The 72,089-nt window shown below is 44.6% G+C and overlaps 2 protein-coding genes across 4 annotated transcripts; both read right to left on the bottom strand.

Annotated features, from left to right (window-relative positions):
• Positions 1-30,444: 30,444 nt before the first annotated feature.
• On the bottom strand, positions 30,445-31,314 carry LOC141157318 (transcription factor Sox-3-A-like). Its single transcript, XM_073644438.1, has one exon. It carries the CDS (start codon positions 31,312-31,314, stop codon positions 30,445-30,447), a length of 870 nt encoding a protein of 289 aa, XP_073500539.1.
• Positions 31,315-51,811: 20,497 nt separating this feature from the next.
• Positions 51,812-58,690, bottom strand: METTL18 (methyltransferase 18, RPL3 N3(tau)-histidine). Of its 3 annotated transcripts, none has more exons than XM_073637037.1 (3): positions 58,599-58,690; positions 57,246-57,367; positions 51,812-53,783 (listed from the first exon to the last, which is right to left on the bottom strand). In XM_073637037.1, the coding sequence occupies exon 3, from the start codon at positions 53,709-53,711 to the stop codon at positions 52,704-52,706; it is 1,008 nt and encodes a 335-aa protein (XP_073493138.1). In that variant the 5' UTR covers positions 53,712-53,783; positions 57,246-57,367; positions 58,599-58,690; the 3' UTR covers positions 51,812-52,703. The 3 variants fall into 3 exon arrangements, with proteins under 3 accessions (XP_073493138.1, XP_073493139.1, XP_073493137.1); XM_073637036.1 differs by having other exon boundaries at positions 51,814-53,788; XM_073637038.1 differs by lacking the exon at positions 57,246-57,367 and having other exon boundaries at positions 51,813-53,788; positions 58,599-58,681.
• Between the last annotated feature and the right edge of the window lie 13,399 nt (positions 58,691-72,089).

A 72,089-nucleotide genomic window follows, 5' to 3' on the forward strand; every position in this document is an offset into this window, starting at 1 on the left:
CCACCAATGACATGTATTTAAAATTTATTGGGGACACAGTAGGGCAATTTATATAGCAGGATCAGGCTGATGGGAACTACTGCTCCCATCGAGCTGATCCTGCTGGCACGAGTGGACGGGGGACAGACATAGGCCGATGGGAGTAGTAGTGTCACATCGGCCTATGTCTGCCTGCACGCACACACCCGCAGACATCGCACAGACACCGCACACACTCGTAGACATCGCACAGATACCGCACACACTCGCAGACATCGCACACACTCGCAGACATCGCACACACTCGCAGACATCGCGCACACCCGCACACATCGCACACACCCGCAGACATCGCACACACCCGCAGATATCGCACAGACACCCGCACACACTCGCAGACACACGCACAGACACCCGCACACACTCGCAGACACACGCACAGACACCCCGCACACATCGCACAGACACCCGCACACACCAATCATGACGGGCTGATGGTCTGGGAGGTGAGGCTGACCTGTGCGGCCGTGGGAAAGTTCATGTGAGTTCATGCAATGCAGTCAAGCATGAACTCACATGAACCCTCTGAGGGCACCGCGGCTACTTCAAATGAACAGCTGATCGGCATCACCTGATACCTCAGCTGTTCATTTGAAATAACCGGCGGGAAAGCGCAGCACAGAACGGGAAAGCCGGCGGTGAAGTCTTTTCACTGCCGGCTTCCCCGCCCGGGTCCTTCGCTCCCCGCTCCTTGGTGCTGCGCTCCCCGCCCGGTCCTAACTTACGATCGGGATGAGAGGTGGCGAGGGGAGCAGAGGATCGGGGTGGGAGGCTGCGGGGAAGCAGTATGGGGCTGTGTGATTGTTTAAAAGCCGGCGGCTTTTTACCGCCCGCCGGCTTTTAAACGATCAGGAGAATTCTCCCACGCTGGGATGGCATTCTGATGACAGGCTGGATCTCAGCTGAGCGCTGCCACCCAGCTTGTCATCCTTCAGAGACCCTGCAGAGCGCAGGCATTATGGGAACTTCCGATTCCGGTATTCGATATTGTAAAAGTATCGGAATTAAGTATCGGAATTCCGATACCGCGAATATCGGCCGATAACCGATATTTCAGTATCGGAATGCTCAACACTACATACGACGCCTGTGCACCAGGGAGGAACCGAGCAGAGGGACCAGGTGCGACTCCAGGTCAGACCCCGGACACAGCTGTTGACCCACACCGGGGAATACAGGAACAGGTAGGTTAGAGCACAGGCTGGGTAGGGTCCAGTACAGACTAGGAGACGGGTTCAGAGCCGCAGATGCGGTAATCAAGCAGAGTAAAGCGAAACCGCAAGTGCGGTGGACAAGGCAGAACAGAGCGAAACCGCAAGTGCGGTGGACAAAACTGAGCAGAGCGAAATCGCAGATGCGCTGGACAAGGCAGAGCAGAGCGAAACCGCAGATGCGCTGGACAAGGCAGAGCAGAGCGAAACCGCAGATGCAGTGGACAAGGCAGAGCAGAGTGAAACCGCAGATGCGCTGGACAAGGCAGAGCAGAGCAAAACCGCAAGTGCGGTGGACAAGGCAGAGCAGAGCAAAACCGCAAGTGCGGTGGACAAGGCAGAGCAGAGCAAAACCGCAAGTGCGGTGGACAAGGCAGAGCAAAACCGCAAGTGCGGTGGACAAGGCAGAGCAGAGCAAAACCGCAAGTGCGGTGGACAAGGCAGAGCAGAGCAAAACCGCAAGTGCGGTGGACAAGGCAGAGCAGAGCAAAACCGCAAGTGCGGTGGACAAGGCAGAGCAGAGCAAAACCGCAAGTGCGGTGGACAAGGCAGAGCAGAGCAAAACCGCAAGTGCGGTGGACAAGGCAGAGCAGAGCAAAACTGCAAGTGCGGTGGACAAGGCAGAGCAGAGCGAAACGGCAAGTGTGGTGGACAAAACTGAGCAAAGCGAAAGCGCAGATGCGGTGGACAGGGCTGAGCAGAGCGAAACCGCAGATGCAGTGGACAAGGCAGAGCGAAACCGCAGATGCGCTGGACAAGGCAGAGCAGAGCAAAACCGCAAGTGCGGTGGACAAGGCAGAGCAGAGCAAAACAGCAAGTGCGGTGGACAAGGCAGAGCAGAGTAAAACAGCAAGTGCGGTGGACAAGGCAGAGCAGAGCAAAACAGCAAGTGCGGTGGACAAGGCAGAGCAGAGCAAAACCGCAAGTGTGGTGGACAAGGCAGAGCAGAGCAAAACCGCAAGTGCGGTGGACAAGGCAGAGCAGAGCAAAACCGCAAGTGCGGTGGACAGGGCTGAGCAGAGCGAAACCGCAAGTGCGGTGGACAGGGCTGAGCAGAATGAAACCGCAAGTGCATTGGACAGGGCTGAGCAGAGCGAAACCGCAAGTGCGGTGGACAGGGCTGAGCAGAGCGAAACCGCAAGTGTGGTGGACAGGGCTGAGCAGAGCGAAACCGCAAGTGCGGTGGACAAGGCTGAGCAGAGCGGGCAGAAACCGCAAAAGCAGTGGACAAGGCTGAGCAGAGCGGGCAGAAACCGCAAGAGCGGTAAGTAAGGCAGAACAGAGATAAACCGCCAAAGCGGTGAGCAAAGACAGAGCAGAAGGGACAGGGCTCTGTTCACACGGAACAGACTGGAAGGGAAAAGCAGAACCAGATACACACAAGGTACTTGCAAAGAAGTAGAGAGTGGACTCCAAACTCACAAACAGAAGTACAGCGACAACGAATAGGAGTTAGGTGCAGGTTCAGACTCTGCAGAGAAAGAGAGGAAACAGTACTGCAACGAAATACAGGAACGAGCCTAGGTAAAGCCAAGTGCTGGTTCAGACACTGCAGCAAAAAGGAGGAAACGGACATAGAGACAAAACAAGTAACAGGTTAGGAGACAGTTCAGACAGGAACTGTTACTGAAACAAAATACAGGAACGAGCCAAGGTAAAGCCAGGTGCTGGTTCAGACAATGCAGGAGAAAGGGAAGGTACGGACATAGAGAGAAACAGGAAGCAGGTTAGGACTCGGAGACAGTTCAGACAGGAACTGTTTCTGCAACAAATACAGGAGCGAGTCTGGGTATGCGGCCCCCAGAGGGCGGGACGAACAGGCTAGGAGCGTGTTCAGACAGGCCTGGAAATACAGCCTCCAGGAAGGCAGGCAGGCAAGAAAACACAGAATAGGACCTGGCACATTCAGCGTGAAAGAGCACACTGAATGAACACGTTGCTCAGGCACCAGTTTGTATGTGGAGCTGGTTTAAATATCCAATGACTGACAGCAATAGGGTGAGGACGCATTAGGGGTGTGCCACCAGCAGCTACAAGAAACAGGAAGTCACCGGGCCGCCGCCCTAATCAGCCAGAACAGAGACAGACAGCATGGAAAGAAGCCAGGCTAGCAGACTGGACTGATGATCAAGTTTGGGGTCTTGCATAGTGAGAAATGGTGCACCATGCAAGCCTCCCACCAGGTATGTTACAAGAGGATTATCAAACTCTTAAAAGAAGGTAAATCATCGCACAATGTTGCAAAAGATGTTGGTTGTTCAAAGTCAGCTGTGTCTAAAATCTGGACCAAATACAAACAACATGGGAAGGTAGTTAAAGGCAAACATATTGATAGACCAAGGAAGAAATCAAAGCGTCAAGACCGGAAACTTAAAGCAATTTGTCTCCAAAACAGGAAATGCACAACAAAACAAATGAGGAACGAATGGGAGGAAACTGGAGTCAATGTCTGTGACCGAACTGTAAGAAACCGCCTAAAGGAAATGGGATTTACATACAGAAAAGCTAAACATAAGCAATCATTAACACCTAAACAGAAAAAAACAAGGTTACAATGGGCTAAGGAAAAGCAATCGTGGACTGTGGATGACAGGATGAAAGTCATATTCAGTGATGAATTGCGAATCTGCATTGGGCAAGGTGATGATGCTGGAACTTTTGTTTGGTGCCGTTCCAATGAGATTTATAAAGATGACTGCATGAAGAGAACATGCAAATTTCCACAGTCATTAATGATATGGGTCTGCATATCAGGTAAAGGCACTGGGGAGATGGCTGTCATTACATCTTCAATAAATGCCCAAGTTTACATTGATATTTTGGACAGTTTTCTTATCCCATCAATTGAAAGGATGTTTGGGGATGATGACATCATTTTTCAAGATGTTACTGCATCCTGCCATAGAGCAAAAACTGTGAAAACATTCCTTGAAAGAAGACACATAAGATCAATGTCATGGCCTGCAAATAGTCCGGATCTCAATCCAATTGAAAATCTTTGGTGGAAGTTGAAGAAAATGGTCCATGACAAGGCTCCAACCTGCAAAGTTGATCTGGCAACAGCAATCAGAGGAAGCTGGAGCTAGATTGATGAAGAGTACTGTTTGTCACTCATTAAGTCCATGCCTCAGAGACTGCAAGCTGTTATTAAAGCCAGAGGTGGTGCAACAAAATACTAGTGATGTATTGGAGTGTTCATTTGTGTGTTTGTTTTTCATGATTCCATAATTTTTTCCTCAGAATTGAGTGATTCCATAATTTTTGCCCTCTGCTTGGTCTGAAAAAAAATACCCTTACTGAGTACCATATTTTTAACCTCTTTAAAGCCCATGACGTACTAATACGCTTCTGTGTCCTGGGACTTAAGAGCCTGACCCGTATTAGTACGTCATCGCGATCGCGCGCGCACACAGGCTGTGCGGGCGCGACCGCTGCCGGGTGTCAGCTGATTGTCACAGCTGACACCCGGTACTATGTGCAGGGAGCGGTCCCGCACCGCTCCCGGTACATTAACCCCTGCAATGCTGCAATCGAAGTCGATCGCAGTATTGCAGTGGCTAAGGGGAGGTGATCGCAATACTCACCTCCTGTTCTGGCCTCCAGCGCCGTCTGCCGCGGCTTCCCGTGTGTTGCCATGATGACCCGATGTCGTCATGACAACATCTGGGTCACCAGACAGCAGGAAGATTTTTTGGTCATGCGCAGTGCATGACCAAACAATCTTCTCACTGTGCAGCGCTGACTGCCTGCATAGCACAGGGATGGTGCTCCATCCCTATGCTATGCAGGCGATCAGAATAAAAAAAAGTGAAAGTCCCAAAGTGGGACAAAGTAAAAAAGTAAAAAAAACTCTCAGAAAGTGAAAAAAAAATTTTTTAAAAAATTGTAAAAATATAAAAAAAATAATCCACCAAAAATAAAAATATAATGTACCCATCAATAAATATTATTATGAAAAAAAACAAAAAAAAACAATAAAAGTACACATATTTGGTATCGCCGCGTCCGGAACGACCTGACCTATAAAATTGTCCCACTAGTTAACCACTTCAGTGAACACTGTTAAAAAAAAAAAAAAAAAAAAAGAGGCAAAAAACAATGCTTTATCATCATTCCACCAAACAAAAAATGGAATAACACGCAATCAAAAAGACGAATATAAATAAAAATGGTACCGCTAAAAACTTCATCTTGTCCCACAAAAAACAAGCCACAATACAGCTCCATCATCCAAAAAATAAAAAAGTTATAGCTCTCAGAATAAAGCGATGCAAAAAAATATTTTTTTCTATAAAATAGCTTTTATTGTGTAAAAGCGCCAAAACATAGAAAAACTATATAAATGTGGTACCACTGTAAACGTACTGACCCGAAGAATAAAGCTACCTTATCAATTTTACCACACGCGGAGTAGAATTAAAAAAAAACAAAAAAAAAACAATTCCTGAATTGTTGGTTTTTGTTTATTCTGCCTCCCAAAAGCTGGAATAGAAAGCGATCAAAAAATGGCACATGCCTGAAAATGGCACCAATAAAAACGTCAACTCATCCCGCAAAAAACAAGCCGTTACATGACTCAGTTGGCCAAAATATGGAAAAATTATAGCTCTCAAAATATGGCGATGCAAAAACTAGATTTTACAAAATATGTGTCTTTTAGTGTGTGACAGCTGTCAATCATAAAAACCCGATATTATTCTGGTATCTCTGTAGTCGCACCGACCCGAAGAATAAGGTCGTCTAATCACTTATACTGCACTAGGAACGGCGTAAAAAATAAACGCTAGGGCTGGGGTTGGGGTTAGGGTTGTGCTAATGTTAGGGTTGGGGTCAGGGTTGGGCTAGGGTAGGGTTAGAGTTGGGGTCAGGGTTGGGCTAGGGTTGGGGTTAGGGTTGTTTTTTTTTTTTAAAGTAAAAAAAAAAAAAAAAGGATGACGATATGGCAACTAGTGTTGAACGCAAGTGCTCGCTACTTGAGTTTGTATCGGGTGCTCGGGTATGCATTGAGTATCGCGGGTGCTCGAGTCTCCGCCCCATATGCTTCGCGGCCAAAAAAAAATCGCGGGGATTGCCTGCCATGCCCGAGCGATCCCCGCATGTTTTCTTTTGGGTGTCTAATAACCGTGAAACATGCGGGCGGGGACTCGAGCATTTCACTTGAGCACCCGTGATACATGGTGCATACCTGAGTACCCGATGCAAACTCAAGTAGCGAGCACTTGCGTTTAAGACTAATGACAACTTATTCAATATGATGACCTAATTTCATCAAATTCTGTGTCGTACCTCTGGGTTCAAAATGTTCAATATACCCCTTGATAAAATCCTTGAGGGGTGTAGTTTCCAAAATGGGGTCACTTGTGGGGGGTTTCAACTATTTAGGCACATCAGGGGCTCTTCAAACGCGACATGGCGTCTGGTCTCGATTCCAGCCGATTTTGCGTTCAAAAAGTCACACAGTGCTCCTTCCCTTCTGAACTCTGCCGTGCGCCCAAACACTGTATTTTCCCCACATATGGGGTATTGACGTACTCAGGAGAAATTGCACAAAAGTTTTTGGGGTCCATTTTCTCCTCTTACCCTTGTGAAAATAAAAAAATTGGGGTTAAAACATCATTTTTGTGGAAAAAGTTTGATTTTTTTAATTTCATGGCTCCATGTTATAAACTTCTGTAAAGGACTTGGGGGTTCAAGGTGCTCACCACACATCTAGATAAGTTCCCTGAGGGGTCTAGTTTCCAAAATGGTGTCACTTGTGGGGGGTTTCCACTGTTTAGGCACATCAGGGGCACATCCGCTAATTATTCAAGCAAATTTTACAATCAAAATGTCAAATGGCGCTCCTTCCCTTCCGAACCCTGGCGCGCGCCCAAACAGTGGTTTTCCCCCACATATGGGGTATCTGATAACTCAGGAGAAATTGCACAACAAACTGCATGGTGCAATTTCTTCTGTTACCCTTATGAAAATGCAAAAGTGGGGGCTGAAAAACATTTTTGTGGGAAAAATGTGAAAATTTTATTTTTACAGCTCAATGTTATAAACTTCTGTGAAGCACCTGGGGGTTCAAGGTGCTCACCACACATCTAAATAAGTTCCCTGAGGGGTCTAGTTTCCAAAATGGTGTCACTTGTGGGGGGTTTCCACTGTTTAGGCACATCAGGGGCTCCCCAAATGCAACATGGCATCCGCTAATTATTCAAGCAAATTTTACATTCAAAAAGTCAAATGGCGCTCCTTCCCTTCCGAACCCTGCAGTGCGCCCAAACAGTGGTTTTCCCCCACATATGGGGTATCTGCTTACTCAGGAGAAATTGCACAACAAATTTTGGGGTCCATTTTTTCCTGTTACCCCTGCGAAAATAAAAAAAATTGAGTCTAAAGTAACATTTTTGTGAAAAAAGTTATATGTTAATTTTTTTCTTCCACATTCCAAAAATTCCTGTGAAGCACCTGAAGGGTTAATAAAGTTCTTGAATGTGGTTTTGAGCACCTTGAGGGGTGCAGTTTTTAGAATGGTGTCACTTTTGGGTATTTTCTTTCATAAAGACCCCTCAAAGTGACTTTAAATATGATGTGGTCCCTAAAAAAAATGGTTTTGTAAATTTTATTGGAAAAATGAGAAATCGCTGGTCAACTTTTAACCCTTATAACTCCCCAATAAAAAAAAAATTTGGTTCAAAATTGGGCTGATGTAAAGTAGACATGTGGAAAATGTTATTTATTAACTATTTTGTGTGACATACAGTACAGACCAAAAGTTTGGACACACCTTCTCATTTAAAGATTTTTCTGTATTTTCATGACTATGAAAATTGTACATTCACACTGAAGGCATCAAAACTATGAATTAACACATGTGGGATTATATACTTAACAAAAAAGTGTGAAACAACTGAAAATATGTCTTATATTCTAGGTTCTTCAAAGTAGCCACCTTTTTCTTTGATGACTGCTTTGCACACTCTTGGCATTCTCTTGATGAGCTTCAAGAGGTAGTCACCGGAAATGGTTTTCACTTCACAGGTGTGCCCTGTCAGGTTTAATAAGTGGGATTTGGGATTTCTTGCCTTATAAATGGGGTTGGGCCCATCAGTTGTGTTGTGCAGAAGTCTGGTGGATACACAGCTGATAGTCCTACTGAATAGACTGTTAGAATTTGTATTATGGCAAGAAAAAAGCAGCTAAGTAAAGAAAAACGAGTGGCCATCCTTACTTTAAGAAATGAAGATCAGTCAGTGCGAAAAATTGGGAAAACTTTGAAAGTGTCCCCAAGTGCAGTTGCAAAAACCATCAAGCACTACAAAGAAACTGGCTCACATGAGGACCGCCCAAGGAAAGGAAGACCAAGAGTCACCTCTGCTTCTGAGGATAAGTTTATCCGAGTCACCAGCCTCAGAAATCGCAGGTTAACAGCAGCTCAGATTATAGACCAGGTCAATGCCACACAGAGTTCTAGCAACAGACACATCTCTTCAACAACTGTTAAGAGGAGACTTTGTGCAGCAGGCCTTCATGGTAAAATAGCTGATAGGAAACCACTGCTAATGACAGGCAACAAGCAGAAGAGACTTGTTTGGGCTAAATAACACAAGGAATGGACATTAGACCAGTGGAAATCTGTGCTTTGGTCTGATGAGTCCAAATTTGAGATGTTTGGTTCCAACCACCGTGTCTTTGTGCGACGCAGAAAAGGTGAGCGGATGGACTCTACATGCCTGGTTCCCACCGTGAAGCATGGGGGAGGAGGTGTGATGGTGTGGGGGTGCTTTGCTGGTAACACTGTTGGGGATTTATTCAAAATTGAAGGCATACTGAACCAGCATGGCTACCACAGCATCTTGCAGCGGCATGCTATTCCATCCGGTTTGCGTTTAGTTGGACCATCATTTATTTTTCAACAGGACAATGACCCTAAACACACCTCAAGGCTGTGTAAGGGCTGTTTGACCAAGAAGGAGAGTGATTTGGTGTTACGCCAGATGACCTGGCCTCCATAGTCACCAGACCTGAACCCAATTGAGATGGTTTGGGGTGAGCTGGACCGCAGAGTGAAGGCAAAAGGGCCAACAAGTGCTAAGCATCTCTGGGAACTCCTTCAAGATTGTTGGAAGACTATTTCCGGTGACTACCTCTTGAAGCTCATCAAGAGAATGCCAAGAGTGTGCAAAGCAGTCATCAAAGCAAAAGGTGGCTACTTTGAAGAACCTAGAATATAAGACATATTTTCAGTTGTTTCACACTTTTTTGTTAAATATATAATTCCACATGTGTTAATTCATAGTTTTGATGCCTTCAGTGTGAATGTACAATTTTCATAGTCATGAAAATACAGAAAAATCTTTAAATGAGAAGGTGTGTCCAAACTTTTGGTCTGTACTGTATCTCTCTGATTTAAGGGCATAAAAATTCAAATTTTGAAAATTGCAAAATTTTCAACATTTTCGCCAAATTTTCATTTTTTTTACAAATAAACGCAAGTGATATCGAATAAATTTTACCACAATCATGAAGTAGAATATGTCACAAAAAAACAGTCTCAGAATCAGGGGGATCCGTTGAAGCGTTCCAGAGTAATTACCTCATAAAGTGACAGTGGTCAGAATTGTAAAAATTGGCCTGGTCATTAACGTGCAAACCACCTTGGGTTGTAAAGGGGTTAATCTTGATTTCTTTTAGTGTTTCTTAAATCCCTAAAGTTGCCATTTGAAATGACTTTAGTTTTGTGCCATGTCTGTGATCTGCTTTTTTTCAACAACATTAAACAACTGAATGAACATCCTCCAAGCCCTGTGATTCCATAATTTTTGCCAGGGGTTGTATATACACAGCTCCAGTCTATATTCTTTTGCACAGTATTTAGTGTGGAGCTGTGTATATAATTGATTGTAGCATATATTGTGGAGCTGTATATGATGTGTATACTTCTCCTGTCGAAAAAAGCAGAGGAGTCTTTATTAGCCCATGTGGCAATGTTTTGGATCCATAACAGAACGTTTTTCTACTATGGAACCGAAATGTTAACACGTGGGCTCTTAAAGAATCCTCCGCTTAAGATTTTGTGCTGCTCAGTTCTATATATACAGTACATATGTGTGTACATACATATACCGTATATATATATTTGCACCACACAGTGCCTGTGTGGTGCAAATCTAAGTATCTGTATACATATGTTACACGCACACCGCTAGGTTCAGATAGGGGGCGAAACAGGTTACATGAATTCTTTGGAATCCTGGGGGAACCGTTACTCAGGGCGACTATAGACCATGTGCTGCAGCTTCTCTCAGGCACACAGGAGTATTGACCCTGAGGCACAGACACATAGGTTGTTTCACTTGCTGACCAGAAACACTTGACAAGAGTCCTCATAAACGGTAGAACAGTAGCATTTAATAAGAAGCCGCCGCACAGCCAGTGCAAGTTAAGTCTTATGAGCAACAGGCTCCAGTGATAATCAGTACAGTTTCCTTAACAGCACATCAGTTCACAGTCTTCCCAGTAGTACAGGACAGCACAGTTCTAATGCAAAGGCACGTTAATGAACACAGCATTCTTTACAGCACAGTGAGAGGGGGGAGGGGGGAGGGTTTGCTGAGGGAGATGATCCCTGTGACACAATTTCTTCCAGTCCTTATCTTTCTGCCAGACAATACTCTGCACTGCTAATTCAGGAACTCTACCTGACCTGTGCTTAGCTTCACTCCTGACTTGAATCCTTTTCACTTGCAGGGGCACTTCTGTGAGATACAGAACAAACATACCACCTTTCTCTTTGGCTCCAGTCAGACAGTAAACAACTTCCCCACAATACCCCTGGGGCTCTGCTAAAACACTTCCCTTTTCCTGTGGCTGTGTTAATCCCTCTAGTTGCTGGATGCTGCTGGAGCACAATACTTCCTGTCTCCTCTGCTTGTGTTACTTCTAATAGTTGCTGAATGCTTTTAAAGCAACAGCACTACTTCTGCATGTCACACTCTGCAACAGCACTACTTCTGCATGTCACACTCTTCCCTCCTTTTTGAATATCATCCTCCAGAAACATCCACCAACTAGAGGATTTAAGAGAACTTTCCAATCGCTGGGGTCCGACCACTGGGACCCCATGATCCCGAGAACAGGAGCTCTTAAGAGCACCATGTAAATAGAGCTGTGGTGGATCATGCGCACTGCTGCGCCATTCACATGTGGCTCATCAAATAAATCCTTTGAGAGTTTTGAGGGGTACGACAAAGTATAGCAAAATTCACTGATCAGGGGTGGGGAGTGTTAAAGTATGTGGGCTGGTGAGGTTTGTGTGGCAGGGCTGCTTTTAGTCCCAGTCCGGCCCTGCTCATGGGACTTGGTGCCACAGTTTGTGTCTATGTTCACTTGGTCAGGCCACAGGGTAGTCCTTAGCGTCCCCATGGATACAACTTATGCCAACCTTTTTTCCCGGAACCAGACGATGAGGAATTGTGGCCCTTACTAGGGTTACCAAGGGTTACTAAACTCCCCGAGTCCAAAAGAGCAGTAACTTTCACTCCATTTACTGATACAAGGCATGCCTGTGGACCAGGGCCGGTGTCAGCACCCAGCGTACCCGGGCAAGTGCCGGGGCCCTGGACCATCAGGGAGGCCCACTGCCCATCGAGGCCCGGGCCGTTTCCCGGCATCTGTGCAGGGCCGCCGATGCTGTCTGAGCCCTACTCTGCTTCATGTGCTGCTGCTCCACCAATCAGGCCCAGTCAGGGGCGTCGCTATGCACTTCGATCCGGGGCCTGGATCATAAGTGCGAGTTCAGGCTCCCCTGCGTGCAGTGGATCTGCCATCACCTCGCAGCTTCTCTCCCTGCTCATCATTCTGGCAACTCAGAGCAGAGGATCCATGTGCAGAGCAACCGCACAATGCCACCTAGGGGGAGTATATGTTGAATGGGGGAGGAAGGAGGTTAATGAGGCCTCAGGCCAGGTTTGTCAGGGAATATGAACAAACAAAGTAGCACTCTGTAACGCTGAGTATGTAAATATGAAGTATGAAATATGAATAGCATTACTGCTGTAGAATATAGAAATAAATGAGAAATCTTAGTGCATAAATTGGCCAATTCATGTGTACCTGACAGCCGCGATAAGGCGTTTCTCGATGTCAGGACCTAACAATGTGAATACCTCTCTAAGGGACATCCGTCTGCTTATGTGTGGGAAAGTAAGATCCTGATGCAATTAAAACCACCTGCGGCATGGGGGTGGAATGCTCAGTCAAAGCTTAAATCTAGTAACAAAGAAAATGACGGCACTTCCACTACAAGAAATAGGTGTGAACAGGTGCTTACTAAGAGGAGTTACCTCCATGTACAATGAACAAACAAAGTAGCACTCTGTAACGCTGAGTATGTAAATATGAAGTATGAAATATGAATAGCATTACTGCTGTAGAAAATAGAAATAAATGAGAAATTTTAGCGCATGTAAATATGAAGTATGAAATATGAATAGCATTACTGCTGTAGAATATAGAAATAAATGAGAAATCTTAGCGCATAAATTGGCCAATTCATGTGTACCTGACAGCCGTATGTGCCTTTCTCATTCGTCTTCCTGCGCTGGCTCTCACCCTCCTGCCCTACGCCTCACAATCAGTGGTAACCTCAGATCTTGGCGGGCAACCTGGAGTTCCCTGGATCCTGTGCGGCTACCTTTTTGGCGATTAATTGTGGCTGTGGCAACTACACCCTGAAAGTGCAGAAGCCTCCGGTTTCTAGTTAGGGGCCGGTCCCCTCTGCGGCTTGATCCTTCCACTCCTGGTAGATTCGGGCATATGGGTGGCCTCCAGCACTTCCCGTACCCCTAGGATCCCCTCTTTCTTTCTTGGAGTCTTCCTCCCTGCTCCTCTCCTCTCTTCAGTCTCTCTTCCTGGGCCTCTCTCAGTCAGGCCTGCGCCTCCTGAGCAGAGCTCCTGCTCCCTCTACTTCTCCTCTTAGACTGATCTGTCTCCTACAAGATGGCTTCCCTTTTTATATCCTTCTTCTCAAGTCCTCCCATGATCTTCTTCTTCCTCCACCCACACCCACTACATGGTTCCCCCTCTCTTGGTTTCCCCCACTCCAGCCAGAGTCAGGGCTCAGCAGCGCAGCAGTGCATCTTGCCCCTCCTGCCGGTCCGGAGTAGTGTAGTGTTGGATGCAGGTGTTTGGGTCCCGGGCAGTACTCCATCCTTACCTGAGAGTGAGATACCACACCTCTGGGTGAGATGTAGTACCTCTGTGGCGACTGAACCCGCAGGGGTGCCACACTGACAACAAAATCACACAAAAATCATCAATGGAAATCAAATTAATTAACCAATGGAGGCCTGGATTTGGAGTCACCCCCAAAATTAAAGTGGAAAAACACAATGCAATCTGATCCAACTTTGATGTAATGTCCTTAAAACAAGTCAAAATGAGGCTCAGTATTGTATGTGGTCTCCACGTGCCTGTATGACCTCCCTACAATGCCTGTAGTGTGTTTTTCGACTTTAATTTTGGGGGTGACTCCAAATCCAGGCCTCCATTGGTTAATAAATTTGATTTCCATTGATGATTTTTGTGTCATTTTGTTGTCAGCACATTCAATTTTGTACAGAACAAAGTATTCAATGAGAATATTTCATTCATTCAGATCTAGGATGCTTTATTTGAGTGTTCCCTTTATTTTTTTGAGCAGTGTATATATATGGTCATGTGTATATAGGTAATGTATTTGTATAATGTGTTTATGTGTAGGTCATGTGTCCGTATAATGTGTATATGTTTAATGTGTAGGTCATGTGTCCGTATAATGTGTATATGTATAATGTGTAGGTCATGTGCTAAAGGGGCCCACTGAGACTCTTTCGCCCGGGGCCCACAAAAACCTGGAGCCGACCCTGCTGTGGACCCTCGACTGGTTGACGGACAGCACTGCAGGCAGGTTATGAAAAGTACGCTGTCCTGTGCTGCAGTCCATTGGCTCGCTGTTCATGGGGCAATGGGCGGCTATGTGACCTAGGGTGTGACATCTCCAACATACTATGCTATTGGGCAGGACCTTTGGCAGCAACTCAGACACCTCCTGGGCTCTAGGACGCCCCCCCAGATGTGGCTCTAGCTTCCCTCTTTTGGGTGTCCGCCCCCTTTTGGGAACCTCAGTATGGAGACGCTATGACTCCTGGCTTCCCCAAGGAACTCTCTACCGCCTGGTATCTTTCCACCAACCCCACCAGGTCAATGGCATTACAGGGATCTCCCTGGGCCACCCAGGCTTGCACCGACCTCGGCAGGGAATGAATGAACCTGTCCATGACGACCCTCTCCCTCATCTGCGCTGGGGAGGAAGATTCAAGTTGCAACCACTTTTGGACCAGGTGTAGCAGGTCGAACATTTGGAACCGGGAGATTTGTCACTGCAATAGGCCCAGTGGTGCACCCGTTGCGCCCTGACAGAGTCACTCCTAAGCGCGCCAAGATTTCCATTTTTAATTTGGTGTACTCGTTTGCATCCTTCAAGGCCAAGTCATAATAGGCTTTCTGTGGCTCGTCTGTTAAATATGGCGCCAAAACCTCCGTCCACTGATCCGGAGGCAATTTCTCCCGCTCTGCCACCCTCCAAAAAGACCGTCATGAACACCTCGATGTCATCACCCAGGGTCATCTTTTGTAATGCTCTTCTTACCATTTTCCTCATGTGAGATTCATCACCTGGAGTTGGTGATGGAGCAGTTGCCCTGCCATGGATCACCTCGGCCAGGAGCTCCATCTGCTGCTTGAGCAGCACTTGCTGCATCTGCTGCTGCTGTTGCCACTGCTGCTGGAGATTAGCCTGCACCAGTTGCTTTATTAGCTCCTCCATGCTGCCGGATGTCCCTTGCTGGCTGGGGGCCTTCACCCAGGACATAAACGGCTTTCTGTAGCAGTCACACTGCCCCTTGGGATTCTTGCCTGCATTCTCCACCAATTGTAGGGTTTAGTACTCACTTAGCTGCTTTTGAGGTAGGCACAGGAGTCAGTTTCTTAAAAATTTCCAAGGCAGGTTTATTCAGGCCTCATAAACCACCGAGCTGAACCCCTAGCTAAGCCTCTGCTGGGTGAGTTTGGTGAAATGGCTGTACCATTTGTGTGCCTAAGTGAATCCAGCGTGGCAGAACCTTCCTCAGACATCCATTACTAACTGTCACTCAAGGTGTGGGAAAGACTAAGTGCAACACAAAGGGAAGAGGGGAAGGGAGCCCAGACTCTAGGGAAAGGGGGGAGTGGAGACCTCCTAGGTTGATCTGATATCACCCTGTCTTCCCTACAGTCCCTATATTGGTTCTTCACCAATCACTGCACAAGAACCTACCCCTGTATTTCCCAAGCGCTTGGCCCTAGATAGGGAAGGGGGGAATGAGCACTAGTCAATCCCCACTAACAACTAAAGACAACAAGGTAGACAGACACGGGGGAAAAAATAACTTAGCTTGAGCCCACTTCAGAGAGATAACACACATGTTCTCTTAGCATCAGAGAGGAAGTAAACAGACTGCACTCGCTCCAAGCTTTCACAAGGAAATATGTGAATATCACCGGCACCGCCCTGCAGCAAAGTGAAACTATTTAAACACCCAGGCAAGGATGTCAATTAGAGCAGGAAGGAGGTAGCCGCTGGGTGAGTGAAACAGCTAAGAAGGTGTCTGTAATGCCAAATAATGAGATCTTGTGCAACCAACTGCAGGGCGACTGTCTATCACATCTGACACACCCGTGACACTAACCTCATTGATAGCATAACAAGGAGTGTACATGTATTTCTGCATTATTTCAAGGGATGCCGAAGCAAAAACAACGAGTCTAAGGCCCATTATATGAAAAGTAGAAAATATTTTATTAGACATTAATGTTTAAACAGTATCTGGAGTGACACAAATATGCAACCAATACGTGAATTTGATTAAAACATACTTAAAAAAATATATATATTACAGCAGATCACCACAGGTTGCCGGTGTATATCTCACTGATATCCCCATTTCTCCACTCATTATCACATAAAAAAATACACATACGGGGAAAAGGAAAAATCGTCCCAATATCAGAAATTGTCATATCAAATGACCACTTGTATATAATAATCTCCCTCTCCTTCCTAGATATAAATATAAATATAAAGTGGAATCTAATTACCTTTATAATGTGACACCAGTACGCTGGGGAATCACACAGCGTACTGGTGTCACGTTATAAAGGTAATTAGATTCCTATTTATATTTATATCTAGGAAGGAGAGGGAGATTATTATATACAAGTGGTCATTTGATATGACAATTTCTGATATTGGGACGATTTTTCCTTATCCCCGTATGTGTATTTTTTTATGTGATAATGAGTGGAGAAATGGGGATATCAGTGAGATATACACCGGCAACCTGTGGTGATCTGCTGTAATATATATATTTTTTTAAGTATGTTTTAATCAAATTCACGTATTGGTTGCATATTTGTGTCACTCCAGATACTGTTTAAACATTAATGTCTAATAAAATATTTTCTACTTTTCATATAATGGGCCTTAGACTCGTTGTTTTTGCTTCGGTATCCCTTGAAATAATATTGATTTAAACGAGTGGTCAGAGATATATATCCATGAGTAGGTTGCAAAATGTATGGTGTATATATTAGATATTTAATCATAATAGGCAACTTAGTACTCTGTTCTAATTCTTTCTTTCATGTATTTCTGCATGTAGAGCTCATACTCTATGCTGAATAAAATGAGATTGCAAATTTTATTATTTTGCTAATACATTGGTCAACTAGTGCTGAGAGGGACAGAAGAAAAGTGCAACATCCTTATAAACTGCAATCTGCTGTATTCTTTCTTTTGAAAATGTTTGTTTTTTAACATATGTATCAGTCCTGTGATTTCCAGAATTCCTGGAATTTTCTGGTTTGAAAGTATTGAGACTCTGTATGTACAATAGCTGCTTATCACTCCGTGGACTCTTGGAAGGGGAGCTATACTCCATCACTTCATAGAGGTTTTGATAGTTTATTGATATTTCTCAGTCAGTTTCCATTCATTCAACCTATGTGTGCTTTATGACTATCTCTATGAAGTGATGTAGTATAGCTCCCCTTCAAAGATACCAGGGAATGATAGGGAGCTACATTACATACAGAGTCTCAATACCTTCCAACTGTTCCGGAAGGTCGAGGATATGTCCCAAAAGGGAGGTCTTGTCTTCAACACTGCCACCCCAAATAATCAAAAATCCTCAATGTGATGATCATGCAGGTTATTCTTAAAATGAAGTCATCTATATATATAATCGTCTTATCCCGTCTGTCTGTCTGTCTGTCCAGGAAATCCCGCGTCGCTGATTGGTCCGGCCGCGGCCAATCAGCGACGCGGGATTTCAGAAAAAGATGGCGGCCGTTAGCGGCTCATCTGCCGGACGGATGTCAGCGGCGATGCAGCAGGGAGATGACCGGCGCTAACCGCTCATCTCCCTGCTGCTGGCAGCACAAGTACCCCGACAGGCGGCGCCGCTGACCTCCATGCGGCTAACGTTGGGAGATCAGCGGCTTGGCCCGCTGATCTCCCGACAGCAAGTGTGAACGGAGGACCGGGGAGCTGCGCCGCCGGTCGGGATACTTCTGCTGCGAGCAGCAGCTCATCTCCCGGCTTCTCGCAGCGGAAGTAACCACACAAGCAGCGCCACTCCCCGGTCCTCACTAATACGACGCTGATTGGTCGCGGCCTCCTGCCGCGACCAATCAGTGATCTTGGCGCCAAATTTAAACAACGCCGCCAGCCGCGACCAATCAGCGAGATTGGTGCCAAATTTAAACAACGCTCTGCTGATTGGTCACGGCCGCCGGCCGGCCGGCGATGGGTATGAGCCCTTACCTATTTTTCCTGCTTCCAACAAATCAACTCAAGAAATGATTGTTCACTTTCCTAATATATCCTACCTCTTCACAGGTGCTATCAGAAAATTATTGTAATTTTTTGGATATTGACTCTTTACTGTTAAGTACATAATAACAATACACATTTTTTTAAATAATGTTCATTAGTTTCAAGGATAATATACATTTTAACCCCTTCCTAATATCTTTTGTACATGCACAGCAGGAAAGCAGTCCCTGTATCGCGCGGCACATGTACTGCGTGGTGATGGATCAGGTTCAGAAGCAGAGCCATCAGTATCATGAGCAGGGGTCTACTGTACATTACAGCTGATAACTTTATGCAATAACTGTGATTGGTACTTGCGGTCCTCCCAACTTCTGCCAAACAGAAAGAGGGACAAATTATGTGGCGCGCTAAGCACGCCGTGGCCAATTTTCTCCACACCACTGGTCACACCCCAATCCATGTCCATTAACTATTTCTTTCTACCATCCGGCGTCCCCAGCAGGGCTTTTGATCACTCAGGGCTGGTGCGACGTCATCTGTGCATCCTGTTCATCTCTAGTTGGGGCCTGTGGATTGTTTTTTGTTCCCTGATTCACAGTTGGAGCCGCCAGAACTTTCTCATCTGTAGCTTCACTATATGACATCTGGCTTTTTTGTGTCTATAAAGCAGTGTTCACACATTATTTTTACACTGTTTTTTTCTGCAAACTACATAATCTTTTCTGAATATTGATGAATTTTTTGTTTTAGGCCTTTCCCCCCTTATTTGATGTGTTTTTAGTGCAGATGTGAAGTAGCATTTTAATGTGTTTTAAAGTACAGAAAAGCTTTGATTCTGCACTTATAAAGTAACTGCAGTTTGTTACATGCTTTTTTTTTAGGCTCCACATCAGAGACAAGAGAGAAAAATAAAAAAAAGCACTAAAACTGCACAGTTTAGCAGCATTTTTAGCCTCACAGTGCGTGCAGTTCTCATGAAATCATATTCACTTTGCTTGGACAGTTAGACTTTTTTTTTTTTTTTTTTGCACAGAAATTTTGCTGTGTTTAAGTGTCCAAGCAAAGTGGGTGCGAGTCCATGAACTCTCGCCATTGGTGCGCCTAAAGATGCTGCTGTACTCTGGTTTTGGTGTACTTTTTTCTCTATAGGCTTCTATGTGGAGCCTGAAAAAAAACGCAAGGAAAAAATAAACACTGTTGCATTTTTAAGCGCAAAACACCAAGGTTACTTACCGGTAGCCGGTTTTTCCTGAACCCATGACAGCACACCTTGAGAGAGGGATCCGCCCCACCAAGGACAGGAAACCGTCTGAAATAAAAGGGCGGTACCTCTCCCTCGCTTCAGTTGGATTACAGAGCATTGAGAGGACCTCCAGAAAAGGTTAGACACACAACCAACACCTACAATATATATATATATAATCACCCAAAACGTAAAGTGCTTCATCAGGGTGTGAGAAAGACAGGGGGGGGAAACTACAGGTGCTGTCATGGGTTCAGGAAAAACCGGCTACCGGTAAGTAACCTTGGTGTTTTCCCCTCACACATGACAGCACATCTTGAGAGAATTTTGGAGAATATGAGCACCCTAGGGAGGGACCACCGTCTGAAGTACCCTTCTCCCAAAGGTAAGGTCAGAGGAGGATAGATCCAACCGATAGTGCTTGTAGAAGGTGGATGGTGCAGACCAAGTAGCAGCTTTACATATCTGGTCAATTGAGACGTCTGCTCTCTCTGCCCAGGAGGTCGCTACAGCTCTGGTGGAATGAGCTTTAATACCGTCCGGTGCCGGAACACCTGTAGATATGTAAACTAGACAAATGGCCTCCCTAAGCCACCTAAAAATCGTTCCCTTTGATACCCTGTGACCTTTCCTACTCCCCTGAAAGGCCAGAAACAAGGACTTGTCCTTCCTCCACTGACTAGTCATGTCTATGTACTGTAGTAACGCCCTTCTAACATCTAGATTGTAACATAGTAACATAGTTTTTAAGGTTGAAGGAAGACTAAGTCCATCTAGTTCAACCCATAGCCTAACATGTTGATCTAGAGGAAGGCAAAAAAAAAACCATGTGGCAAACACTAAGCTCCACCTTGGGGAAAAAAATTCCTTCCCGACTCCATACGTCAATCAGACTAGTTCCCTGGATCAACGCCCTATCAAGGAATCTAGTATATATAACCTGTAATATTATACTTTTCAAGAAAGGCATCCATGCCCTTCTTAAATTTTAATAGTGAATCACTCATTACAACATCATGCGGCAGAGAGTTCCATAGTCTCACTGCTCTTACAGTAAAGAATCCCCGTCTGTGATTATGATTAAACCTTCTTTCCTCCAGACGTAGAAGATGCCCCCTTGTCCCCGTCTCTGGCCTCAGAGTAAAAAGATCAGTAGAAAGGTCTTTGTACCGTCCCCTCATATACTTGTACATAGTAATAAGATCACCCCTAAGCCTTCATTTTTCCACAGTAAATAACCCCAAGTGTAATAACCTGTCTTGGTATTGCAGACCCCCCAGTCCTCTAATAACCTTGGTCGCTCTTCTCTGCACCCACTCTAGTTCAGCTAGGTCTTTCTTATACACCGGAGACCAGAACTGTACACAGTATTCTAAGTGTGGTCGCACTAGTGACTTATATAGAGGTAAAATTATGTTCTCCTCATGAGTATCTATGCCTCTTTTAATGCATCCCATTATTTTATTTCCCTTTGCAGCAGCTGCCTGACACTGGCCACTAAACGTGAGCTTGTCGTCCACCAATACACATAGAATGTGGAATCTAACCTCCCCGGGGGGTTTTGGGTTACTGCAGAATGAGGGAAGCACAATCTCTTGATTAGAGTGGAATCTGGAAACTACTTTCGGAAGGTATGCCGGATCTGTACGTAGGACGACCGGTCATCATGAACTTGGGTGTATGGGGGATCAACAGAATGGGCCTGCAGGTCACTCACCCTATGGGCCGACATTAGGGCCACTAGGAGAATGGTTTTGAGGGTGAGGAACTTTGGAGAGATAGCCTGCAGGGGTTCAAATGGGTCGCCAGAGAGTGCGTTTAAAACCAAATTCAGGTCCCAGGGAGGAACTCTGAGAGTCCGAACTGATTTAGCTGTGGAACAGGATTTAATGAATCTAGAGATCCACATGTTCCCCGCCAGGTTGCAATTATAGAGCGCCCCTAGGGCGGACACCTGAACTTTAAGTGTTCCCGTAGCTAACCCCAGGTCACGTCCCTTCTGTAAAAATTCTAGGACATCTATAATTGGAGGTTTATCCGACAATGGGGAGTCTATAAAATCCAGGAATTTTCCCCAGATTCTGGTATAAATCTTAGTTGTTATGGGCTGTCTACTACACAATAGGGTGGAAACTAGGCCTGGTGAAAAACCCCTATTGCTCAGTAACAACCTCTCAAATTCCAAGCCGCCAGATGGAAACCTTTGGCTTGTGCATGGAACATCGGCCCCTGGATGAGAAGGTCTGGCCTGTCCGGCAGGACCCAGGGATCCGAGATCGACATTATGCGAAGAAGGGAGAACCAGGGTCTTTTTGGCCAAAAGTGGGCTATCAGAATTATCCTCGCCCCCTCCTACCAAATTTTCCTCAACTGCCGGGATCATTACTATCGGAGGAAAAGCGTAGGCCTTCCTGAACATCCAGGGTATCTGGAGAGCGTCTACAGCATAGGGATTCTCTGTTGGATTTAGTGAACAGAATCTCTCCACCTTCCTGTTCGCCCTGGTGGCGAACAAATCTATGTCCGGTGACCCCCATAGTTGGATAATCTGTTGGAAGACTATGGGGTTTAGAGCCCACTCTCCTGGTCTTAAAGTGTGGCGACTGAGGAAATCTGCCCTTGAATTTTCTACCCCCCGGATGTAAAGAGCACTGAGGGATGGGAGATGCTGTTCTGCTAGTTGCAGGATTCTGTTTGCCACTACCATAATGGAGCGTGATCTTGTTCCTCCCTGGTGATTTATATAAGCTACTGTCGTCCGATTGTTGGACTTGATCTGGACATGACGACCCTGTATGTGGGGAAGGAAGCCTATCAGGGATTTCTCCACTGCCAAAAGCTCTTTTAGGTTCGATGATGTCTCTATTTCGTGACGTAGCCAGAGCCCCTGAACCAAGAGATCTGCTAGATGACCCCCCCAGCCGGAGCCACTTGCATCTGTTGTAATTGTATGGTCGACTGGTCTGGACCACTGCAAGCCTGAGGTCAGATTCTCCCTGTTTGTCCACCAGGTGAGGGAGTCTACTGTCTCCAAGGAAAGGGATAATATTTTTTCTAAATGTCCGTTGAAGGATTTTTGCGCTGACAGGACCTCCAACTGAAGAAGCTTCATATTACTTTGGGCCCATTTGACTGCCAGAAGACAGGAAGTCATGGAGCCTAGTAGGGACATTGCTTCTCTCAGGGACATCACTGGAGACTTTATGGCCCTTGAGACCAGGCTGATTATTTTGCAAACCTTGTCTTCCGGGAGGAAGCAGGGTTGGAGTTGGGAATTTAGGGTCAAGCCCAGAAAGATTTGAGTCCTTGAGGGGGATAGTTTTGATTTTTGAATATTTATCAAACATCCTAGCTGATGTAATGCTGTCCTGACCTCTAAAAGTTGAGAGGAACAGTGGTCCTCCGATTTCCCTATTATCAGAAAGTATTCAAGTAGGGAACAATCACCAGGTTTCTGATTCGGAGAAAAGCTATCACCTCCGCTATAACCTTTGTAAACACTCTCGGTGCTATCGAGAGTCCAAAAGGTAGGGCAGTAAATTGGAAATGTCTCAATTCCCCTTGGATGAATAGGGCTACCCTTAGGTACTTCTGGTAGTCTGAATGGATTGGGACGTGATAATAGGCATCTTTTAGGTCGATAACTGCCATGAAACAATTGTGGTGTAGGAGTTTTACTGCCGAGTTCACTGATTCCATCTTGAAAGTCTGGTTCTCTATCAGCTGATTTAGACTTTTGAGGTTGATAATGGTCCTTAAGGACCCATTTGGTTTTTTTATCACGAATAGGGGGGAATAAAATCCCCGTCCCCATTGTGAATTTGGAACTTCGTGAAGGACCTGCTTGTTGATTAAATCTAGCACTTCCGACTCTAGGGCCATCTGCTCCTCCCTGGACTTCCTCCTGGAGGTGATCATGAAGGTTCGGTGAGGGACTTGACTGAAGCGTATCTTTAGGCCATTCTTTATGATACTCAACACCCAGGGATTTGAAGTAATGGCTTCCCAAGCTAGGAAAAAATGGGAAAGCCTTCCCCCGACCTCTAGCCTTGCATCATTGGGGAGATTTTTTGGTACTGGAGGATGGCCCCCCAAACATGTAACCAGAGTCCTTTTTAGATCTGGGCTCCCATCTTTTCCTCTCTCCCGGAGGGCGACCCCGGTTAAATCTTTTCCTCCGAAAGTAGGACCTTTTTGTGTCCCCCGTGAACCCTGGGAAACATCTCTTCCTCTCGCCAGCCTTCTCCAAAAGCTCGTCCAGTTTTTGGCCAAACAAGAGTTTACCATCACAAGGAAGGGAACATAGTTTATGTTGAGACTGTAGGGCTCCTGGGCAACCCTTGAGCCACAGGGCTCATCTGGTAGCATTAGATAAGTTAGTAGACCTGGTAGCAAGTTTAACCGAATCCGCTGAGGAGTCGGCAAGGAAAGCGGATGCTGCTTGTAGTAAAGGTAGATTGGAGAGGATTTTATCTCTGGATATCTTTTTATCCTTGAGCTGGTCTCCTAATTGTTGAAGCCACACCATGAGTGACCTAGCGACACAAGTGCCTACTACCGCTGGCTTCAGGCCCCCTGCCGCCGCTTCCCAGGTGTGACGCAGGAAGGAATCTGCCTTCTTATCAAGAGCATCCTTTAGACTGCCTGAACCTTCCAGAGGTAGGGACGATTTTTTGGATGATCGGGCAACAGACCCATCAACTTTAGGAATTTTATCCCAGGACCCAGAGACACTATCCTCAAAAGGGGACCTTCTTTTAGAGGATGAGGGCAACACTCCCGATTGCTCAGGCTTCCTCCATTCCCGGTCTATAAGGGTCTGAATTTTAGGATTCACTGGAAAGGAGCGTCTCTTTTTTTCCTCCAGGCCTGCGAACATAATGTCTTCCAGGCACCTGGCTGCCTTTTCCTCCCTCAACCCCATGGTAGATCTGACTGCTCTGACCAACTTGCTAGTACCCTCAATAGGGAAACAGGGGCTACCACTGACTGATGAAGAGGAGGATGCTGAATCGCTGAGGCATAGATTCTTTGACTGGGAGGATGAATCATAGTCAGAGGAGATATCCTTATGGGATCTCTTTTTCCCCTTAAGTAAGCCTTTCAGGGAATCCTGAACCTCTGTACGGATTACGGACCTCAAATTAGAAGCAAAATCTGGGGTGCTCTCCGCTATGGTTTGGTTAATACAGCTAGCACAATGCTGTTTCTGCAAATCTATGGAAAGGGGGATTTGGCATAAGGCGCAAACCCTGTGCTTCTGTTTGGCGCTACTCTTCTTAGGTTCCGGATTTGGAGGCTGTGGCGGGACATAAGATGAATCGCTTCTGGATGGCCCTGAAGCGTCCGACACCTTACTTCTCCTGCTGCCGCTATGGTTGCTGGAGCGGCCGTCCGTGTGAGAGGCGTCAGACTGCTTCTTCCGCTGGCATTGTTGAGATGGAGGGGTCAGCGGCTGCTGTTCCTGGCTGTCCTGGTCTGCCATACCACAAGCATGAGTATAGGCAGAGTTTGACCAGGACAACCCCTCCACCTTAAATAGGGCATATCCAAAACCCCCTCCGGTTCTTGTGTCCTCCCCCCTCCTGACACCCGCCGGCCGAGGTTTGAAAAGCCGGCCGGCAAGCGCTTACAGGGCGCCGCCATATTGGATCTGGGTGCCGCCCTCCGACATCATCGGGCACGCCTCTCCCAGCGTGCACCGCGCCGTTACGTCACACCCGGAAGACGCCAACCAGGAGCCTGCAGCAGGGAGAGGACAGCGCAGCAGTCTGCCTCCTCACCGCCTGTGCCCGCTTGGACACGGCTCCAGGGAACCGCAGACAGCGCTTCTGGAACCTGGTGCACAGGCTGGTGCCCGCTCTTCCACACTGGAACAGGCCCAGGTAAGTATGGACATCTTCTTCAGACTGTTTCCTGTCCTTGGTGGGGCGGATCCCTCTCTCAAGGTGTGCTGTCATGGGTGAGGGGGGAAAAAAAAAAAAAAAAATCTGAGTTTTTCTGTAGTATTAAAAAAGCATTAAAAACATGGCTTCACATCTGCACCAAAGATGGGGGTGGGGGAGGCATGTATAAAATAAATGCAGCAAACAAGCAATAATCATAGAAGGTTATTGTGTCGTGCAAATACCGGCAGAAAAAAAAAAAAGTGTCCTCAGCCTTGCATTTTTATTATTACTAGTCACACTTTTTTTATTTTTCATGGTTTATCAAAATATGCCACTCTTTAACAGCATTTACCGATCCCCGTAAATAATTGGATCGCTATGTTGTGCAGATCTTTACGATTACAGGAACACCAAACATGTCTGTTATTTGCTGATGTGATGATATTTAAAAAAAAAAAAAAGGAATTAAAAAGTGACAGTATTGTATGTTTCTATATATTTTTTTGTAAATTTAATATGATGGGGGGGGGGGGGGGGGGATTGTATTCCCCCTCTAGAATAGAGACATAAAAATCCACTGCATCTCTGTTATCTGCCTGTGGAGTCAGAGGCTGCCATACAGATGAAGTACACAAAATTCTCCCCTTTACATCACTGGAGGCTGTGGCTCAATTGATTTAGGCCCTGTCTGCAATGAAGGTTGTAGGGTCTATTACCAGGGAGACAGAAAAAAAATAACCAGAGTCAGAGATTTATTTTACGTGCCCACGATGCAGAAATGCTCCAGATTTTTCCCTGAGCGTTTCTGCATCTCCCTGGCAGAAAACACTTTTTTTTTTTTTTTTTTTTAAACAGATTTTACATGCGTTTTTTCAGCCAGGGACAAGCGTTTGTAAAGCGTTTTTGCATGCGGGTTGTCAAGTGCTTTTCCAAGCAATTTTAGCATCACTAAAAAAAAGTGCTTGACAACTTGGTCACACTATATAAATCCATGCAAACGGAATGGATTTATATAGTGTGACCAAGTTTTTTTTTTTTTTTTTTTTTTTTTTTAAAAACAAACTCACCTTCCGATGGCCCCCGGTGGTGTAAAAGGACCTTCCATGACGTCATTTAGTCATGTGACAGGTCACGCGACCACCAACGTCAGCGGTCGCATGACTGAACAACATCGTGGAAGGTCCTTTTACTCCATAGCAAGCCAAGACGTACCAGATAGAAGACCGCGAGACATCAGGAGAGTTTTTTTTTTTTTTTGTTCCTTACAGGTACTAGAAGAGTCTCCTTCTCCAAACCCGGGTACCATCCACACATTGAATCGCCTAATATCCGCATGAGCACATGTAGTCACGCGGATATTAAGCGATTCAATGCAAGTCAATGGCAGTAATTACGCTGCATGTCAGCAAAATAATTGGTAGTGGTGTGGATTTTTCCACAATGATAATCTGCATTGGAAATTTCCGTGCGGATTATCATTGGGGAACATAGACCTTCTACCAAGTGTTTAAGCGGTGGAATTGCCGCTCCGGAAACGCAAAAAGCAAAAAACAAAAACAAACCACACATAGTGGGCACACAGCCTTTCTTCACCTGAGTATACAAGTACAAAGAAATACACTGCTGTATCTAATATACATATATAATCTGCTTTTGGGTTCACTGCCTGCAATACATCTCAAGATTACCAATGTCAAGGTGTACCCAAGTTTGAGATGGTCCTAACCTCTAATATTAAAACCTTACCCATAGTGATGTCCTGTGTGAATAAGGGCTGAGCAGGACCTAAATAAAATACATAAATACCCTGCTGATCAATAGGGCTGCGAGTTTGAGCTCTAGGAGACGTGAATAAATAAAATTTATGCAGAGAGCACCTCCCACTCCCTCTAGGGAGCTACAGAGTGATGAAGACATCAGAGAGACGAGTATAGAAGCCGGGACAAAAGCTCTGATGAACACGACGCAGGACTGAGCCATAAAATTGGGACAGTCTCGCAGAATCTGGGACCGTTGGGAGATACAATTTAACTCTGACGTGGACACTGCTGATTGCAGCATGTAAATAATTGATAGGAAGGGGGCTCTCATTTCAGTTGATTGTACCTCCCCACTATCCGATTGGTGGCCTGTTTAAAAGGAGTTTTCCCCATGAACAAAATGCATCTAATAGAGCTTTGAATAATAAAGTTGCATAACTGGATGTGTTAAAAAAAAAAAAGTTCTTGTACCGAGATAATCTTATAAGTGTGCCCCTACTGCGTAATGGCTGTGTCTGTACAGGAACATGGTCTGATCATAACACATGACATGGGTTTGCAAATGATTTTTGTGAGGTAAAACATTTCCCTGTGTTTTTTTCAACAAGGTTTAACCTCAAAGACGGAATCATTTGTGATCCATTGCTGTAATGTCTGTATACTCTTGCATCCACCCCTGCCCAGGAGCTGTGGTGTGATCAGATCATGTGCCTGTACGGTCAGACACAGCCAATAAGATTCAGAAAGACAAATTTTGCGTATGTCACCATTTTTCGAGACCTGTAGCGGTTTCATTCTTCAGGATCTGGGCCTGGGTGAGGGCTTATTTTTTTTGCACCCTGAGCCTCTGGCAGCCATTTTCCCGAAGTCCAGCACAGATAAAACGATGGCAAGTGCAGAGACTCCGACATTTTCTGAAAGCCCGGAGCCCGCAGCAGCCCCCACTCCACCCTTCTTCCCAGCCTAGGGCCTGCAGCAGCCCCCTATTCCTGCAGCCGAGACCCTGGCCCACCACATCAACCCATCCCCCAGTAAGCTATTGTAAAAGCTAAACTATAAAAGACAACCGTTTTATTTTTAAAAAAAAATAAAAAGATCCCCATGACTTCGGGTGCCTCTTCTAGTAGAAAAAATATGGTATAATAGACAAGTCACTGCGTTTTTTTTTTTTCTCTCACCCACTCCTGGTTATGGCTGACAGATACTGAGAAAAAAAAAAAAAAACCCTCAAATACTCAACATGTGCAGATGGCCTTAAAATAGATCACTAATCATACTGACCTGAAAGTGGTCTTTACTTTTATTTAGCACATGGAATGGTATAAAATAAAAAAATAAAGTGAAATATTCCAAAGTAGCATCAAAAGCCAAATTTTGCAAAAAAAAAAAAAAAAAAAAATTTATATATATATATATATATATATATATATATATATATATATATATATATATATATATATATATATATATATATATATATATATATATATATTCCCAGGATTGCGATATGCAAAAACAGGGTCACATTTGTTTTACACTTTTCTAGGGAAAAAAAAAATTCAGTTTGGTCAACATATTTGTTTATTTTTTCTCACTTACATTTCTGCAACACTTCAGATATCACTGTCTCGATTGGGGGTTAACAGGTTAAACATCCCAATAGTATGACTTGAGTGTGGGAAACCCACACAAACATAAGGTAGATTATGGAAACTCATCAGTGGTGAGATTTGAACCCTGCACAACAGTGCTAACCACTGAGCCGCTGTGCTAACCACTGAGCCGCTGTGCTAGCCCAGCATGTCAGTGAGGAAATAGAGCATATACCCATTTAAGTCTATGGCTATTCATGTGTATCCATGGTAACGCGGCCATGAATAAGGCTATACATGTAGATGCATCTACTGGCTTAGACTGCGGGATCAGTGTTCTCTTATCCTGGCAGGAACAGCTTTGTGTTTACGCAGTCCCAACATCTTCTCGGGGACATATTTGGCACTGAACACAACATGTAGGAACCTTTTAGACAAAAACAATATAAAGTAAATTGGGTGTAAACCTGCCAGCACAAATCAGAGCTGGCTGCATTAAGGTGGATTTGTTCTGAAAAGCTTCAGAGAGTATAGTTTGAAGATCCTGCCGGGGGACCACAGGCAGAGAACAGACTACTCCTGTGCAGGTCTCTCCCCATGTTTGTAGGTGGAGAGACAGCTGTCAGCCACCTAGAGCAGCGTGTTGAGAAGCCAGTAGGGGGCAGCACCAGACCAGTCTCCTCTCTGAAACGCTGGAGCATTGGCGAAAGCCATACCTTGCCACAATTGTCCAGCCAGGCACATTCATGTTGCCTGTGGTTGGGCAGCATGAAGCTACAGACCTGTTCTATTTAAGCCAACTTGTATGTCAAGTAGGAGATGCAAAAGCGATATAATGCCACATCACGAGTAGTATATGGGATGATATGGCACCTATATATACACACACACACACACCTTGCGTGAAAACCAGAATTCACACGTAACCGTAGTTTGAGCAGTATGAATCAGCTGATTAATACATTTAGAACCAAAAGGGTTACTTAAGTTACATCCACACTGAACATTTGTAGTTGCCCATTCATTGCAGAGGATGAAGTCTGCTGTGAAAATCCACTTTGTAAATTGAAGTATGGCAGATGAAAACTACATATTGCCAATCAATTTCCACTGGAGATTTGCAGCAGTGAGATTTTGCAGAAACTGAATACTGCTACTGTGAGATTCAATATTTTGAGAAAATGAAATTTCACATTGAGCATCTGCAGCATAAGGCGAGCACCGCATTACAGTTTGCGGATGTTAGCACAGAGTTCACCCGTGAAAATGGTGGGTGAAAATGTGCAACAATATCAGGAGCGGCATTATCTTAGTACAAGTTCACTTGCTAGAGTGGATTACTTACAGTCAGTGTAAAAAGTCAGACCAACTGCAGGTCTCCTAACCTAAAACAGCTTCATGGCAAGGGACATACACAAGAAACCCAGAAACCGGTCAGTACACGGACGGGTGGAGCCGCCATAAGGCACTTGAGTAGTATCCATTTGAATATTAAGCAGGTCAGAAACAAGCACCTTTTTAAAAATAGTCATAACATTTTATTGTACAGAATAACTGCAATTGAATTCTATAAGAAAGGAACCAGCCTAAAAAAAATTATATATAGCCATTGCTCTTCAGATAATGGTGGGCAATAGACAATTAGTAAGATTCAGTCACAAAGAGTTAGTCCATTAGAGTTACCAGTAAAAATCTGAGTGCGCCACAGCACTGAAGACCCAGAGTCCTAAAAGTCAATGGTTAAGCATCAAGTAGCTTTGTGCAAACTTTGTCCAGAATAAAATAGATTTTGAAGCATTGTAATACAGTTGTCAAGTCTCTGTAGTCTTTGAGAAGAGGTCAGCTAGAAAGGTATTTCCATTTACTTCAGACCCCATACTTTGGTGATGGATGGTGTGACGTCTGCCATTATGCAGAGTTTGTTCACTTTCATAACCTCCTAGAGGTGCGTACATGCTCATCACATCTCCTGAACTGGCATTTTCAGGGTGTTGAGAACTGGATGGAGATTTGAGCCCAGACACTATGGCTTCCCCCATAACAGGTGTGCTTTGCTGGCTGTGTGGTTGAGGTACATTATAAGTGGCAGAATTTGGGTAACCCTTAGAATATGGCATATGATTATAATAGAAGTTATTCACATCAGATCTGAGCAATGGTGGCATCTGGGAAATATTGAACCCACTGTGCTGCATGTAGCCAAACTGCTCATGCATCAGAGCATAAGGGCCATTTGGCCATCCATTGAAATAGACATAAGGTTCAATCTTTGGTGTTACCTCATTTGGGATAGGTGATGGATCTGCATGTGAAGTCAACAAGTTCTTAGGCAGATAAGTGTCCTTTCTCTTTGGCTTTCTCCTTGGTTTGTATTTGTAATCAGGATGCAACTTCATGTGTTCAAATCTCCGCCTTCGGGATTCTTCTATGAAAGGCTTCTTTTCAGCATCACCAAGAAGCTTCCACTCTTTTCCCAAGCGTCTGCTGATTTCAGAGTTGTGCATTTTAGGAAATTCTGCAATCATCTTTCGCCTCTCATTTTGTGACCAAACCATAAAAGCGTTCATTGGTCTCTTTACTCGGGTTTTCTCTGGAGCAGCAGCAATGTCATTTAGCACTGAAGCCACATCTTCCACATCCAGGACCTTGGGTTCCCACACAGAGCTACTGGTATTCAGCATCTTACACACTTAGCAGCTGGTAAGCTGTTTGCAGACAGCCCTCTGACCAAGCTTTTCAACTAATGAACAAACCCTTTAGAGAAATTTATAATTGCCTGCATTCTAATTAGCCAATAATAAATTGTCCAATCCACCATCTCAAAATTTCAGCATATGGTTAACCTTTTTCAGGTTTATGTAATCAAAGCTGCATTTGCACAATTAGAATTTGGCTGCAAAGGCAAAAAGTGTGTTAAAGAAATGCAGCTGGTCTCTGGCTATGTGCACACAATGTCTTTTTCAGGCGGATTCCACCCAAAATCCTCCTGGCAAAAGCACCACAAAAGTTCCCCATAAAATGAACATAATTCACAGCAATGTCAAAACGATATTGCTGTGCACACGTTCACGTTTATCTCATGTTTTTTAACTGCTTAAGGCTGTGTACCCACGATGAGGTTTAGGTGACTTTTTGACGCTGCATATTTTCACTGCATCAAAAACATAGTTCCAGAAAAGTGAAGGGGATTTATAGAAATCTCATGCCCACAGTTTAAACTGACCTGCGGTGCGTGTTTCAAATCCGCAACATGTCAATTTCTCTTGCGAGTCACTGAGATTTATGTGCGGATTTTCCCCATAGAATTGCAAACAAAGCTTCTTTGTTTTTGACGCTTCCTGGTATTTGACTTCTGCAAAACTTTATAAATACAGTCATGTGTGGATTACATTCGTTTTTGATGAGTTGCCACAGCGGAAATGCACTAAAGACACAAGTGTGTTTTTTTACCTGCAGATTTTCTGCATCTAATGCAAGTCTATGGAGAAAATCTGCACATAAAACTCAACATACCCGCAAGAGAAATTGACGTGTTGTGGATATGAAACACGCACCTCGGGTCAGTTTACGCAAAAATGGAAATTGTCTATGTTGGGAAGGGGTTAAAACACTTCGAACTTTCAAAAACTTTGAGCATTAAAAACATGTGACATGTCCATCCTTAAGGTATTTTCCACCAGGAAGACACTCCATACTTTAAGTCAATGTGAAGTCTAAAAAAAAAATGCCCACAAGATCTTTTGAGGGTTTTGTAAGTGTTTTGCTTCAAAAAAAACTCTAGTGGCTGATTTATTGCTTAAGGCTATTTTCAGGAGGTACTACAAGTTTTCCAGCAGAAACAGCTTCAGGAAACTCTAAGGCCGGGGTCACATGACCATAGATTCTCTGATCCGAGAGAATTGGGTCGATTATGCTAATGACACTCTGATCAACAGTTTGATCAGAGTGTGATCCGATTTTCTTTGATGAAAAAAAAATTGGTCATCAGCACTGCCCCCATTGAATAACATTGGTCTGAGGGTTTCCGATAAAAAATCAGATAGCAGAAAAAGAAGCAACATGTCCATTCTTTGTGCGTTTTGGCCTGTGTTTTTCCTATACAATGCATTGGAAAAAAAACGCATGGTTAATCCGCAGGCAAAAACGCACAAAAAACGCATGAAAACGCACCAAAAACACTGCGGATTTTCCCCAGAGTTTTTGCTGTCAAGAGGTGCAGAACCTTGCAGAAACGCTGCAGAAATTTCTGCAAGCAATTACTGATCGTGCGCACATAGCCTAAGACTACGTTCCTACAATGAGTTTTTGGTGTATTTTTGACGCTGCGTGTTCTTGCTCCATCAAAAACGCAGAGTCTTACAGTTCTAGCAAAATGGATGGGATTTATAGAAATCTCATGTCCACTGTGCTTCTTTTTAACCCAGCGTAAACTGACCTGTGGAGCGTGTTTCATATCCACAACATGTCAATTTCTCTTGTGGGTACACTGAGTTTTCTGTGTGGAATTTCCCCATAGACTTGCATTAGGTGCGGAAATTCTGCAGGTAAAAAACACACATGCATTTTTAGTGTGTTTCAGCATTAAAAACACATGTAATCCACCCCTAAGTATGTCAATAAAGTTTTGTCAAAGCAAAAAAACAGGAAGTATCAAAAACAAAGCAGCTTTATTTAAAGCATGACACACCAACAAGAAAAAACGCAGCGTCAAAAACTAGATAAAACACGTTAAAAACGCACACAAAAAACACAAGTAACGTAATTTAAATAATAGGTGCAGAAATTCTGCCACATCAAAAATGCACCAAACGCTCATTGTGGGAACGTAGCCCAAGGTCTTAGGTCTCAGTAGTTTACATCAGTATTTGTAAGCTAAAACCGGGAGTGAAACAGTCAGAGAAAAACTGAAAAAGTGAAAAGAAAAAACACGTCACCACTCCTGGTTTTGGCTTCCAAGTCCTAAGGTAAAATACTCACCAAATACTGAACATGTAAACGTGGCCTAAGGGAGGTTTTGTAAGGATTTTTCTTTTCATGAAGTGTATCCTGAAGATATTATGGGGAACGTGCACATTGCATCATTTTATGACAGTCAAACACGTCCGTTTTCAATCAGAAGATGCTTCAAAAATTGCTCCTATTCTCTCAAGTTTTGAAAACCTGAAGTTTTAGGGGTTTTTTTTAGCTTTTCTCGAGCACTCTTCAACATTTTTTTCAGTCTGCCTTTTTTTCAGTGTTTTTGGGGCATCTTTTTACTGTTGTTTTATGGGCGTTTTTTTAAATCCATTAATCCACGGGTGGGAAACCAGATTCCCGGGGACCACAGTGCTCAGGCTAGCGGCTGCGTTTAGCTGGCCGCATGCCCTTTAATTGCTCCTGAGACTGCAAGCACAGGCATGCAGCGTTCAGTACAGAATGCTCTGGTACGTACACTGAAGACGCTGATGTACCTTGGAGTCAGCACGCTCTGCGCTCCAGTCCCGCCAGTGATGGCCACAGCAGCGGCTGCCCCAGCCCGTCCTGTGATGTCTATATTCCCCTCCTGTGATGTCTATATGCCCCCAACCCGTTCTGTGATACATATATGCCTCTAGCCCCTCCTGTGATGTATATGTCCTCAGCCCCTACCATGATGTATATATGCCCCCAGCGTCTCCTGTGATGTATATGCCCCCAACCCCTACCGTGATGTACAGTACAGACCAAAAGTTTGGACACACCTTCTCATTTCAAGATTTTTCTGTATTTTCATGACTATGAAAATTGTACATTCACACTGAAGGCATCAAAACTATGAATTAACACATGTGGAATTATATACTTAACAAAAAAGTGTGAAACAACTGAAAATAAGTCTTATATTCTAGGTTCTTCAAAGTAGCCACATTTTGCTTTGATGACTGCTTTGCACACTCTTGGCATTCTCTTGATGAGCTTCAAGAGGTAGTCACCAGAAATGGTCTTCCAACAATCTTAAAGGAGTTCCCATAGATGATTAGCACTTGTTGGCCCTTTTGCCTTCACTCTTCGGTCCAGTTCACCCCAAACCATCTCGATTGGGTTCAGGTCTGGTGACTGTGGAGCCCAGGTCATCTGGCGTAGCACCGCATCACTCTCCTTCTTGGTCAAATAGCCCTTACACAGCCTGGAGGTGTGTTTGGGGTCACTGTCCTGTTGAAAAATAAATGATGGTCCAAATAAACGCAAACCGGATGGAATAGCATGCCGCAGCAAGATGCTGTGGTAGCCATGCTGGTTCAGTATGCCTTCAATTTTGAATAAATCCCCAACAGTGTCACCAGCAAAGCACCCCCACACTATCACACCTCCTCCTCCATGCTTCATGGTGGGAACCAGGCATGTAGAGTCCATCCGTTCACCTTTTCTGCGTCACACAAAGACACGGTGGTTGGAACCAAAGATCTCAAATTTGGACTCATCAGACCAAAGTACAGATTTCCACTGGTCTAATGTCCATTCCTTGTGTTCTTTAGCCCAAACAAGTCTCTTCTGCTTGTTGCCTGCCTCTCCTCTTAACAGTTGTTGTAGAGATGTGTCTGCTGCTAGAACTCTGTGTGGCATTGACCTGGTCTCTAATCTGAGCTGCTGTTAACCTGCGATTTCTGAGGCTGGTGACTCAGATAAACTTATCCTCAGAAGCAGAGGTGACTCTTGGTCTTCCTTTCCTGGGGCGGTCCTCATGTGAGCCAGTTTCTTTGTAGCGTTTGATGGTTTTTGCAACTGCACTTGGGGACACTTTCAAAGTTTGCCCAATTTTTCGCACTGACTGACCTTCATTTCATAAAGTAATGATGGCCACTTGTTTTTCTTTACTTAGAATTTGTATTATGGCAAGAAAAAAGCAGCTAACAGTCTATTCTGTAGGACTATCAGCTGTGTATCCACCTGACTTCTGCACAACGCAATTGATGGTCCCAACCCCATTTATAAGGCAAGAAATCCCACTTATTAAACCTGACAGGGCCCACCTGTGAAGTGAAAACCATTTCCGGTGACTACCTCTTGAAGCTCATCAAGAGAATGCCAAGAGTGTGCAAAGCAGTCATCAAAGCAAAAGGTGGCTACTTTAAAGAACCTAGAATATAAGACATATTTTCACACTTTTTTGTTAAGTATATAATTCCACATGTGTTAATTCATAGTTTTGATGCCTTCAGTGTGAATGTACAATTTTCAAAGTCATGAAAATACAGAAAAATCTTTAAATGAGAAGGTGTGTCAAAACTTTTGGTCTGTACTGTATATATGCCCCCAGTGTCTCCTATGATATCTATATGCCCCCAACCCATTCTGGGATGCATATATGCCTATAGCCCCTCCTGTGATGTAAATATGCCACCAACCCCTCCCGTGATGTATATATGCCCCCATCGTCTCCTGTGATGTATATGCCCCCGCCCCTTCTGTGTTATCTGTATGCCTCCAGCCCCTCCTGTAATGTCTATATGCCCCCATACCGTCCTGTGATGTCTAAATGCCCCCAGACCTTCCTGTGATGTCTATATTCCCCCAACCCCTGCTGTGAAGTCTATATGCCCCCAGCGTCTCCTGTGAAGTATATGCCCCCAGCTCCTCCTGGAATGCCTATATGCCCCCGGCGTCTCCTGTGATGTATATATGCCCCAGCCCCTCCCGTGATGTATATATTCCACCAGCGTGTCCTGTGATGTATATATGCCCCAGACCCACCTGTGATGTATATATGCCCCCAGCCCCTCCGGTGAGGTATACATGTCACCAGCGTCTCCTGTCATGTGTATATGCCCCCAGCCCCTTCCGTGATGTATATATGCCCCTAGCCCCTCCTGTGATGTACTGTATATATTCCACCAGTGTGTCCTGTGATGTATATATGCCACAGCCCCTCCCGTGATGTATATATTCCACCAGTGTATCCTGTGATGTATATATTCCCCAGACCCTCCTGTGATGTATATATTCCCCCAGCCCCTTCCGTGATATATACATGCCCCAGCCCCTCCTGTGATGTATATATGCCCCTAGCCCCTCCTGTGATGTATGTATGCCACCAGCGTCTCCTGTGATGTATGTATGCCACCAGCATCTCCTGTGATGTATATATGCCCCTAGCTCCTCCTGTGATGTATATATGCCCCTAGCCCCTCCTGTGATGTATATATGCCCCCAGTGTCTCCTGTGTTCAGAACTTACTGCTGCGAATTCTTTTCAAAATTCACACAAAGAGTTGATTCAAGACCTGGAAAAGCATTTGCGAGTAGTAACATCATCACTACCACCTAACATCCTAACATCACACGTCTCACCAAAGAGAAGCAGCTCCAGCCATCACATTAGGGGTGAGTTAATTAATTGTTTGACCAAATATAGGAGAATACATTTCAAATTGATAATTTTTTATGGCCCACGAATGATGGTATAGATATCCAAATAGCCCCCGGCAGAAAAAAGGTTCCTCACTCCTGCATTAAACAATGAAGAAAATGTTCAAACCTTGATTTAGTATTGACATCTACTGTAAATTATTTAGTCTTCCTATTGTAAAACGCAAAAAGAAAAGAGATGTTACGTCTTTTAGACTTTATGTATTTCATCAAAACAGCGCAGATTCATTAAGACCCCTTGATGAGGACAGGGCTGTGGAGTCGGTAAGCCAATCCTCCGACTCCAACCCCATCTCCTCAATTTCCATGACTCTGACTCCCTCATACATGGCTCATGTTTAAGTGATAAATTTACTATAGCACAGATTCATCTCAGCTAAAAGTCTAGACCAGTGATGGCGAACCTTTTACAGACCGAGTGCCCAAACTGCAACCCACAATCCACTTATTTATCGCCAAGTGCCAACATGGCAAATTAACCCGAATACTGAGGTCTTAGTTTAGAAAAAACAACTGATACAGAGAGCAAGCGGGTGCAGGGAGCAGAAAGCAGCCACAGAAAGGAGCAGGGTTTGAGACTGCAGAAATAAAGAATGTGCTCACCCCCATCTTGGTATATGCCCCAATCCATGTATATATGCTGCCTCCCCCCCACCAATCCATGTATATATGCTGCCTTCCCCCCTCAATCCATGTATATATACTGCCTCCCCCCCACCAATCCATGTATATATGTTGCTCCCCACCAATCCATGTATATGTGCTTCCTTCCCCCCAATCCATGTATACATGCTGCCCTTCCCCACCCCAATCCATGTATACATGCTGCCTTTCCCCACCCCAAACCATGTACATATACTGCCTTCCCCCCCAATCCATGTATATATGCTGCCCCCCCCCCCCCATCCTGCTGGTGTGGCACCCTGCTACCCACAGGTATCACAGGACCCAAAAGGGTGCATGGACAGACTTCCTGTTAGGGATATATATACTGGAGGGTGGAGTTAGGTAGGGAGCGTGTGCTGACACTTTAGAGCAGCGAAGAAGCAGCACATGTTAGCTGCTGTGCTGAGGGCAAGTTAAGGCCTAAAGCACGTGCAGAAGCCTGAGGGCCTAGAGCGTTGCCGGAGGCAAGGAGAGGAGAGAGAAGTGTTGGGGGGCAGAGGAGCATCTTAGGCTCACCCCAGAACACAAGCCGGACACCAGGTCCGCGCCTACAGGGTCCTCTATGACCAGTAGGAATAACTGGTATACCAAGGGGATTCTAGACCCCTGGTCAACCTGAAGCTGCAACCATCCAAAGAACTAGGAACCACGAAGGCCCCAGCATCCAGGGATATTGGTAGCCAGAGGAAAGTTCTTACCACCACGCAGACAGGTGAGAGAGTGAGAAAGAGTACAGAAGCTAGGCCTAGTTCCAAGCAGGTCAGGAGCTTCAGAGAGAGAGAGGAAGAAACAGACAAGGAGGCCTTATACCCGCTCACTGGGGAGAGTCCAGAAGTGCACCCTTCCTACCAAGTAGCCTGGACCGTACCTGCCGTCTATACCAGTAAAGGTACTGAAGCGAATCCCCTGTGTGCGTGTCTGTTATTCTCCCTTGACCCAGCTGGGCCACCTCTCACCTGCATCCCTTCCATCAACCCTGCCCCGGGGGCCCGCTCCGCCTGTGGGGAGCAGAAACATCTCAGCTGCCATCCCATCACCCCCGGAGGTCTGCAGCAGGGCTGGTACCCATTACCAAGAACCACAGGTGGCGTCACGAGACAAAACCGTTTATCATCCCTTCAAGCAACAACCACTTTTAAGAGTGACCCCAGGGTACGGGCCCGGGAGCCGACCGCCGTGACATCCCAAGAAGGTAAAGGCCCGGGTACCGAGTCCCCCATATCCCCCTGGGCGAGTCATCTCTTCCTGGCGTCACGAACAGGATTTCGTGCCCGTTGCCACCGGGTACTGTGTGCCGTGTTTGAAATGTGTATTCAGAACAGTGGTGAACATCGCCGCCATTACCGCGTCGCCGCGCGGGAAGAAGAGGGGCGTAACCGCGGGAACCAGACAGGCGTGACCGTTGGTAGCGCGCGAAGCCCAAGCCTCGCCTCGCGCTCTGACGTCAGCTGCGAGGGAGACGCAAGGTCCTGCACTGAAGTTGCTTGACGGGCAATCCCTCACTTCCTGTCTGCGGGGCTGCGGCCTACCCGATCGAAGGAAAGAAGGTAGGCTACGGTTTACTAGGGGGACGCAACCATGGCTGACGACCAGCAAAACGCCGGAGCATGGGTTAACGCTCCCGATGCTCAACCCGCGCCCGGCGCTGCTCAAAGCCGGAGCAACCGCCCCACCAGCAGGGGCCGTGACTCCAATAATAACCATGGCCCTGCCGTATGTCCCCGGAGCGAAGTGGCTTCCCCAGTATGACGGCAAACCAGACACCCTGTCTGGGTTCAAAAGAAAAATATGCAGTGTATTGGACATGTACTCAATGACTGGTAAACAGAGAGCCGCTGTTGTGCTGGGACAATTGACTGGTGCCTCAGAGCGGGCAATTGAAACCTGGCCAGCCGCAGACCAGGAATCAGTACCTATTATATTCAAGAGACTGCAAACTGTCTTTGAAAACTGCACTGAGACAGATCTCTGGATGAGGTTCTACCACTGTGCCCAGAAACCTGAGGACAGTATCCGGTGACTATGCCTGTCGCTTACAAGAGGCACTGCGGGCCCTGAAACAGGTTAGTCCAGCCAGCATACATGATGAGAACAAAATGCTGACAGAACAATTCATCCGGGGGTTGAGGTCCCAGGAGGAGAGCAGAACTGTACGGTGGTGGGCCTTAGATCATCCAAATGTCACCTTTGACGCCCTGAAGGACATGGCTATTAAGGGTCTGCAGCCCCTGAAAACATCAGATACTGCTATCCAGCGTTACCAGGGTGGGGCCACCCCAGTGCCCGCAGCACCCACTGCTCCTTCATTAGCGGCTGAGGCAAAAGTGCAAACAGCTCCTCCTAGCGAGCTGGACAGCCTGCGCTCTGAAGTGCGTCAGCTAAGTAAAACCCTGACCACCATCCTAAGCGCCTTGCAGCTACAGACGGAGCCCGAGCCGGATGGAAGAATCCTACTCACCGACAGTCCCGAGGATGTCCCCTGGATGAGGAGAAGAAGAAGGACAACGCCACCCCGTGGGAGGACCAACGACCGACGTCGCCCTCCAGGAGAACTCATCTGCTACCGTTGCCACAAGGCAGGCCACCTCACCCGGACCTGTCCTCTAAACGGGCAAACCCTGGGGCCGAGGGCCAACACCCAGGAGTAGACCAACAAGGCCCATCAGGCTGGTACGACCGGTTTGTAGGAAGAAGACCTTTAGTGTCAATCGTGCTGGATGGCATAGCAACACCTGCACTACTGGACACCGGGTCACAGGTGACCATCATACCTGATGTCCTCTACAAAAGGTACTGGTCCATAGATGAACTAAGCCTGCCAGACCCAAACCTCACCGTGTATGCCTCCAATGGCCTTCCTCTTAACCTAGTCGGGGTTAAGGACGTGACAGTGAAGGTGGGAAGAGTGGAATTAAAGGATCAAGGACTGATTGTGGTAGAGTCTAACCCTGGTGATAAAAACCCATATATGATACTTGATACAAATGTTGTTGGTAACTGTCTGGGAGAAGTGTTGTTTTTACTACAACAGATTGCTGACACTGCCAGACCAGGGCAGAGGAAGGTACTCCAGAGAGAGATTCGAGCCCTCCTGTACCAGCAACAGGTAAAACTAACAGGTGGTGAGATTGGTAATGTACGGGTGACAGACCCGATACCCATTGTGATTCCCCCAATGAGTGATTTGGTGTAGGGCAGCAATAGGTCTCAAGGGAAAGGACTACCAGGCGGTAGTAGAGCCCATCAGCTCAGAACACAGACCTACACTCCTAACTGCTAGAGGGGTAGTTGATGTGCGCAATGGAAGGGTACCAGTAGGCCTCCTAAATTGTGGGGAGGAGGAAGTCAAATTGTCAAGATACGCCACTGTTGCCAGACTGTATACTGTGAATAATAATGCCATACACACAGTGGAACCCTTGACCCCACCAGACACGGTGGAGGACAATGACTCCAAAGCCCAGCTGGAGGAATGGTGTCAACAGCTCCATGTTGGAACTGACGCCACTCCTGTCCATCAAAAACACGGTGTCTACAGAGTGGTTCAGGAATATGAACAGGTGTTTAGTAAACACTCACTTGATTTTGGAAGGGTCAAAGGGATACAACACCACATACCCACAGGTAACCATCCACCCATCAAGGAGAGTTACAGACCCATACCACCAGCACATTACCAAAAAGCAAAAGAAATGTTGCATGACATGAAAAAGGCAGGGGTAGTAAGGGATAGCTGTAGCCCCTGGGCAGCTCCCCTGGTCCTGGTCAGAAAGAAGGACGGTAGCATGACGATGTGTGTAGATTACAGACAAATTAATCGAATAACACATAAAGATACCCTTTGCCCCGTATAGAGGAATCCCTGGCTGCACTAAAATCTGCCAATTATTTCTCCACATTGGATCTCACTAGCGGGTACTGACAAGTCTCTGTTGCTGAGGAAGACCGGGAGAAGACAGCCTTCACCACCCCGATGGGATTATGTGAATTCAACAGCATGCCATTTGGACTCTGCAATGCACCTGGAACGTTCCAGAGGTTGATGGAGTGTTGCTTAGGACACCGGAACTTTGAAACAGTGCTGTTATACCTGGATGACGTTATCGTATACTCAAGGACATATGAAGACCATCTAAAACACCTGGCAGAGGTATTTGAGGCATTGTCCCGGTATGGGATGAAACTAAAACCTTCCAAGTGCCACCTGCTCAAACAGAAGGTTCAGTACCTGGGACACGTGGTCAGCTCAGAGGGAGTAGCACCAGACCCGGAGAAGGTCACTGCCATCCAGAAGTGGCCTGAACCAAAGAACATCAAAGAAGTACGTCAATTCCTGGGACTGGTCGGGTACTACAGGAGATTCATTAAGGACTACACCAAAAAGGCAGCACCTTTACAAGATCTCCTAGTAGGACAGTCCAAAAGAGGTAAAAGTCCCCCATTCCAGTGGGGCAAAGAACAGGCTGAGTCCTTTGCGTTAATGAAGGAAGCCCTAACCGGTGAGGAAATCCTGGCTTACCCCGACTACAGCCAACCTTTCCTGTTATACACAGACGCCAGCAATGAGGGACTGGGAGCTGTGTTGTCCCAGAAGCAAAACGGCAGAGAAAAGGTAATTGCCTATGCCAGTAGAAAGCTTCACCCTACTGAGAGGAACCCAGAGAAATACAGTTCCTTCAAGCTGGAGTTCCTGGCCTTGGTCTGGGCTATCACTGAAAGATTCAAACATTACCTAGCCTCAACTAAATTTACAGCCTTTACCGACAATAACCCCTTGACACACCTGGAGACAGCCAGGTTGGGAGCCATGGAACAGCGTTGGGTGGCCAGATTGTCGAATTACCAGTTCACAATCAAGTACCGGGCAGGTCACAAGAACACTAATGCTGATGCCCTGTCAAGAATGCCCCACCAGTCGGATACCGAGGATGAAGTGGATGACCTAGAAGAAATTGAATTACCTGCTTTCCACAGAAATGGAATGGTCCAAGAGCAACACACCTCCAGAAGACGTCATGGTAAGACACTAAACCCTTTACCTCATCACAGCTGGAAGGAGACCCAGGACAGTGACCTGGTTGTCAGCCTCATCAAAGGATTGATAACCCAAGAAGGTTCTCACCTGGAGAAGGATGCTCCTCCACAAGCCAAACACCTGTGGAATGAGAGAAGCCGGCTGTTCATCTACAGAGAAAAGCTGTGCAGAAGGTATGTCAACCCCAGAACCCATGAAATGGTGTGGCAGATTGTAGTACACAGGAAAGATATCCAGATGGTGCTAGAGGCCTACCATGACCAAGCAGGTCATTTTGGCTGGAAGAAGTTGGAAACCCTGCTGAAGGGCCGGTTCTATTGGGTTGGAATGCGGAGTTCCATAGAAAGGTGGTGCCGGAATTGTGGGCCCTGCAGCCTCAGAAGGAAAGACTACGAAAGTCAGAAAGCACCCTTGCAGTCCATCAAAACAACCCCTGGAGATTATCGCTCTGGATCACGTCAAACTGTCACCCAGCAGATCAGGCTATTCCTATGCCCGGACCATGGTGGATCACTATTCCCGGTTCCTGGTGGTAGCCCCTGTCTAGGACCTGACAGCAGAAACTGCAGCAAGAACATTCCAAACCTACTTCTGCAGGCCCCATGGATACCTGGACAGGGTGCTAACAGATCAAGGCCCTGCCTTTGAAGCTGAACTATTCAAAGAATTCTGTCACCTGTATGGATGTAAGAAGATCCGGACTACACCATATGATCCTCAAACCAACGGTATGTGCGAGAAAATGAATGACATCGTTATTGACCTGTTAAAAACCCTACCTTTGGAAGAGAGGAACCAGTGGCCAGACAAACTACCTGACCTGGTGGACCTGTATAACCACATACTTTTGAGTTCTACTAATTGTACCCCAGCGTACCTCAAGAGAGCAAGACCTGGAAAATTGCTCATGGACCTGGAACTCGGAGTGGTAGAATCTGCTGCAGATATGTCCACTGAAGACTGGGACACAAATCGGCAAGAGCAGTACAGGAAAGTACAGGCCTGTGCTGAAGAAAGCCTAAACAAAGTAAGAGAAAGACAAGAAGACCAGTATAACTAGCATGCATCAGCAGAACCCTTGGCACCCAGAGAGATAGTGCTAAAGCGGAAAAGAAGAGGTCACAAGCTCGATGACCAGTGGGAAAGAGAGCCCTACACCGTGTTAAATTCCGGATTTGACAACACCAATACCAGCCTGATCAGCAAGGATGGAGGTAGGACAACCACAACAGTCTCAAGAGACCACTTGAAATTGTGCCCAGGTCTACTGAAGACACAGGAGGAAGAAGTACCTCTTATAATACCGGAAAAACCCAAGGAAGATGTAGCTCATACAGTTCTAGGAGACTTTCCTGTGGACTGGCTTCAACTCGATGGAGCAGTTATCATACCAGTGATACACTTTTGTCAGCCACCAGAAGAACCTCCACCACAAGAAGAACCTGTGAGCGCCCTGGAAGAACCTGCTCAGGAACAGGAAGAGTCCCCAGTAAGAGGAGGATCACCAGTTGAAGCAGAGCCTGAGGGTCCAGTAAACAGTGCACTTGCCAGCCCTACAGAGATGTTGAGGCAGTTCTATAACTTACCCGCACGTAACTTACCTGCACAGATAGTGCATGCACGTCAGAGACAGACACCAGTATCACCCCAGTGCTACGTAGATTCACACGCAGCACACAAGGCCAAATCCCTACCAGGTACAAAAGCCTAAAGTGTAAAAATGTGTCAAACTTGTACATAGTTACCCAGTTCAGGTATTGCCTATTGTTATTTATTGTGTGCCTTTGATATGTGTTTTATTTATAACATGCCTTTATTTATTGGCTGCATTTATTCAAAAAAAAACAGAGACTTGGAGGTCAATAACTGTGAGTGGCCAAGGACTGTCCGATGTAGATAGTTACCCAGTTGGTTTTTGTTACATTTTTGAATTTTTCAAAGCTTGTACATATATTATCTAAGTGTTATTGTTATTATAATTGTAATTGTTGTTGTTACCTGGTTACAAAAATGCTTCAGTCCAGGAGTACTGAATTGTACTAGGGGGGAATGTGGCACCCTGCTACCCACAGGTACCACATGACCCAAAAGGGTGCATGGATGGACTTCTCCACAAGAGGCCCTCAGTACACACAGACACCTCCACCCTTCCACCTCATACCACCAGAGGGAGCCCTGTTAGGGATATATATACTGGAGGGTGGAGTTAGGTAGGGAGAGTGTGCTGACACTTTAGAGCAGCGAAGAAGCAGCATATGTTAGCTGCTGTGCTGAGGGCAAGTTAAGGCCTAAAGCACGTGCTGAAGCCTGAGGGCCTAGAGCATGGCCGGAGGCAAGGAGAGGAGAGAGAAGTGTTGGGGGGCAGAGTAGCATCTTAGGCTCACCCCAGAACACAAGCCGTACACCGGATCCGCGCCTACAGGGTCCTCTACGCCCAGTAGGAATTACCGGTATACCAAGGGGATTCTAGACCCCTGGTCAACCTGAAGCTGCAACCATCCAAAGAACTAGGAACCACGAAGGCCCCAGCGTCCAGGGATATTGGTAGCCAGAGGAAAGTTCTTACCACCAAGCAGACAGGTGAGAGAGTGAGAAAGAGTACAGAAGCTAGGCTTAGTTCCAAGCAGGTCAGGAGCTTCAGAGAGAGAGAGGAAGCAGACAAGGAGGCCTTATACCCGCTCACTGGGGCGAGTCCAGAAGTGCGCCCTTCCTACCAAGTACCCTGGACCGTACCTGCCGTCTACACCAGTAAAGGTGCTGAAGCGAATCCCCTGTGTGCGTGTCTGTTATTCTCCCTTGACCCGGCTGGGCCACCTCTCACCTGCATCCCTTCCATCAACCCTGCCCCGGGGGCCCGCTCTGCCTGTGGGGAGCAGAAACATCTCAGCTGCCACCCCATCACCCCCGGAGGTCTGCAGCAGCGCTGGTACCCATTACCAGGAACCACAGGTGGCGTCACGAGACAAAACCGTTTATCATCCCTTCAAGCAACAACCCCTTACAACCCCTTTTAAGAGTGACCCCAGGGTACGGGCCCGGGAGCCGACCGCTGTGACATCCCAAGAAGGTAAAGGCCCGGGTATCGGGTCCCCCATATCCCCCTGGGTGAGTCACTGGCGCCGCTGTTCATGGCATACAAAAAAAACAACAAAAAAAACATAATAAACGCTCCTACTCACCTTCCTTCCCCTCCCGCGCTGTGTATTCTCCTGTAACTGATTTCAGCGTCCTAGCGACAGGGCGCATGACGTCACTGCCATGCGCCCTGTCGCGTGTATGCTGATGCCGGCTGCTGGTAGCGTGTATTGCAGCGCACGGGCCTGGCAAGTTCGTGCGCTGCAATACACTTCAGCTAGATGTGTGTCAGAGAACGCACATCTAGCTGAAGTACGGGCTGGCGTCGGCGGGCTCAGAGTCCTCACCCGCTGGGCCAGGTCGAGGAGCGCTAGTGCTGCGGCGATGGCGCTCGTGCCCTTAGGGAGGGCTCTGCGTGCCACTCTGGCACGCGTGCCATAGGTTCGCCAGCACTGGTCTAGACCCTTAGATCAGGAATAGGATAGACGTTTATAGGACATTTCATAACTTTCCCAAATACTTATGAAAAAATATTCTCCACAAACTGCATTGAACTACTGTACCCAATTTATTATATATTTTAGGAGTCTGAGTTGGTCCATTTTATACTGACTCCGACTACACCAAAATGGGCTCCGACTCCAGAGCCCTCGATGAGGAGCAGAGTGAGGGCTCATACTGAATATAGGGAGGCTATGTGAGGGCTCATGCTGTTTATAGAGGACTATATGCAGGCTCATACTGTATATAGGGGGCTATGTGAGGGCTCATACTCTATATATGGGGCTATGTGGGGGCTCATACTGTACATAGATGGATAATATAGGGGGTCACTGTATATAGGGGGCTTTGTAGGGTCTCATACTGTATATAGGGGTATATGCCTAAGAGTGGGGGCTCATGTAGATAAGGAGCCTATGTGAGGGCTCATACTGTATATAGGGGAACCGTCTGGAGGCCCTTACTGTATATAGGGGGACTGTGTAGGGCTCATACTGTACATGGGGGAACTCTTTTGGGGCTCCTGTATATAGAGGGGCTATTTGGGGGCTCATACTGTATCTAGATGGAAAATGAGGGGCTCACTGTATATAGGGGGCTTTGTAGGGGGATCATACTCTATATGGGGTACTGTGTGGGGGCTCATACTGTAGATAGGGAGGTTATGTGAGGGCTCGTACTGTATATAGGGGTACTGTGTGGGGGCTCATACTGTATACAGGGGGCTTTGTGTGGACTTATATGATATATAGGAGGTTGTGCACGGTCTCATACGGTATATAGGGGGTGTCAGATTACTTTATTCTGATCAATTTTAAGGGATACAATTAATATTAATTCTAATTAATATTAAGGGGCCTTATTCTTCAGCACCTCTTTTTCACGGAGCTAAGGAATACAGGTAAGTGCGTAGCGTCCCCCAGAGGGCGAAAATCTACGCGAGTGTCAGCTGTATATGACAGCTGACACACTGCGATTTCAAAACCAGTCAGGGTCGATTAGCCCCTTAAATGTTGCGTTCAGTCTCCCCCTTTAACACTATTGGCTCCCCGCGATCGTAATCGCAGGTTCCGATAGTTGCCATCACACCCTTTTAGATCCTGCTTTAACGAGAGCCTGTCACCTGAAAAAACTCTATTAACCTGCAGATATAGGGTTAAACTGCAGGTTGATAGTGTTGTGCCCCGCACCTGCACTTAAGACTCATGCTGCCGGGAGTAAATTATTTTTTTTTCCCTGATAGCAATCGGGTTCAGTCATAGGGGCTGTGCCAGCACAGGTTCAGTCACCACTCTGTGTATAGAGAGCAACGGCTGTAACCGCACCCCCAGCACTGACTGACTGGCAGCCGGCCCCAATGTAGAGACGCTGTCAGTCAGTGTAGAGGTGGGGTTACAGATGCCGGTCTCAATGCACAGAGCGGTGACTGAAATCATGCTAGCGCAGCCTCTATGACTGGAACCCGAATGCTACCGAGGAAAAAAAAAAGTTCATGTACTGCTGTTTGTTTATTCAGCCTCTCAAAAACTGTAATAAGGCTCGGTTCACATTTATCCTGTGCTCTCTGCTGAGCGCTTAGGTTGGAGTTTCCGTCTAGCTTCCAAATTTTTATGTTCACCAAAATGTTAAAAAACCCAATGGTTTAAAACACTGAATTTAAAATGAATTGTATCATTTAGAGATGTTGCTTGCCCTCTTTCTGCAGGGATTCCCTCCTCTTTTTATCCAATGGTGTATATATGGTGATTGACATCTTTTTCTTCTTTTTTACAGGCTGAGTTCTGTGGATTGCCATTAAAGAAGCATTTATTCAACATGTGAGTGCCGGGGCTATTTATTCTTTGGTTTATTGGATTCCCCATGTGCACCAGTTGGAGACACGTAGTGCCGACTAACATTTGGATTATATTTTATATATGGTGATTGACATCTTTTTCTTCTTTTTTACAGAATATATATTTCAAATTAATGCTTAACAGGATGACTCGTCTCACTTTGAGCACATGGGGGTTCTCTTAGCTCTTAGGACCATCAGAGGTTAGTGCTGTACTTTTATATGTAGCTTTGAAAAAGAACGCAGGTTGGAGCGTTCGAAACGCGTAAACTAATCCGGTTTTAACCATGGCATCTGTTTTTATGGAATAAAGTTCTGTCTGCTGCACTTCAGAAGCTGGAATTCCTCCCTTTTTTTTCTTCAATTTGCTGGCGAGTGGTTCCTCGTCTATTCCGTGCTTCGGGACACGAGTCAGGATGAGCTGGCATTTGCTTTCTTTATGGATGAGCGGACCACCCGTGGATGTTCGGGTTCTACCAAATTTTAGTCCAAAATTCGGTTTGGGTAGCAGAACTGTACCCAAACCTCATAGAAATAAATGGAGACATGAACTTTGGTGCTGGAAAATGTCTCTCTCCTCCCTAAACTGTAAAACAGACTTCCGGGAAAAGTCCGTGTTTGGAGTTCAGCACCGAACACTAGGTATCTGGTACAAACAGCGAACTTTATTGTTTGGGTCCGCTCATCTCTAGTGCAATGGACTAATTAGTAGGCAGAATATTGCGTTTTCGATCGTATGTTTCTCTCTTTTGGTAGGCTGAGCCATTTATGTATTGTATGTAATTATTGCATTCACACTTGCTATTTATTGATGTAATTAAGCATTTTATATAATTATTATTATTTATTATTATAGCGCCATTTATTCCATGGCGCTTTACATGTGAAAAAGGGGTATAATACAAGAACAATTACAATACTCTTGAACACAATGTGACAGCGACTGGTACAGGAGGAGCGAGGACCCTGCCCGCGAGGGCTCACAATCTACAAGGGATGAGTGAGGATACAGTAGGTGAGGGTATAGCTGGTCGTGCAGCGGTATGGTGGAGCGGTGGTTACTGCAGGTTGTAGGCTTGTCGGAAGAGGTGGGTCTACAGGTTCCTTTTGAAGGTTTCCATGGTAGGCGAGAGTCTTATACGTTGGGGTAGAGAGTTCCAGAGTAGGGGGGGGAAGCACGGGAGAAATCTTGTATGCGATTGTGGGAGGAGATAAGAGGGGAGTAGAGAAGGAGATCTTGTGAGGATCGGAGGTTGCGTGCGGGTATGTAACGGGAGACTAGGTCAGAGATATATGGAGGAGACAGGTTGTGAATGGCTTTGTATGTCATAGTTAGGGTTTTGAACTGGAGTCTCTGAGCAATGGGGAGCCAGTGAAGAGATTGACAGAGAGGAGAGGCCGGGGAATAGCGGGGGACAGGTTGATTATTCGAGCAGCAGAGTTTAGGATAGATTGGAGGGGTGCTAGAGTGTTAGAGGGGAGGCCACAGAGCAGGAGGTTGCAGTAGTCAAGGCGGGAGATGATGAGGGCATGCACTAGTGTTTTTGCAGATTCATGGTTGAGGAATGTGCGGATCCGGGAGATATTTTTGAGTTGGAGTCGGCAGGAAGTGGAAAGGGCTTGGATATGTGGTTTGAAGGAGAGTTCAGAGTCCAGGGTTACCCCAAGGCAGCGAGCTTGAGGGACTGGGGAGAGTGGGCAGCCATTGACGTTTATAGATAGGTCAGTTGGGGGGGGTTGAATGAGATGGCCGAAAGATGATGAATTCTGTTTTGTCCATGTTAAGTTTTAGAAATCTGGCAGAGAAGAAGGATGAAATAGCAGACAGACATTGTGGGATTTTGGTAAGGAGGTGATATCGGGTCCAGAGAGGTAGACCTGTGTGTCATCAGCATAGAGGTGATAATGAAATCCGTGAGACTCTATGAGCTGTCCCAGGCCGAAGGTATAGATGGAGAAGAGCAGCGGTCCTAGAAGTGAACCTTGGGGGACACCGACAGATAGGGGGCGAGATGAGGTGGTGTGTGAGTGGGAGACACTGAATGTCCGGTCTGTTAGGTATGAGGAGATCCAGGATAGGGCCAAGTCTGTGATGCCGATAGATGAGAGAGTCTGTAGTAAGAGGGAATGGTCCACTGTGTCAAAGGCAGATGACAGGTCTAGGAGGAGGACAGAGTAGTGTCGCTTAAATTTGGCGGTTAGTAGGTCGTTGGTGACTTTAGTCAGTGCAGTTGCAGTAGAATGGTGCGGTCGGAAACCAGATATAATACACTATGATATTTTTTTCCCCAACCTGCTTGGCGCCCGCACTTGGCCGAACGCTGTGGGGAGAAAATGAACTTTATTTCCCCCACTCCTGGCAGCTTTTGGGTTTCAGTCACTGCTCAAACACACTGGAAGGTTACAGCTCCTGCTCTGTATTCTCAGAGCGGTGACTGAAACCCGAAAGCTGCTGGGGGTTAGGAAATAAAGTGAGAAACTTCCAACCTGATGCCAACTAAAGAAAGGACTGGTCACTTCTTCTAAGCACTTTGAAGTATTTGGAAATATGAAGTGGTTAGAAGATCCAAGGACTGAACATAAAGCAGAGCAAGACGTTTTTACATTGCTAGGCACTTTCATTCTTTTTAATGCTTATTTAGAACTTTTTTTGTAAACAATGTCGTATGCTCATACCCTAAGTTGGCAGATCATCTTCGATGGGAGGACAAGTTAACCTAACCTGCAACACCCATACCCACATAGAACTGGGAGCAAAGTGTATATTTTTGTCCAAAATGAGTGAATCTGGAGACACTTACTGCATCCTTGACCCTCTTGGATTTTTTAAAACAACAGAAACACACATACCTCAGCTCATAAGAGTTCTTTACTGTAAATTCGTGGCTGGCTGGAAGACCTGTCTCTCGCTAGCTATTGCTTGGTCATTCTATTTTTCTACCTAATTTTTATAGAATTTTTTTTTCCCTTTTTATTTCTCTCCCAAGAGACCTGTGGAATTTTTTTTTCCCGCTTGAGTGACTGCTATGTAGCGAAAGAGAAAACAGAAGCAGTAAATAACCTTTTCTGTCGTCTCCCTACAGGGTTCACAGCTGTATCTAACAGACAGAAACTCAACCTGCTAGATTAATGGAGCTTTAACGCAGAGCCATAGACAAAAACAGAAGGTTAAAGGGGATGTCCACTATTTGGACAACCCCTTCTATATCACCACAGCTCTCAAATATTAAAACAAAAACAGGTATACTCACCTCAGCTGCCTGTTCTCCCAGGGCTCGTATGAAATTGTTATGTCACACAAGCTGTGCAGCTAATCAACAGCCACTTGCCTCTCACTTCCTACTTAAAGTGAGAGCGTGCTGCTCTCTGTCCTCCTCTGGACGTCAATTAAAGGGGTATTCCCATCTCCAAAATCCTATCCCAATATGTAGTAGGTGTAATAATAATAATATTAGCAAACAATATTATAATTAGAAATGTAGTATAGTCTTATTGATTCGCTATCTCTCTTACCTCATGTGCAGGCATCACAGGACCTTAGGTATCCATGGTTACGACCACTAGCAACTAGCTAACTGTGATTTTATCAGTGGACGTAACCATGGATACCAAAGGTCCTGCGATGCCTACACATGAGGAAAGAGATTGCGACTCAGAAAAAATATACATTTCTAATTGGAGATATTTGCTAATATTATTATTACACCTACTACATATTGGGACAGGATCTTGGAGATGGGAATATCCCTTTAAGTCTGAAGGCAGTTAGAGGGAAGCGGCCACTGATTGGCTGCAGGGCTCAAGTGACAATGCCATGCAAGCCCTAGGAGAGAATGTGCTGACATAGCTCAAATGTCGCCCACCGTGGAACAGACACCAGACTGCTATTATTTTACATAGGGGTACTATGGTGATTGAGAAGGAGCTGTCGAGTAGTGTCAACCCCTTTAAAATCTACAACCAATCTTCTTAAATTTACGGCACTTGCTTGTTATCAAATTAAAGAAGTCCAAACTGCACAAACTCTAAAAAATTATGCTCCATCGAACCATTCATTTTATTTGTGTAGTTTAGGCAGCCAGACCTGCTGCAATTAGGTTTAGGCCACAGCCCCACTATCAGTATTTTTTCTCAGGAGTGGGAGCCAAAACCAGGTGATGAACAATCAGAGGAAAAGTATAATAGAAACAAATGCACCCATTCTGTATTTATCACCCACGCCTGAGAAAAAATACTGATCGAATACTGACAGTCGGGCCATGGCCTTAGGGTGAGGTCAGACATTGTGGATGCATTTGAGAAAACTGCAACGGCTACACATAAACCCAGGAGGATACAACTGACGATGCAAATTAAAATTTACAAACAAGGCAGTAAATTATACTGAAATTATGTAATAGGATTTGCACAAATAAAAATAGCATTTTGACAACAAGTATTGTTTAATACTGACAATGGATGGTAAAAGTCTGTAAAAATCATACTAGTAACAATTAAAATCTCAATTATTCTTATAATAAAAAAGTATAATTTTCAATATGCCTTGATATTTTTTTTAAACAATACAAATATTGGCTACGACTTCTGTTTAAAGACTAAACTGAGAAGCATTCTCTGAAGCCCATCATCATGGACTTTTAAAGTATGGATATTAAACAATTTACTCTCCATAATAAAAGTCTCAAAAAGATGAACACCCCCTCCAACTCCAAAGTAATGGGATTTGCTTGCCAGGTAAACAATTCCATTGTTGGCCAATAAATTCTGAAAGGTCTCATGCAATGCACTGTAGTAAGCAGGGTTATATACGGTCTCTGATGTTACAATAATATCATATTTCATAGGAGGTTCTTGATTTTGCATCAGTTGAGTAAAATGAGACCACTCCCCAGAAAAGAAGCGACACTTGTTCAGCAGTCCAGCTTTCACATCAGATTTCTTAACTCTTTTCTTACTAGATACACCATCAATATTCTCTGTTAAATTGTCACTATCGCAGTTTAACAGCACGTTGGGAATGGTTATCTCTTCTATTACAGTGCTGTTGTAGTCTTGGAAATGAACAACTTTGGCTTTTTGTATCAAGGAGAATATTCCTAACAATCCAGCTCCGCAACCAAGATCCAAAACACTTTTCCCTTCAAAGTTAATGTCCTCATCTTCAAAATATCTTATAAGATCAAAGGTGCACTCCCAAATTTTCATTCCCCCTTCATATACACCGGAAATGAGATCAGAGTTAGATGTGATGGATTTGTTCACTATGTCTTCTCTATGCACGTCTGAGTCGGACAATGTCATTTCTACAACAGAAACATTTACAAATTGCAGGCCCAAGCTGCTCTCGACAATGGTGTTTTCTAGCACGCTGGAAGCATCTTCAGGTATGCGATGCTCAGTAGCTGGTTGGTAGGATAAGGTGTCAGCTACACAACTAGCACTGTGGTTTCCACACACACTGCTTTTAATATGTTCCTTTTGCGGTGATCTATTGGTTTCATTGGACTTCTTTGGTTGGCTTAGTTCACATTCTCCAGGACTGCCTTCTGGCTCTTCAATATTGAAATTAAATTGAAATGACATTGTACTAGATAATAAGTAGTACAAGAAGGTCTCCAAATAAAATGTAGGCAATCCTCAGATTTCCGTCATTTACTGTCCTAGAAAAATTGAAAAGCATGAATGCAAATAATCATTTTGCAAGAAAAAAAACAATAGTAAGTCATTTTTAAAGCAAATCTAAATTGATCGCCAACTTTATCTTTATTTTAACATGTGTGTTGGGAACTTGATTTTTTGACACTCACTAATATATACCATAAATGATAGTCTGTGTTCACACATTGCGGCTGCTGAAGCATTCTCCCTCAGAACAATACTGAACTGACAGGTTCTTGCTAGGACTGAAGCTACCAGTAGCCACTCCTTGGCCTCAACACCAAAAAGGGGTGGTGGGGGGCAATGCCTCTATATGCACAAGGAACTAAATCAAAACCAATAAAAATGGGCCAGCACACCATGGGCAGGTATGAGACAGCCCTGGGTCTAGGTTCTGCTCTGCCTCGCCTGTATTTTGAGTCCTACTTGCACATAGTGAGGTGAAATACAAGTGTTAGGGACCATTTTGATTAGGTACACCTTGTCGCAGTTGGATGGCCGTTACACTTTTTTTGATCAAAATAAATAGTGTCAACTAAGTATCCTTCATTAATTCATTGTTTTTATCCTAGGTAAGATCACAATCGTATTGAAGAGAAGTTGTGTCCCGCCCTACTGTTTGTGGGGAGATATGCTGATAAAAGGAACTATGCTCACCCAGGAATCTGCTTCCAGCTCTAGTGTTGCCATTCTGATAAACGACAAGTGATGATGTTACGACCGCCCGACACCTGACTGATGGGCCCTGATTGGCTTTAGGGTCAGGAGACGGGTGGTAGGGACGTCATAGCTTCCGTTCTGTACAGACCGTCAAAGTAGCAGTGCTGGAATGGGAAGCGAATTCCTTTAGGCAAGATTAGCTTCTTTTATCAACATGGCTCCTCAGTGTAATTTATTTTTTAAAAAGTCAGAGATCGTTTGGACAACCCCTTCTCAGTCACTATATTTCCCCAAGTAAAATAACACCTATACTGCCCTCTGATGTCTGCACTGGCAACCCTGGGGCTCGCTAGACATTATGTGACAATCCCTGTGGCAGCATCCACAGCGCTCATTTCCTCCGGATGTCAATTATGTCCAAAGAAGGGGACAGTGAAGCAGCCGTTGATTTGCTGCAGGAATCGCGTGACATAATGTCATGTGAACCCCGGGAAGCCAGTGCCCACACCGCTGGAAAGAGGCCTGTAATATAGGCAATTATAGGTGTTATCATTTTACTTGGGGGAAATAAACTGATTGAGAAGAAGTTGTTGGAATAGCGGATAAGAGATTTAATAAAGGAGATAATTTTTTTTTTCTAGGGGCAAAATATGCTGCGTACTGTGCCAAATGGTGGTATCAGGAAAAGTGTCACATAAGTCTAAATAGTTTAAAAGGAAAGTGTCTGCAGGATTTTGCTACCCCACCTGAGAGCAGCATGATGTTGGGGCAAAGCCATTATTCCAGTGATGTATCACTTATTGGGCTGCTTGTTGTAGTTACGATAAAATCACCGTTTTCTCTGCTGCAGATCTACCAGTTCTCTGAAAGCTGAACTCTGTATAACCCTGCCCATACCAATGATTGGCATATTTCTGTGTACACTGTGCATAGGCAGAAAACTGCCAATCAGTGGTGGGGACAGGTATATACAGAGCTCATGAGTATGGACTATTACATGACAGGTTTACTAGACCTCTAGTGATGATCTTCTTCTGACAAAACAGTGATGTCACCCAAACTTCAGCAAGCAGCCCAGTAAGCGACACATTATTGGAATCTGTCTCTAGTCTCTACATCAGGGGTCCTCAAACTGCGGCCCGCGGAGGACTTTTATCCGGCCCGCCAGGCTGTGGGCAGAGGAGAGCGGTGTCAGCGCCCGCCCTTCCCCCCGCTTTCTCAGAGCCCCGGCAGCCCGATACTTACCTCTCCCCGTGCCTTCGCAGATCCGCTGTCTTCCTGGTGCGCGCTCCCTGTGACGTCTCAGGTCAGAGGGTGCGGTGACGTCTTTACACTGCGCCCTCCCGAGTGCCGTCACAGGCAGCGCAGAGAGGGACAACGCCGGAGACGCTGGAGTCCGGACCTGAGCAGCGGCAGCAGGCAAGGAGGGAGGTGAGTATTGATTTTTTTTTTTTTTAAATGTATGGAGGCATGGGACATAATATTAGGGGTGACATCCTGCATGTGGCATTATATGGGGTGGGGGGGTGACATGCTGCATGGGGCATTATATGGGGGGGGGTGACATCCTGAATGGGGCATTATATGGGGGGGGGTGACATCCTGAATGGAGCATTATATGGGGGGGGGGGGTGACATCCTGAATGGGGCATTATATGGGGAGTGACATCCAGCATGGGGCATTATATGGGGAGTGACATCCAGCATGGGGCATTATATGGGGGGGGGGGTGACATCCTGAATGGGGCATTATATGGGGGGGGGGTGACATGCTGCATGGGGCATTATATGGGGGGTGACATCCAGCATGGGGCATTATATGGGGGGGGGGTGACATCCTGAATGGGGCATTATAAAGACAGGGGAGTGATATCCTGCATGGGTCATTATATGGGGGGAGGGGGTGACATCCTGAATGGGGCATTATATGGGGGGGGTGACATGCTGCATGAGGCATTATATGGGGGGTGACATCCAGCATGGGGCATTATATGGGGGAGGTGACGTGCTGCATGGGGCATTATAAAGACAGGGGAGGGATATCCTGCATGTGTCATTATCCGGGGGGGGGGTGACATCCTGAATGGGGCATTATAAAGACAGGGGAGTGATATCCTGCATGTGTCACTATATGGGGGGGGGGGGGTGACATCCTGAATGGGGCATTATAAAGACAGGGGAGTGATATCTTGCACGGGGCATTATATGGTGGGAGAAAGGGAAATCCTGCATGGGGCATAATAAGGGGGGAAACAGCCTGCCTATTGAGGACCTATGCTGCCTATTGGGAACATTTACCTGCCTATTGGGGACCTATGCTGCCTATTGGGTACATTAACCTGCCTATTGAGGACCTATGCTGCCTATTGGGTACAGTTACCTACCTATTGAAATACCGGTTGATTTAACTTTACTTGTTCTTCATTTTAAATATTGTATTTGTTCCTGTATTGGTTTTTTTACTACAAAATAAGATATGTGCAGTGTGCATAGTAATTTGTTCATAGTTTTTTTTTTAAAAAACTATATTCCGGCCCTCCAATGGTCTGAGGGACCGTGAACTGGCCCCCTGTTTAAAAAGTTTGAGGACCCCTGCTCTACATCCTGACAATCTCAGATTAGGTGGCAAAAACGTGTGTGATAGATTCCATTTAACCAAATTCACTATAGTTCAATAAAAAAAACTACTCCTTCAGCACTACCATCTGTATTTACAATGATTTCTGCCTGTAAACAGGGCTCAGAGTAAACTGTTCAGCATATGTAAAGTCAAAGAAAAAAAAATCCACGAAAACTCACCCTTGTACAGCAGATCACTTTACGTCATCTCATAGTGCTTTACAAATAGATCAGACAAAAAGAATGAGTTTGGCACGCTGCCAATAGTCATTTTGTGTCCTCAGATGCTTTCTCAATGGCTCCTGGCAAGTAAAGTATGTACAAAATGCACAATAAATTTAGGACCATGTATTCTATTGTTAGGTATAACTAGCAACAGATTCTAGTACATTGGGGGAGAGATAGAGAAATCAGTGTGATAGGAAAGTGTTTGTGTTCAAGGCAATCAATCACAGTCCTTTTTAAACCTGTCATGTCAAAAAGCACTGTTATCTGCTGGTTGACAGCGTAAAGAAGCCTGGCCGCAGGAGTGAAAACGCAGCTCTCCAGAGAAAATGAACTTTATTCCTCCCAGAAGCCGCCGGCTTTCAGTCATACAGGCGCGATTATAGTCACTGCTCACCGCACTGAGAGCAAAGGCTGGAAGCACGCCCCAGGATTTTTACAGCCAGCTGCCTCTGCACCACAAGCTATCAGTCAAAGATCCAGGTTGTGATTACAGTCGCCAGCCTATGTGCTGTGAACAGTGACTGAAGCCAACACGCCTGTATGACTGAAAGCTGGCGGCTCTTAGGAGGAATAAAGTTCATTTTCTCCCAGGAACCATGCTTTCCATAAGATGACTGGGCACATTTCTAACGTGTATTAACCCTATATCTGCAGGTTAACAGTGTTTTTCCATACAATGAGTGCCATAAAAACAAAACGCAAAATACTACAGCAGAATTGCATACTTTTCCCCACAATATCACTGCACTTGGAATTTTTTTTCAGTATGTTATATGGTAAAATGAGAGCGAGAAAAAGAGAGAGCGAGAAAAAGAGAGAGCGAGAAAAAGAGAGAGCGAGAAAAAGAGAGAGCGAGAAAAAGAGAGAGCGAGAAAAAGAGAGAGATGTGGCGTTTTCAAAAAAAGCAAGATGCAAAAAAAAGGAGAAAATCACCCAGTCCTTAAGGAGTTAGTGTCTAAGAGAATGCTATAATTATAAGCGAGCTTTCTCCTTTTCTTGGGGATTTGCATTTTATGTCATGAATCTCCCCACCATCTCCAAGCTTTATTCATAATCTGGAACTTGTAGTTCTACACCTCCTCTCCCAGCCTGGGATACTATAAGTAGTGCTGTCCATGTGTGTCACCTCCCATGTGCTCATAGTACAGAAATGTGGCTTTGCAGCAGACTGGCTCCCAGTATACAGCACTGGTCACAGAGCAGCATGCCCTAGTAATGGCCGTCACTTCTCTGCTGCACTGCTTACATAGGAGCTATACAATAAGTAAAGGGGTCTTACAGCCACCAGTGCTTGGGGCAGCTTACCTCGTCTACACCTACAGCCTGCACACGAGGTCTGCACAGAAAACACGCCCCTCACAGCATGGCTCCGCCCACTCTGCATTCCCAGCAAATCAGCAGCCAATAAAGACTGGCCTATAGCAGTTCGTTTCTTATGTAAACAGATAGTACAACAAGTGTGATTGGTTGTCGGCGAGCGTGCAGCTTATATAATACACCCGGAAGTGAAACGAACTCATGGCGATTAAAGCTTCACAGAGGCGTTTTCGGTGTGCACATGGGCTAGTCGCAGAAATAGGCGAATATTAGTTGTGTTAGGAACATGTAGTTGAGTAAAGGCTTGGTTAGGTCTGCGCCGTTTTATGCCTCCTGATAAGCATGGTCTGAAATGGTGGCTGAGCTTGTGGGTCTCCATTGGCCGCTTCATTTTTTCCTCTGCACGTTCCATTATCACTTCCTGCTGTATATAGTTGGTGACTGACATGTTTATAGGTGGAAATGCTCTGTAGCCTCACATCACTATATACAGGTGCATCTCACTAAATTAGAATATCATCAAAAAGTTAATTTATTTCAGTTCTTCAGTACAAAAAGTGAAACTCATTATATAGAGTCATTACAAACAGAGTGATCTATTTCAAGTGTTTATTTCTGTTAATGTTGATGATTATGGCTTACAGCCAATGAAAACACAAAAGTCATTATCTCAGTAAGTTTAAATAATTAACAAAAAACACCTGCAAAGGCTTCCTAAGGCTGTGTGCCCACGATGCGTTTTAAGTGTTTCCGCAGCGGCAAAAACGCTGCAGAAACGCTTAAAAAACACATGGTAGAAGGCCTGCCATGTTCCCCAATGATAATCTACATGTGCTGTGCACATGCTGCGGAAATTTCCGCTGCGGATTATCATTGCAGAAAAGAACGCAGCACTACTAATTATTTTGCGGAATCGCTGCTTTTTCGCCGCCATTGACTTGCATTGAATCGCTTGGATTCCACATCACTGCATATGTAGATGCGGAATCCAAGCGTTTCAATGTGTGGATGGTACCCGGGTCTGGAGGACAGGAGACTCACCTCCGGACCTGGGTACCATAGAACCTGTGAAAAAAAGAATAAAATAAAAAATAAATATCATACTTACCTTCTGATGGCCCCCGGAGTCCTTGTCTTCACTTGTCGGCAGATCGCGGTGGACTGAAGGACCTGCGCTGATGTCATAGTCATGTGACGGCAGGTCCTTCAGTGTAGTGTACCGCGAGCTGCCGGCAAGCCAGGACGGAGCGAAGCAAGACTCCGGGGGCCATCAGAAGGTAAGTATAGATTTATTTTTTAACATTCTTTAAGGTCACACTATATAAATCCATGCCGTTTGCATGGATTTATATAGTGTGACCAAGTTGACAAGCACTTTCCAAGTGACGCTAAAATCGCTTGGAAAATGCATGCATGCGGAAATGCATGTGAAGAACGCTTCACATCCGCTTGTCCCTGGCAGGAAAAACGCATGTACAATCCGCATGCGTTTTTTCTGCCAGGGAGATGCAGAAACGCTCAGGAAAAAATCCTGAGCATTTGTGCATTGTGGGCACATAGCCTTAGTGTTTAAAAAGGTCCCTTAGTCTGTTTCAGTAGGCTCCACATTCATGTGGAAGACTGCTGACTTGACAGATGTCCAAAAGGCAGTCATTGACACACGCCACAAGGTCCCTGAGTTCCAATTTTCATTTGGAAATCATGGTCCCAGAGTCTGGAGGAAGAGTGGAGAGGCACACAATCCAAGCTGCTTGAGGTCTAGTGTGAAGTTTCCACAATCAGTGATGGTTTGGGGAGCCAAGTCATCTGCTGGTGTAAGTCCACTGTGTTTTATCAGGACCAAAGTCAGCGCAGCCATCTACCAGGAAATTTTAGAGCACTTCATGCTTCCCTCTGCAGAAAAGCTTTTTGGAGATGGAAATTTCATTCTCCAGCAGTACTTGGCACCCGTCCACACTGCCAAAAGTACCAATACCTGGTTTAAAAACAACAGTATCACTGTGCTTGATTGGCCAGCAAACTCGCCTGACCTTAACCACATAGAGAATCTATGGGGTATTGTCAAGAGGAAGATGAGAGACACCAGACCCAACAATGCAGACGAGCTGAAGGCTGCTATCAAAGCAACCTGGGCTTCCATAACACCTCAGCAGTGCCACAGGCTGATCGCCTCCATGCCACGCTACATTGATGCAGTAATTGATGCAAAAGGAGCCCCGACCAAGTATTGAGTGCATTTACTGAACATGCATTTCAGTAGGCCAACATTTTGGATTTTAAAAACATTTTTCAAGCTGTTCTTATAAAGTATTCTAATTTACTGAGATAATGACTTTTGTATTTTCATTGGCTGTAAGCCATAATCCTCAACATTAACAGAAATAAACACTTGAAATAGATCACTCTGTTTATAATGACTCTATATAATATGAGTTTCACTTTTTGTATTGAAGAAATGAAATAAATTAACTGTTTGATGATATTCTAATTTAGTGAGATGCACCTGTAACTATGCACTGAGGGTACGTTCACACACTGCGTTTTATCACGTTTTTTTTAATGCAAATTTTCACCTGCGTTTTACAGTACCATCAAAGTCTGAGATTCCAGAAATCTTATGCACACACCTTGGTTTTTGTGTAATCAGTATTTTGTGCTTTGCGTGTTTTTTTGCACAATAGAGCATGTCACTTCTTTCAGTATTTTTTCTGCATTTTTTCTTCAGCGTTTTTCACCCATTTAAATTAATGGGTGGTGAAGAAACGCTTAAGTAATGTTCACACATGTTGGGTTTGTTCAGCGTCGCAAATCTGCAGCAAAACCCAACTCTGGCAGGAAATCTGCTGGGTCAAAAACGCAGGTTTTGCTGTGGTTTTTTTGATGCGTTTTTGATGCGTTTTTTTCCCACTGTCCTTCTGTCTCTATGCATGTACATAAAGTAAATATCTCATTCTGGTTTTGCCATAGTGGCGGAGGTGAATTGTTCAGGAATAGTTTATACACTGGCAATGCATTGGGTTTGTATGACACTATTTGCTTTCAAACTATGGGGTCTGCCATTTAGTTGCACAGGCATTGTTCAATTTCACACCTCAATGGGTCACAGGTATTGTACAATCTTACACGTAGCTGAGCCAATGTTTACCCTGTACACATCACTAATTTAAATAAACTCTCCCAATACAAACAACCATCTCAGTGACCAAGACTAGATGGTAAAATCACAAAAATAAATGAGTTTCACATTCTGCTGCACTTGCTTATTTTCACTAAAAACGCAGCAAAACATGATAGCTGTGTTCGCACGTTTTTTTCAGTGTTTTTTCACTACCCATTACTTCCAATGGGTGAAAAACGCTGAAAGAAGTGACATGCTCTATTTTCCAAAAACCCAACCAAGACACAAAATACGCAACAAATAAAAACAAGATGTGTGAACAGAGAATTCTGGTTTCTCATAGACTTTGCTTTTACTGCAAAACACAGCTGAAAATTTGCATAAAAATCTGCAGTGAAAAACCCAACATGTGTGAATATAGCCTTAGTGTGAACATAGTTATCATGTTTTACTGCGTTTTTAGTGGAAAAAAAGCTAGTACAACAATATGTGAAACTCATTTATTTTTGTGATTTTACCATCTTGTCTTTGTCACCTGAGATGGCAGTCTGGATTAGGACAGTTTAATTAAATTAGTGATGTGTAGAAGTGTAAACATTGGCTGAGCTAGGTATGAGATTGAACAATACCTGTGGCCCACAGAGGTGTGAAATTGAACAATCCCTGAGGAGATCAATGGCAGACCATAGTGTGAAAATAAATCCTGTCCTACAAACTCAATTCCCTGCCAGTGTCTTAGGTAAACTATTCCTGAACAATTCACCTCCTCCCACTGTTACATTTGTAATTCTCGTTAATATGGTTTCACATATGTCTTGTATTGGTGACCTGTGTTCATGCTTCTGTGGTTGAAGCAAAGCTGAACTTTTAGATCTTTAAAAACGCAACAAAACCTGCGTTTTTGACACAGCTTCTTTCATGCCAATAGATCAGGTTTTGCTGCAGGAAAAAACGCTAAAAAAGCTTAGTGTGAACATACCCTAAGGGTATGTGCGCATGTTCAGGATTTGATTGCAGAAATTTCTGCATCTGTTGGCAGCAAAAATGTGCGCTTTACCGCGATTTTGATGCATTTTGTACAACAATGAATGCTTTTTGGAGCTAAATAAAGATATTTGAAAAAAGAAACTTGGGACATCCCTTTAACCCTTGGATTACCGTCGGACCTGAAGTGAGTATATTGGTTAATTTAAATGATTAAAGAATGTGTCTGTTGTATTTCAAATAAAGTGTTTTTACTCTGTATGTGTTTATTTAACTCTCTACTTACAGGTTTAGTAATGAGGGTGTTTGGTTGACACCTCTTCATCAGTAAACAAAGGGCTTGGTGTCAGCGACATCTAATCCCATAAACCCTAATCCCATTAGCCCTAATTCCCATTCATGTCATTTCTCGGGCAGTTGAGAGCAGTTATTTTTAGCCTAGGAAGGGGCCATTAGGCCAACATGTTCCCTGGCTATTAATAACAGCTCCCAGCTGTTTGTTTAGTCGATAGGTCCCCACGATCAGCAACCAGCAGCACTTTGGGCGCAGCGTATTTTCGCTGTGTCCAAAACGCAGTGTTCTAATGCCGCACTTGTTTTGTCAGTACATACGGATCCACTGCATGTATTGACATTTCAATCGGTCAAAATGTGCAGCGGAGCTAGTCTAGGTTGGCGTGTACACCTTGTATGGAGCGGGTGCAGGCTCTGTTACGTTACACAGCCAACACACGTGTGGTGGACGTTCACACTGCTTGTATGGAGCGAGTGCAGGCTCTGTTACACAGCTGACACACTTATGGTGGACGTGCACACCTTGTAGGGAGCGGGTGCAGGCTCTGTTACACAGCCGACACACGTATGGCTGACGTGCACACCTTGTAGTGAGCGGGTGCAGGCTCTGTTACACAGCCGACACACTTATGGTGGACGTGCACACCTTGTCCGTAGCGGGTGCAGGCTCTGTTACACAGCCGACACATGTATGGTGGACGTGCACACCTTGTATGGAGCGGGTGCAGCCTCTGTTACACAGCCGACACGCTTATGGTGGATGTGCACACCTTGTATGAAGCGGGTGCAGGCTCTGTTACACAGCCGACACATGTATTTTTGACGTGGACACCTTGTACGGAGTGGGTGCAGGCTCTGTTACACAGCCGACACACTTATGGTGGACTTGCACAACTTGTATGGAGCGGGTGCAGGCTGTTACACAGCCGACACACTTATGGTTGACGTGCACACCTTGTATGGAGCGGGTGCAGGCTCTGTTACACAGCCGACACATGTATGGTGGACGTGCACACCTTGTATGGAGCGGGTGCAGGCTCTGTTACACAGCCGACTCTCACGGATTGCCGTAGTTTAAACTCTGAAATGGAGCCGTCAAACATGACAGCAACATTTATCCCTACGTCAGGCGCATGTGAGAACCAGAGTTTGGGCGCAATGATAGGCACAGGTTAGAAAATCGCCTATAATATCTAGTTATCTAAATTTCAGGGCTCTAAAAATAATCAGTGACCTTCATAGGGATGCATTAAAAGAGAATATATGAAATCAGATGAAAAAAATTAATTTAAAGGGAACCTCTCACCAGGTTTGACCAATATGAGATATGGCCACCACCTTTCAGCCCTCATATATAGCATTCTGTAATGCTATTTATATGCCCCCAATCTGACCTGCAAAGACAAGAAAAAGAGCTTTTATTATACTCACTTGGGGGCGGCCCGGTCTGAATGGTGTCGCTCATCTTGATCTGGCGCCTCTCTTCTTCTTGCGCTGCCGTCCTCCTTCTTGCTTCACGTGGATGACGCGTTTTTATGTCATCCATACAGGGTCCCTGGCATTGCGCTGTTGCGCAGGCGTACTTCTCTGCCCTGACAAGGGCAGAGCAAAGTACTGCAGTGCACAGGCACCGGGAAAGGTCAAAGAGCCCCAGCGCATGCGCACTGCAATGCTTTACTCTGCCCTAGTCAGGACAGAGAAGTACTCTTGCACAGGAGCGCGATGCTGGGATGACTGTGGATGACGTAGGGACGCGTCATCCACACAAAGCAAGAAGGAAAACGGCATCACAAGAAGAAGGGAGGCGCCGGACTAAGACAAGTGACACCCCTCGGACTGGACCACTCCCCAGGTGAGTATAATAAAAGCTCTTTTTCTTGTCTTGCAGGTCGGATCGGGGGCTTATATACAGCATTATAGAATGCTGTATATCAGGCCTGAAAGTTGGTGGCCATAACTCATATTGGTCAAACCTGGTGATAAGTTTCCTTTAATAACCATAAAAGTAATAAAACCAAAAGTACCCAAATTTTGCAACCATCGCGAAAATAGCCTACAGTTTTCAGGACATAACTATTACTAAACATTAAAATTAGGTAAAAAACTTAATTGTAAGGTACTAATTAATACTAAGATGCTATTAGAGTCAAGTTCTTTCAGATTCAGACGTTAAAAGCTCAGCAGAAGAAACACATTGGCAGAAAGAAAAGCAAGATTGGCAGATCATATCATATATCAGAGAATATTATTACTTGTTCACGCGTAATGTGCCTGAGAGGACATTTCTAAGAAAACCCTCTTATTTCTATGAAATATCCACAAACTCTACATTATTCATTCATAAAACGAGCAAAATAATCAATTATGATGAAAAAAAAACCAGAAAGTATGAACCTTCAAAAGTGAGAACCTTCAGGCACAATGAGCCTGAGAGGCCACGGAGGTCACACCTGCTCTCCGCAAGGACGGCGGTAAAACTTAGTGAGGGGGTTTCAAGCAGCACCTAAAGATAGGTAGGTACTGGGAGGGGTGGTATCCCCTGCCACCTTGGAGAGGAGGGGGAAACAAAAACGTGTGAGCTGTGCCTGTCGAGCCTATTGCGCCTGACGCAGGGTTAAAAGGCTGCAACATGGTGGCCTTCAGTTTTAACAGTCATTGGTCCTTCCTGCATGACATGTCTGCCATTTTAGGACTCCTAGGGTGGTGCTTCATAGCAGATTTCTTAATACACATTAAGTATTGCAGTGTATTGTTCAGTTGATCCAGAAATTGCAGGTTCAGGTCCCCTAATGGGACTAATTAAAGGGAGTCTGTCAGCTCAAACTGATAGTCTAAACTAAGCACATTGTCTTCTAGGGGTTATAGCTTTTACAAAAATCACAACTTTGGTGCCCAATTTGTTTTTGTGTTTGCGGCTGTTTTTTTGTCTTATTGATTGGTGCCAAAATCTTCTGTTATCCCCTTTGCGTACCCTGACATAACTATGTCACAATCAGAATGCATGTGTATGGATCGAGCTCAGCTGCTGTGCCTACTCAATACACGGCTGATGCCGGTTGTAATACATAGCCAGCCTATATCTAACAGCAGCAATAAGCTCTAGAGGAGGTTGCTTCTGTTTGACTATTTAAATGCTGCTGTCAATTACTACCGACATTTAAATAGCACGATTTCCATACCCTATTTATTATATTGATGACTGGACTGTACAATAGAAGCACTTTTTACAATATATATTTCGTGTGTTCCCTATTTCCTTATAGATTGTAGCTTGCGAGCAGGGCCGTCTTTCCTCTTGACATCTGTTGAATTATGTGTTTACTCTGTAATGTCTTTATTGTTTGTACAAGTCCCCTCTAAAATGTAAAGTGCTGCGGATTATGTTGGCGCTATAGAAATTATTTTTTTATTTTTTTCCATTCATTATTAACAAATTTTTCTGTGCAGGCGAGTAGCGCTACTGAAGTTACAGTGACTTTCCTGCACACAAGAACAATGGAGCCACTACCCATAGAAAGAAAGGAATAGGTAAGTACTGTATAATCGCGCGATTACAGGGCCAGAAATGCAGGTCACAGGCCAGTGTTACACTGATGGGAGGGGGTGCTATTCAAATGAAGACCGAAGACGGAAATTTCTTGAGGCACCTCATGCCCCGGAGCCTGTAATTTAACAAAATAGGTAAAAAGCCAAGGGGGTGAATACTTTTGCAAGCCACTGTATGTTACCAACACAAAATACAGTTATATGAAAAAGTTTGGGCACCCCTATTAATTTTAAGCTTAATGTTTTATAAAAATTGGTGTTTTTGCAACAGCTATTTCAGTTTGATATATGTAATAACTGTTGGACACAGTAATGTTTCTGCCTTGAAATGAGATTTATTGTACTAACAGAAAATGTGCAATCTGCATTCAAACAAAATTTTACAGGTGCATAAGTATGGGCACCCTTATCATTTTCTTTTTTAAATACTCCTACCTACTTTTTACTCACTTACTAAAGCACTTTTTTCGGTTTTGTAACCTCATTGAGCTTTGAACTTCATAGCCAGGTGTATGCAATCATGAGAAAAGCTACTTAAAGTGGCCAATTGCAAGTTGTTCTCCTGTTTGAATCTCCTCTGAAGAGTGGCATCATGGGCTCCTCAAAACAACTGTCAAATGATCTGAAAACAAAGATTATTCAACATAGTTGTTCAGGGGAAGGATACAAAAAGCTGTCTCAGAGATTTAACCTGTCAGTTTCCACTGTGAGGAACATAGTAAGGAAATGGAAGAACACAGGGACAGTTCTTGTTAAGGCCAGAAGTGGCAGGTCAAGAAAAACATCAGAAAGGCAGAGAAGAAGAATGGTGAGATCAGTCAAGGACAATCCTCAAACCACCTCCAGAGAGCTGCAGCATCAACTTGCTGCAGATGGTGTCACTGTGCATTGGTCAACGCACTTTGCACAAGGAGAAGCTGTATGGGAGAGTGATGCGAAAGAAGCCGTTTCTGCAAGCACGCCACAAACAGAGTCGGCTGAGGTATGCAAAAGCACATTTGGAGAAGCCAATTTCTTTTTGGAAGAAGGTCCTGTGGACTGATGAAACCAAGATTGAGTTGTTTGGTCATACAAAAAGGCGTTATGCATGGCGGCAAAAAAACACAGCATTCCAAGAAAAACTCTTGCTACCCACAGTAAAATTTGGTGGAGGTTCCATCATGCTTTGGGGCTATGTGGCCAATGCTGGCACCGGGAATCTTGTAAAAGTTGAGGGACGCATGGATTCCACTCAGTATCAGCAGATTCTTGACAATAATGTTCAAGAATCAGTGATAAAGTTGAAGTTACGCAGGGGATGGATCTTTCAGCAAGACAATGATCCAAAACACCTCTCCAAATCTACTCAGGCATTCATGCAGAGGAACAATTACAATGTTCTGGAATGGCCATCCCAGTCCCCAGACCTGAATATCATTGAACATCTGTGGGATCATTTGAAGAGGGCTGTCCATGCTCGGCGACCATCAAACTTAACTGAACTGGAATTGTTTTGTAAAGAGGAATGGTCAAAAATACCTTCATCCAGGATCCAGGAACTCATTAAAAGCTACAGGAAGCGACTAGAGGCTGTTATTTTTGCAAAAGGAGGATCTACTAAATATTAATGTCACTTTTCTGGTGAGGTGCCCATTCTTATGCACCTGTCAAATTTTGTTTGAATGCAGATTGCACATTTTCTGTTAGTACAATAAACCTCATTTCAAGGCAGAAACATTACTGTGTCCAACAGTTATTACATATATCAAACTGAAATAGCTGTTGCAAAAACACCAATTTTTATAAAACAATAAGCTTAAGATTAATAGGGGTGCCCAAACTTTTTCATATAACTGTAAATAAACATAATTATATTAAATAGGATAATATAAGCAATGCAAAGAAAAAAACAAAAATTTTAAGAACAATAAAATTGAAATGAAAATAAGTGCAAAGAAAAAAGTGCAATAGTGCAGCATGCAAGTGTGAAAAAAAGAAAACATTTTTTAACAATATATAAAAATATAAATATACACTACATTTTTGTCTAAATATTGAAAAATAGATAATAAAAATAATATATAATATGGTATATATGAATAAAACTATATATATATATATATATACTGTATATATATATATATATATATATATATATAATTAGTCATAAATACAAATGACAATAAAAATATATAAGTATGAAAATACATACCCATTAAAGAAAACATTTTGTATAATACAATAATGTGAATATTAGATGGAAATAAGAATATTCTGTGTAAATATATATACACATATGTATACACATATACCATTAAATGTTAACTAACCCCAATGTAAACATAAAACAAATAAAAACCACAAATGAACATACAACAGAGTGCAAAGACACAACTAGGTGCCCTAGTGTATACATGGGAAAAAATAAGGATACAGACTAACAAACCTAGTGTGATGAGCTTACTTGATGAGGAACCCAGAGAACAATAAGTCCTCGTTGGGTGCAACTGAATGCAAATTATAAATCCACTTGGCTTCCAGTCTAAGTAGTTCGCCCTGATGGTCACCATTTCGGATGTTAGTTTGAATGTTCTGCAAGCCAACCACATGTAACCCATGAGTTCTACTAGAATGCATCTGTAGGAAATGCGAACCGTAGACAAGGTTTTCCATTTTTGCCAGATCTTGTCTGGCCAAGTTAATATTGAACACATTTTGATGTATTCTCCTACGCAATTCTTGGGAAGTTTGTCCAACGTAGACCTTGGGACAAGGACAGATTAAGGCATATACAATATTACAAATTTTGCAATTAATATAATCCCTCAATTGATATTGCTGTTGATCAGGTGGATTAGTAAAAGAATAATTAGAGCCCATAAAATTACAAATATTTCATTCACCACAGGAGAATGAACCTTTCAGATGAGATCCAGTAAAAGTCCTGTTAGTTGGTCTCCTAAAATTGCTTTTCTTCAGACAGTCACGTAGATTAGGTGCACGTCTAGCTGTGACTAAAGGAACATCAGGTAGAAGAGCCAAAATCTTGGGGTCTGTTTTCAAAATATTCCAATCTTTAATAGAAACTTTGTGGATGAGACCCCACTGGTTGTTGCATGTTGTCAGAAATCTGAGTTGATCATCTTGTTGTCATGGTTGAGGATTCAATAAAACAGCAAGTGATTAACTCCCACTTGTTGATATGCACCGGAAATCGCGGCTTGAGAATATTGAAAACCTGTGATCAGTGATCTAGTTTGTGCCTTATTCTCATCTGATTCCGAACAATTGCGTCTAATTCTAGAAAATTGATCAACTGGTATGCAATTCTTCAGATGATGAGGATGGAAACTCTAATAATGAAGGAGACTGTTGGTTGCTTTAATCTTTCTGTATAAGTTGGAAAAAACAGCCTTGCCTGCCCTGGTAAGTTTGAGATCCAAGAATTCAACTGAAAGACAAGATATTTTGTAAGTGAGATAAATGTTTAATGTGTTGGTATTGAGGGTATCAATGAAATTAGCACATTCTTCCTCAGATTCGCTCCAAATAAAGAAAATATTGTCAATAAAACAAAACCAATGTAAAACGTGCTGTTAAAAAATGGCGAAAGGGTACACATGTGCCCACTCCCACCAACCCAGAAAAAGGTTGGCAAAGGAGGGGGTGAAACGTGCACCCATGGCAGTACCAGAAATTTGACTGTAAAAACAACTTTTAAAAATTAAATAATTATGTGTAAGGACAAAATTAAGTAGGTAAAGAAAAAAGGAATTGTGCATCCGATTTCCACCACCCTGTTGATTCAAAAAATGAGTCACAGCTACAATTACATCCCGGCTGGATATGTTGGTGTACAATGACTCAACATCAATAGTAACCAGGAGGGCATTCTGGAGAAGATGTATAGATTGAAGTTTTTGTATGCGATGTGAAGAATCCCTGAGGTATGACTGCAATTGCAGAACCAGAGGTTGAAGAAAAAAAAAATCTATGTAGACACATACCTTTTCACAAATGCTACTTATCCCCGCAACTATGGGTCTGCCCGGGGGACAATCTGGATTTTTGTGAACCTTGGGAAGCATGTAAAATGTAGGTATGACAATTTTTTTGATATCCTTCTAGTACTTTTCCTGTTTATTAATGATGCCATGTTCGAGGGCTTATCCCAAAAGATATTTAAATTTATGAAGAAAGATGTCCGTGGGATCAGATGGCAATTTAAAATAAAATTAGACATTAGCAGGTTGTTTAAAGGTCTCACTAATGTACATATCTATGGGCTATAATGCCATATTGCCACCCTCATCGGTCTCCTTAATAATGAAGGTCTGATTATTCTGTAAACTGCTCAAAGCACGTTTAGCCTGTATATCAAGATTTTGGTGTTTACCTGGATTGTCTGGTATCTTATCAATTTCATCCCTTATTATGTAAAAAAAAGATTTTAACGAAGGGCCCAGGAAAAAGGTGGAGCTACTGTAGAAAGGGACCTGTGTGGAAAATATTTCCTACCTGAGTTGGTTTTGTTTTTGCAAAGAATATCAAGCAAATCAGTGAAGAATTGTTTATCAATAGCAGTAGAAGATTCTGGGAGCATATCAAGTTTGTTATGTAGAGTCTTCAAAATGATTTTCCTACAAAACAAGTATAGATCCTTAAGCAAGGTAAACTTATCAACTTGCTTCATAGGAGAAAAAGCATGACCACTTTGGAGAATAGACCTTTCATCGGTCATAAGAAATTATCTGATGCCGGCATGTGACTGCAGGTATGCGATATGCATGCATGTGGTCATGAGCCGACTAGACGTGCGTGTCCTCGTTTATTACAAGTGCCGGACATGTCTAGTCAGAATGTGGCCGAAAGTATGCAAATTGTTTACTTGCAGACACATGACCACCCGCTCCCTGTGCTGGAGAATGCGCTTTGAGGATTCACAAGTCTGCAGTCACATAGAGTGATGGCAGACTTGTGCCCCAAGCCTGGACAACCCCTTCAGCCTCTAACTTGCAAATATTAAATAATTTGATAATTGTCTATTGTGCCTTTCTGCACTGAACTCCACAGTGAACTGTTCACATGGCTCCAGCACAGTGCATGTCTCTCTCACTACTTCCCATTCTTCTTGGTTTAGAGTGTTAAAAGATGCACAGATAATAGCCAGGGTTGAGATTACTGCATCTTTCGACTCCAGAACTTGTTTAAGCAATGTAATATGTTGAATTCCATCGTGTAACACAATCTTGTTTGAGCCTCAGCTCATGCATACACCATCCGTCATTGAGTAGACTTCAGTCTCTCTGTGGCTGTTGTGCTTTTATGGAAAAATTCCACCATTGACTTTACTTTGTCAGAAGTGGGCTTCATAACTTTTAGGGCATCTCTCACTATCAGGTTAATAGTATGTGCAAGACATGGGTTGTGGGCCCAATTTAGAATTTTAATAGCTTTAGTTATATTAGCTACGTTGTCACAAAGCAAATCACTTTGCTTTCTATTTGTCTGGGAGATGGTTTTCCTACTTGGAATAATATACATGGGATTGAGAGAAT

Source organism: Phyllobates terribilis, unplaced genomic scaffold (assembly GCF_046119375.1).
Source record: "Phyllobates terribilis strain yellow unplaced genomic scaffold, ASM4611937v1 Scaffold_1__5_contigs__length_1240528914, whole genome shotgun sequence".
Classification (NCBI taxonomy): domain Eukaryota; kingdom Metazoa; phylum Chordata; class Amphibia; order Anura; family Dendrobatidae; genus Phyllobates; species Phyllobates terribilis.

Excerpts from the sequence above, each read along its gene's own strand:
- LOC141157318 (XM_073644438.1), bottom strand. The coding sequence starts at position 31,314 with ATGCTGAATACCAGTAGCTCTGTGTGGGAACCCAAGGTCCTGGATGTG.
- METTL18 (XM_073637037.1), bottom strand. The coding sequence starts at position 53,711 with ATGTCATTTCAATTTAATTTCAATATTGAAGAGCCAGAAGGCAGTCCT.